The following is a 72089-nucleotide window of genomic DNA, read 5'->3' on the forward strand; positions in this document are numbered from 1 at the left end:
TCTTCATCAAAACAATGAAGATCCATCTTAAAAGATACAATGACGGAGGCTTAGCTCGGTCATGAGAATGTAGAACAAAACATAATACAAAGCCTAATACAAAAAGAACCAACCATGTCTAGTTGCAAAGTAAAAAGGGATTAAACTCTCAAACATAAGATTGAAACCCATGGCAAAGATTGAGATTTGTTGCCCAAAGAAAAACTTTAAACTTGATGTTTCGAACGACCACCGATCTACAAGTAAACTTTCCATTGAATACGAGGTCGTTACGAGCAAGCCAAATGGCCCAAAGGGTAGCGGGTCCAATTAACTTCCAAAACTTAGAAGCATTTATACCCATTTCAAAATACCAATCGAAAGAAAATTCCTCGATCGTCCTCGGAATAATCCATCTAATATTCCACCATCGAAAAAGCTCAGCCCAAACTTTAAAAGACCAATTGCAATGTAGTAACAAGTGTTCGATTGTTTCTTCCTCACACATACACCAAATGCAAAGCTTCGATTGATTGGAAGGAATGATATGTCGTTGAGCAAGAACAACTCGAACAGGGATACTCTTTTTAATTGCCAACCAATGAAAAAGCATAACTTTAGACGGGACTTTATTACTCCACACGACTTTGGGCCAAATCGGGTAAGCAATATTACCCGTATGCAAAATAATACGCACAGTATCCGAAACAGTAAACAAATGGCCTGACCCAGGATGCCATACAACATGATCAGAGGCAGTTTCATCGAGCTTGAAGGAGGCCAAAAAAGCATTTAATTGAACCAATTTAATATGCTCATAATGAGAAAGAGGGGATGCAAGGTGGCAATACCACCCCTCCTGCACTTGAGCAACATCAGTAGGCCATCGACACTCATTTAGGGAGACGGATTGGTTGAGACAAATAAGAAATAAAGACGGAAAATCATCTTTTAAAATGTGTCCATCGGGCCACGGGTCATGCCAAAATAAAATGCTCGCTCCATTACCAACTTTCCATCTCCACGCATCCGGCCCAACAATACCTTGTAAAGGCTAGTCTTTTTGTAAGTTAATTAAATCACGCCAAATTGAAGAGAGTTGAGACGAATTTAACGAGGAAACATCATTCATTAACTTACCCCGAAACGAATCAAGCCATTCGACCTCTTTACTTGGTACCGAGGCCCCGGGTGTTCCATGAGCTAACCTCAAACTTGTGATGGCAAAACGATATCATTCGCCATGTTTTGCATCATGTGAGAAAAATTTTGCAACTCCTCCTTATAAGGAAGTTTTTTTGCACCAAATTGCTTGCCGTCTATTTTACTCTTCTTGTAGGTGCTTTCTTGGCCGATAACATGGTTGATTTCACTCTCGGTGTCAAAAATATCCGGATGAATTTGTACTTGATCGACCCAATTAGCTTTATCAATGACCGAGGTACTACAAGTGCCAACGGGTTTGGGCACAACAGTGTTGTTGGTTTCGGTAAGATTAATGCCACAACACGCCTTAATCTTTTCACAAGAGGCCTTGCAATCGAGGCCTAAGCATTGCCCAAAATCATTATCATTACCCTTGTCGCTGAGCACAGAAGCAAAAGTGTCTGACTTTTTGTTCAAAACAGGAAGATTAGCAGTAGGTGTTTTATTTATGAAACAATTAGAATGTGAAAGATTTTTTGGAGGTAAATGGTTGAGGGTAGGATACAGTGGCGGATCTAGGAATCTTTGTTACCAGTAGCATTAAAGTCGGTCCTACTTTTTCTACATATTTTTTTTGTTGACAGGGTGAAAAATTAGTCAATAAAAAAAATCTCCATCGTGATTTAAGATATTTTAATACATTATTAAAATATTATTAAATTTGTCGATCTACGTTAACAAATATCATACTTCATCCATTCCATTTTAAATTGTCTCTAGAAATTTTTGAAAACTTAGGATAGGTTGAGCGAAGTTTTGCCCTTATTTTCATGGTAAAAATGACTTAGTTTATATGATAAACATATAATTAAGAGAATAATTAAGGATAAATTGAAATTTTAATGATATTTGATACTGTACTAATTATTTTTTAGTTGGATAATTACTTTTGAAAGAGGCAAACAACCGGAGTATTTATTTCGGAACCTAAACAAGTAATAACAATTAAAAATGGTAATAACTAATGAGGATCAAGAATGATAAACAAAACACTAACGTGAATTGCTTGGATAAAACTACTCGCACACGAGATATACAAGATTGCAACAGCAATTTCAATTAAAAGGAATAATATTATTCAAAAGAAAGATAGATGGCTTCCTCCCGTACATATATAGACTATATATACTAAACAAATAGAACTAGCCTAAGATAAAGAAACTAAATAACAGACTAGGATGCCTATCTACGTATTTAACTTATCTCAATATTTAAATTTAAATAACTAATAATAATAATAACTATAACTATAGATAACTATCCAGACTCCTAGCTCTCGTAGAATAATAATCTTCTAACTTCAAATACGACTTCTTTCTAATCAAGTTCCAAAGCATATTTTCGTCCCATGTCAGTCTCCTCCACCTGAAAAGAACTCGCCCTCGAGTTCCAATTCAAAAAAGACAATACACCCGGGTCAAAAACAAACCAATCAACTACAAATTCATTGTTGTCATTCCAAGTTAGTTTGCAAAGGCCTCTTGTAAAGTCCAAAGGGTAATTGATTACATGAATATAGTTTCAAAATTTTTGAGACTCAACATTACGGACTTTGCTTATCGTGTCGAAAACATTAAATCATTTAAAGATAAAGTTTAAATTTGGTCGGAAATTTCCGGGTCGTCACACCAAGTATCAAATCCCTCAAATCCAGCTCACAATTATATCCAGAAATACGTCCAGCCTTAATTTGCGCCCAACGGCCGCAAATTACGGCCAGCCGCAAAAAGTGGGCGCCTCCTTATGCCCGTTCTCCATCTGATGATGTTTTCTGACTGATAGCAGGCGCAATTTGCGCCCCCAGCCGCAATTTGTGGCTGGGCCCCTGTTTCTTCACTTTTTCGCGTTTTAAACCCCGTTTTCGCGTTTTCGTCTCGAATCGTTACCCGTTATAAAAACCTCATAGATAGATTTTTAAACCTCGAATATACACATAAAATTCATCTATTATAATCGAACATGATCGGCATTTATGAACCGATCAATCATTATGATTGTGATTTTGTTAATACTCCCTTAGAATTTATTTTCTATAATTTCTTTTATAGATGTTTTAATTTAATTAACAGTTTCCAAAACTAGATAAGAACTACTCCGTAGCTGATAAGGATGGTCTAAACTAGGGGTGTAAATGAGCTGATCTGTTCGCGAACTACTCGAGCTCGACTTGTTAAAATCTCGATTCGAACCGAGCCGAGCCTAAACGAGCTCGAGCCCGAGCTTGAACATATTAATAGCTCGTTAAGTAAACCCGCCCGAGCTCGAGCTTCATATCTCGAGCTCGAACAAGCTCGCGAGACTTAACGAGCTTTTCATTTATATACACTAAATATATTTTTAAAAAATATACAACACATATTAGATAATAATTATCAATATATTAATAATATTTAAAAAAATAATAGTAAATCTTATTCTATGTGGATAAAAATTACAAAAAGGTTTATATGAAATATAATAAAAATAAATAACATAAAAAAACAAAATTATTTGATTAACGAGTCGAGCTCGAGCCGAGCCCGAGCTTTTAAAATATCAAACGAGCCGAGCTCGAGCTTAAAATATTAGGCTCGAACTCGAGCTTTATGAAATCTAAATGAGCCAAGCTCGAGCCTAGCCGAGCTCGGGCTCGACTTAGGTCGTTTACATTCCTAGTTTAAACCTTATTATTATGTTTGTGATTTTGTTAATACTCCTTTAGAATCTATTGTCTATAATTTCTTTTATAAATGTGTCAATTTTATTATCAATTTCCAAAACTAAATAAGAACTAGTTGACAGATTCGCGAGTTGTGACGGAATCATTTATTGTTTTTGATTGTATGGTATAAAAGTGTTGTTGCATGCTGATGTTTGTGGATCCATTTCTTGTACCTGCATTGTTCATGAACAAAAGTTAGCATCTTTTCTAACCTGGTTCAACTAATGTTCTTCTCCTTTTTTAGATCACTGGTGAACGTATCTAGGTGGACATTTAGTTAATTAGTGTTACGATTTGTAAGACCAAATAAGACATGTGATTTACCTCAATCACAAAACCCACGAATAACAAAGCGATAAACTAAAGAATAAACGATAAATAAAGTGATAAATGATACAAAGATTTAATGTGGTTATATCCCAACTCCAAACATGAAGAAGGGTTTAATCAGCGGGTTCAACCAAAGATTTTTCACTATATTTTTCGTGCACACATATACAGGAGGTTAGAGTTACATTATATAGGGTGAAAAAGAAATCGTTTCCTAAACTGAACCGACTTTCTGGCCAAGGCAGGCTCGCGGTCTGCAAGAGCCTCGCGATCCGCGAGCCGGCCATGTAACTAAAGCTCTCGCGACTCACGATCCATGCCTCGCGACTTACAAGAGTGCTTGACCAAAAACCATCCAAACCTTGCGCCCCATGAGCTTATTGTGGCGATCCGAGAGCCTTCTAGGCTTCTAACGACTTTCTCCCTTCTTTTCTTTTTCAAAAAACTTCACAAGACTTAAAAATCTCCTGCTAGAAGATTTAGAACAAACCCTACACCAATCTCCATTTCAACTTCGTCAAGGAACCCCATGTCCAACATTACTTGGGACATGCACACACCATCCTACGTGGGAATGGTGGACGTTCCATAAATAGTTCTTTAACCTCACCTTGTCGAAATCAAAAATCAACAACTGCCTCAATTGTCAACTATGCGCAAACACCCACATCAACTCCCGGTTAGCTGACTATGACTCCTTTTAATACCGTCACATAGACTATCCGGGTCACGTTACACTTCTCATGGTTTCCCGTGGGGAATGAAGTCTTTCGACACCAAAAACACCCATGAGTGATAATCCAATCTCTTAGTTAATGAACAAGCGCGTAAGATTGTTAATGAACATATCAGTATGCAGTGGCGGAAGCAGGATTTTTCTTCATCGGGGGCGAAAAAAAATTAAAACCGTAGAAACTTTTTTGGGCAAAATACAGAGCTTGGGTGCAAAAATTGAAAGTTTTAGAAAAAATATTTAGGTTTTTGGACAAAATTTGAAGGTTTGTGGGCAAAATTTGAAGGTTCTGGAGCAAGATTTGGAAAATATTGGGCAAAATTTGAAGGTTTTGGAGCAAAATATGTAAGTTTTAGGGGCAAAAAAAAAATCCACCGAGGGCAAAGTCAAAAAATCCAAAATTTTAACACTGAAAATTGCAAATCCACTAAGGGCGCCCCCCTCCCCCCCGGTCCCCACATAGCACCGCCCCTGTCAGTATGTTTGGCGAAAATAAATTTGATATTAATTGTAATTATACTCAATGCATGTCAACGCGTAACCTCCATGTATACGGTTGAGCATTTTGAGAAAACTTTTGAGCCACCTCCCCAAACACAAGGTTATCATATTGATCACATAGATAGAATGAACTATCTTTACCTGCATCACACTTCTTACCCTTCTTCTCGGGCTTACCCGAGCTCATCCATGAAACCAGAGTCGCCTCCAAGGTTATCATATTGATCACATTGATAGAATGAACTATCTTTACCTCCAAGATTTTGTTTGTATCACTAAATTCACCACTTGAACTGTATCAAACGTACAATGTAATTGAAATTAGATGTCTGTTTATTTATTTTATTCACCTGATCGAATTTTCCTGTCTAGCTTTCGTTACCAGTCCAAATCATATGTCATTGCAGACAAATTGATCAACTTATCATTATTAAGCTTCAATTATATGATATCTATCATTGTATAAATATATACTCTGCTGCAAATCGAAATTTAAAACCAAAAACCCATAAAATAAAAAAATTATTCTCTGTTCTTGGCAATTTTTTCCAAAACTCTGATTTAGTATCAAATTAAAAAATCTATTATTGCAGTATTGTTAGAAATCTTTCATTCAAAGTATCTGGAAAGTTTCAATCGTTAATTTTTCATATTGATCAAGAATTTAAGAGTCAAAGTTGTTTATCAAAAAGTCAAACATATTGTTCATGGAAAAATTCGAATTCGTTTTTTGGTTTTATGTTAAATTGAAAGTACAGAAAGTTTCTAAATAAGATTTCCAATCTATTTCGTGTAGAAGGTTTCCTCTAAAAACGTCTTGATTTCAAAATCAAAGTTTGAGTTTGTATTTATTTAATTTTTTTTCTCGATACACAGCTACTGCTGTGGTATATTTTTTCCCTGATCATGCCTATTAATTAAAAGCAAATACAGTTGTTTCAGTTTCAGTTCCTCAAATCAATTCAAATACGTAATTCATTGATATGGTGATAACCTCTGGTCGATTAAAGTTTTTTTTAAAGAAGAAGAGGAAAGAACAGATAATATATACGGTTTATATATTTAAAGTATGGGGTTTAATCAGATAAACGAGTTAGCTCAGCTGGTCTGGAGTGTTAACGGTGAACGAGAGGTCGCGGGTTCGATCCCGGTCCATGACGTTTTTTTAGAAGGTTTTTAAGGTAGTATTCATTTATATTAATTATTATTATTATTATTATTATTATTATTATTATTATTATTATTATTATTATTATTATTATTATTATTATTATTATTATTACCAATTATAGTTATTATTATTATGGTAATATAAATACTATGATTTATCTTATTACCACTTCTGTTAATTAACATTAGTATGTATTGTTAATATTATTATTAGTATTGATCTAAGTATTATTATGAATAGGATTATTATTAGTTATCATTATTATTATTATGATAATTGTTATTACCCATATTATATTAGAAGTATCATTATCATTGATCACCTTAAGAGTATTATCATTATCATAAATATTAGTATACGTAATATAACTATTAATATTATTATTAGTACTAATAAAAGTATTAACTATCAAATGTTATTAGTATCATAACTCTAGTTACAATTATAATTATAATTGTTATTATGGTTAAGTTAATTATTAGCATTACTATATTAACGTAATTACATATTATTATCATTAAAATGAATATTATTATTACCATAACTATAACTATTATCATTATTAGTATTCATATTAAGATTATTATTATTTTTACTACTAACATTATTATATTAAGTATTATTATTAGAATTATCGTTTAGGTTAGTATTAGTATCACTATCAAAATTATTATTATTACAATATTAATAATGTATAGCATCACTATTATAAGTATTATCATTATTATTAAATTTTTCATTTGAAACTACTATCAGTATTATAAGACTTAATAATAAAACTATCATTAGTATTACCATTAATAGAATTATTAAATATTATTTTCCTTAGTATTAATATGAGTATTATCATTATCATTATTTTTATCATTACAAATATTATCTTAGTATAATTATAATTACTAATTTCAACAAACAAATGATAATCATATAAAAGTATATTTAACTTAACTATATTAATATTTTCATTTAAAATGAATACATTTAATTAAATAATAAAATATATATAAGTTATTAATACAAAGATTTTATCACTAATAATATATATATATATATATATATATATATATATATATATATATATATATATATATATATATATATATAAATGTTCGATTACGATTATGTGTATTAATAAATATACAAATGATATAGGTTCGTGAATCTGAGGCCAACCCTGCATTGTTCAATATAGTCATATGTATTTTTACTACAAAATACATTCGGTGAGCTTCATTTGCCTTTTTACCCATTATATTTTTGGGCTGAGAATACATGCGCAATTTTTATAAATGTTTTACGAAATAGACACAAGTAATCGAAACTACATTATATGGTTGAATAATCGAAGCCGGATATGCCCCTTTTAGTTTGGTAGCCTAAGAAATAGGGAACATCACTAATTTTGAGAATTAGTGCACACCTAATTGACGCGAATCCTAAAGATAGATCTATTGGGCCTAACGAACCTCATCCAAAGTACCGGATGCTTTAGTACTTCGATGTTGTTTTTATCATGTCCGAAGGATTTCCCGGAATGATAGGGGATATTCTTATATGCATCTTGTTAATGTCGGTTACCAGGTGTTCAATCCATATGAATGGTTATTTTTTTCTCTATGCATGGGACGTATTTTTATGAGAAATGGAAATGAAAATCTTATGGTCTATTAAAATGATAGAAATGATTATTTATGTTAAACTAATGAACTCACCAACCTTTTGGTTGACACTTGAAAGTATGTTTATTCTCAGGTATGAAAGAAATCTTTCGCTGTGCATTTGCTCATATTAGAGATATTACTTGAAGTCATTCATGACATATTTCAAAAGATGTTGCATTCGAGTCATCGAGTTCATCAAGATTATTATTAAGTCAATTATAGTTGGATATATTAGGAAAGAGTATGCATGCCATCAACATTCGATGTAAATGAAAGTTTGTCTTTTAAAAACGAATGCAATGTTTGTAAAATGTATCATATAGAGGTCAAGTATCTCGCGCTGTAACCAACTATTGTGAATAATTTGTAATCGATATGGACTTCGTCCGGATGGATTAGGACGGGTCTCTACGTTGTGTCCATGGTGTAAAATATAAAATGAGTGTATTCTCATCCCAAAATATTTTTAGAGTTTAAAAATGGGACTATATACTCACGGTAGTAAAAGTATATTAATAATAAGTTTTCAACTTATTAAAAATATGGCTGTCGTCCTTGGATTCACGAACCTGTAACAAATATATATGTATATCAAAATGTAATACAACTATTATTCATATCATATCTTCAATCACATGTGATTGTTTAAGTTCATATTTTCAATCACGTGTGATTGTTTCAGTTGTCAAGTTAGCAGTCCAACGTTAGTAGTCCACAATTAGTAGCCCATAGTTAGTACTCCACAGTTAGTAGTCCACAATTAGTAGTACATAGCATACACGTGTTGTATAAGACTCAATCATGACCCACAATACCGCTGTTGTAGTTACACATATTGTGTAGGTGGTGTCTTTTGATTTATGTAAAGACCCGTTCTAATTCATCCGGACGAAGTCCACATCGATTATAAACGATTCATAACAGTTGATTACATCGCGAGGTACTTGACCTCTATATGATACATTTTACAAACATTGCATTCATTTTTGAAAGACAAACATCGAAAGTTGACAAGCATGCATCACATTTCATAATATATCAGACAATCAACGACTTAACAATAATCTTGATGAATTCAACGACTAGAATGCAACGTCTTTTGAAATATGCTATGGATGACTCCAATTAATATCTTTAAAATGAGCAAATGCACAGCGGAAGATCTCTTTCATACCTGAGAATAAACATGCTTTAAAGTGTCAACCAAAAGGCTGGTGAGTTCATTAGTTTATCATAAATAATTATTTCATCATTTTAATAGACCACAAGATTTCATATTTCCCTTTCTCATAAAACATACGTCCCATGCATAGAGACAAAAATATCATTCATATGGATTGAACACCTGGTAATCGACATTCACAAGATGCATATAAGAATATCCCCATCATTCCGGGATCCTCCATCGGACATGATATAAATTTCGAAGTACTAAAGTATCCGGTACTTTGGATGGGGCTTGTTGGGCCCGATAGATCTATCTTTAGAGTCCGCGTCAATTAGGGTTTCTGTTCCCTAATTCTTAGATTACCAGACTATATAGGGGTATATTCGATTTGATAATTCCAACCATAGAATGTAGTTTCGATTACTTGTGTCTATTTCGTAAAACATTTATAAAAGCAGCGCCTGTATTCTCAGTCCCAAAAATATATATTGCAAAAGCATTTAAAAAGGGAGCAAATGAAACTCACTATATTGTATTTTGTAGTAAAAATACATATGACGACTTTGAACAATGCAAGGTTGGCCTCGGATTCACGAACCTATATCATTTGTATATATATTAAAACATATAACGGAAATCACATAATTTTTATTTATTAATATGTATTACTTATATATATTTTTGTATTTATATAGGTTTTATATTAACTTCCATTTAAAACATATACTTATATTATATCTTAAGTTATATGTGATATATATTTATTTTGTGTATATAACTATATCTTAAAGTAATTGATATCTATTCATTTAGTTACATTAATATATGTATGTCCATATATTTATATATATGATTAGTATTATTTAAAATTAGTAATTTGTTATACGAAGGTATTTATAGGAAAAATATATATATATATATTAATTTGAAATGCAATGATATGAAATGTTAATATAATTATGGTATATGTAATATGTATACCTTTAAGTACATACTTTTTATAAACAAAAATATAGTTTTGATGTTAATGGTTTACTAATAATAAGGAAATTGTTAATAATAATAATACTAATAATAATAACTATAATTTTACTACTAAAGATAATAGTTTTAATAATAATGATACTACTATTAATGTTAAAATGTTAATTTGCATTTTTGATAGTGATAATAATAAATAAACTTATCAGTAATAAAAATAATCACAATCTTAACTAACATCATAATACTAATGATAATAAATGATAAATACTACATTAGTAGTTATAATAACATTAATAATCAATAAACCTAATAATAATAATAACAATAATAATCATAATATAATAATAATAATGATAAGGAAATAAATCAAAAAGTATACCCTTAAAAGCTTTGAGTAAAAAGAAATGCTCTAAATGGGACTCGAACCCAAGACCTCTCGCTCACCGGATAACACCACAAACCATCTAACCATCGTTGTTTCCTGATTATAACCCCCACGAAATTTTATTTATCCAATCATTCTGTTTTCACCATTTTCTTCTCCTTCTTCCATATATAAATCGACCAGGGAAGTCCCAAAATGAAAGTGACAAATTCTTGACTTTAATTAAGACTTGTCAACAATAATAAAACCATAAGTGTGATCAATTAAGAAAGAAAAAAAAAACAAAAAAAAAAAGAAGAAGCAGCAGCAAGAGCTGCTGTCGCAGCATCTTAAAAAAAAAATTATGTTTTCAACTTTCAATGCGATTTAGATGATTGTTATAACACGTTTTGTGTTTCAAATCACATCTAGAATCTGTTAGAAACATCAATTGAACTCAACTCATCAAAACAAGTGTGAATTTCACCAAGAACACTCGGTTTGACTTTTTTTTCAATAAAACTTTGACTCAACGATTCATCTTCATTTCTAAGAATTGAAAGATGAGATTTTAAAGGAAGATTGAATATTAAATTCTTAATCTAACTGCATTTATACATTTTTAAATTTATTTAGAAATCGTGATCTTGAAGTCTTGGGTTTCAAAACACCCGTAAGAAAAAAAAAATACATAACTGATATAATTTGCATTTCAGTAAGAGTAGTGATTGATGGTAAATACACGACAAGCTGGCTAATATTAATCAAAAAAAAAATTCGATCGATGTAGTAGGGTCAGGCTAGTCACGGGTTAGAGGAGATAAAGGGTAGCAGACAAAAAAAAATATCTGATATATATGATACACCATATGTTTAATTCTGTAGCTGCATCTTTAAAATATTAATTTTTAATATTTAATAAATATATATTAATAATATTAATACTTCTAATATTATAACTTCTGATAATAATATTAATAACATAAAAAATAACTACAGTACAATATTAAAAATAATAATAGAAATAATAATAATAATAACACTAACACTAATAGTAGTAATAATATAAATGATTGAAATATATTGGTATTAATAACATTAAAATTTATATCCTTTAATTTGTTATTAATAATAATAGTGCTAATTTTATTAATACTAATTATAATATTACGAGTTACAACTAATAATAATAATATAGTAATTTATATATATATCAAATATCATATCTATTATATTAGTAATAATACTGATTCTAGTATTAATATACTATTGATTGATAATGGTACTGAAAGTAATAATATATTCTCAATATACAACTATACTTTTAATCTGTAATTACCTTGTACATGTTGATATCACACCTTATTAAATTTAGTAACTTATATATAGCATAATTTAAATATTGAATATTTATATATCTTATGTAATATGTGTTTGCATTTTATTTATCATACAATATATAAATATAATGTTTTATCTATATAAGTACTATATATTTAGTTATCATATTGCTTCATCATAGATATTATAAACTTACAACATGTAATAATTATATTTTACATTATATCTAAAGTATAGTTATAATTCGTATATATTTATATAAATTTATCTTAATAGCAACCTTCTTTGCTTGTATATTAGTTAATATATTTATTTCAAATGATTATAATGTATTTTATTAATCCAATTTATTATCTACACTTATTTATATATACATATATATATATATATATATATATATATATATATATATATATATATATATATATATATATATATATATATATATATATATATATATATATATATATATATATATATATATATTAACAACAATTGTTCGTGAATCGTCGGGAATAGTTAAAGGTCAAATGCATACATGAACACAGTTCAAAGTTTTCAAGACTAAATATTACAGACTTTGCTTATCGTGTCGAGATCATATAAGATTCAAGTTTAAATTTGGTCGGAAATTCCCGGGTCATCACAGTACCTACCCGTTAAGGAAATTTCGTCCCGAAATTTGAGTGAGGTCGTTATGGCTAACAATAAATATGTTTTCCTGACTAATATGCGCTGAATAATTTAGATTTATCATCATTGAGTAATATGGATAAAAATAATTCGATTATTCGAAGAGTACGAATGAAGCTATCATCAAAGAGTGAAATAGAAAAGTAAATATTCATCTTAACTTTTGACAGAGTCAGGGTTGAATTTAGAAAATAAGGTTCGTCTTAACTTCTGACGTTATCTCGATTGAATTCCGGAATTCAAGGGATTTAAAGAAAATCTTTGATATCTATAAAATCTGATTCTTCGGGATTTAAGGAAATTAAGATCTCTATAATTAAATGCGATCATTTGTCTCGATTGTTCTGTCGGATGTTTCCATTATAAATTAAGCTCTTCCGTTCCATTATTCTCACCATTCCTATACTTTCTTTCTTAGTTCATACCTCCAAAAGATTTGTGAAAATGCTTAATCCAGTTCTACTCCTTGTCCTCACCCTTACTATCGTAACAATCATTCTCCTTTTCCAACTTCCACCAGGAGAATCCGCTTACTTCTACTTCGCCCTTGGAATTATAATGTTTTTAATTCTTCCGTGTCTTTATGTTGCGATAAACATTGATATACATAGTTTGTAATTTATGTGTTGTTATCGGGCTTTATATTTTCCTTTATATTTCAAAGTCCCTGCTTCTGTCTCCTATAATCATTGTCATCTACAGTTAATGCCCTCTCTTATTTGCTGCTATTTATACCCCTTTTCTATTTCGGAGCTTCATGCTTTTGTTTACTTTTCGCAAGTAGCGGTCCAGAATTTATAGGTATGGAGTTTCGAATTATCATAATATACAAGGTAGAAAGAAAAGGTAGTAGCACGATTTGTTTTGTCAAATTACCTGAATCACTGAGAATAGAACTATCAAGAACATATTTTCTTGATATGTTCAGAAGTTAAGCACAATGAAAGAGTTATGTAACATGGCACTTGATGACGTTATAATCTGTGAATCATTGCATCCCATTAGAAACTCAGCATGACTTACTGTAATATAATCACGTTGATCAAGTGTCATTATATTATACTAACTCATGCATCAGTTCCCAACATTACTTCAATAACATTCATATTTTAAGCTCGAAAATTTACAGAATATAGAAACTAACAGTTTCTATATGATGTAACACTTATAGCATGAAGAGATTTATGATTTCAGATAAGAATAGTTATGAAAATATCTTCAGAAATATGGAGGATATTTATAATGACAGATACGATGATATCTTGGAATATCTAAGATCAGAGATTGATGGAGACTATTGTCTGCAAGGGTTTAGAGTAACGAGCAAGATATTTGCGAAAGACTTCAGTAGACATTGAATCATTTAGATTCTTTGAAGTCAAACTTATTCTTTGTGATTTGTCCACGGCTTTCTTCATAGTTTCGCATAACCTGCTTTTTGGTACTAAATTCTCTCTTGAATGTTTTCAATATAATGATACACAGGAAGCACGAGGAGGTATATAATTTCGGACGAGAATATTTATGAAAATATCCTCAGAAATATTGAAGATATTGATGATGATATTTTTGGAATTTCTAAGTTCGATGGTTGGTGGAGAAAGATTTTCCGCAAGATTTTAACATGACTTCTGAGCAAGATATTCTCTAAAGGTTTCAACGGATTCAGAATTACCTGGATTCTTTGAATATAGGGTTTGGTCCTTGTATTTATCCTTGGTCTCCTTCGTGGTTAGCTCAATCCGTTTTCCAGTTCCAACTTTTTTGAGCTTTTCCAACATACTATTCTTTATCATCAACCTTCCGATGATTAAGATCATTTACGGTTGCCTACGATTTCTGCTGCTTCATTCAGCTTTTTCATCATTCAAAGTATTGATTTGTAGACTGAGTGCTTTTCAGAATTTCAGAATGAATGATCATAACTCTAAGGGATAAATGTTATATATTTACATATAACTGTTGATGTAGACATGCTGTGAGGTTTCAAAATACTGATTGCTGATTCTCGGTATTTGGTATGGCAATTCTCGTTATCAGATACAGATGAGTAGATGATAGTATTTCAATGAATAAATATAGTGATTTATCGGAGAGATTTAAACCAAGGAACGACGAGATTGCTGGTACATCTGCTGGTAATATGGTGGAATATAAAAGGTTCCCTGGTAACAATAAAAGAGCACGCGTATATATCAACGTTATAATAGGGTTGTTTTCGAACGAAAAGTCGAAGTTATCTTGCTGGAGCTGTGACAAAATTCTCTACTTTGAGAAGAGATTATCAAGTTATTTTGGGTAATAATAACACTAAGAAATTAGCACAACTACGTGTTAAACGTTTATTCAGTTTCCGAGAGTTTTTCAGATACATAACTATGTGCATCAATCTTTTCTTCCGTAGATGAAGTGCGGTTGGTTCATCCTTTAATTTGAGGTGTTTTCAAGAATCATGAAAGATTTGAACACAGATTAGAATTGTCAAGATACAAATGAAGTTTAAGATGAAATCAAGTGGCAAACTTGAAGAATTGTTTAGTTTCATATGTTATAATCAATATTTTAATTCATCTTAATTGTCCAATAATGGTAGTCCACAGTTTATAGTCCACAGTTGGCAGTTCAATAATTATATAATATTCGAATTTATTAATACGTGTCGTGACCCGTATACATCTCAGACTCAATCACAACTCAAAGTATATATATTATTATAGAATCAACCTCAACCCTGTATAGAGAACTCGATCATTACTACATATAGAGTGTCTATGGTTATTCCAAATAATATATATAGATGCGTCGATATGATATGTCAAAACCTTGTATACGTGTCCCGATATTTAAAGTGCGTAAAATAAATAACAGAAATTAAATGACGATAAATAAAGTGCGTAAAGTAAATAACAGAAATTAAATGACAATAATAAAATTGCGAGAATTAAATTGCTATAAAATAAATTGCGATAATTAAATTGCGATAAATAAAATATAATACGGAATTAGCAGTTAGCTAGGATTTTGTTAGCGTGGATTCTTAACAAAATTCCTCGTAGTTAATTTGTTTGTTTCTAACAAATTTTATTTTGTCCAATGTTTTCTTCATTATGCCACTTGTTGGATTCTGATATGTCAAAATCCTAATAGGAAATTGAATTTGAATGAAAATAGTTATTCTTTGGTGAACGGATACGTATATTGGTGGATGTAAGTTAGGATAGTATATGACTGTTGAAACAGATTCGAATAACGTACAATGTAACTTATTAATGTGAAATTTAAATATTCCTCGGGTATTACCTACCCGTTAAAATATTTTCACCATTAACAGTTTGTACAAGAGAATTTTTAATTACAATCTTTATGAAAACATATATACATATATATTTTCTTCAGATGTATACATGGATTTAATGAGTTAATATGATATTAAACTCATTTGCTTTTCGATTGGAACTATAATAAATAATCTCTAAAACTTTAGAGATTACATATTCGTCATGTCGAAAGAAGATAAATAAGGTAGAATGATACATAAAACGAAGATCATACTCAATGTACAGATGATGATATTGAAGCATGGATTGTTGATGGTACCGGTGCTGTTATTGATGGTACTGTTGGTGCCGGTGATGTTGCTGAAGCTGGTACATTTTGCACCATATTCTCCGAATTGATTATTCGAGCGTGAAGTTCGTTGACTTATTACTCCAGGATGATTGTCGATCGGAACGAGCGGATGAATAAGGTTCAGAATTGTGGATAGAATATAATCTTGTCGAGTTACCCTGGAAATGAGACTGAAAATGGTGTCTCGAACAGGTTCGCCGGTAAACGCTTCAGGTTCATTGTGAGGTGAATTCGGTTGGTGGAAGGGATTGCCTTATGCGTGTTTCCATTAATTAAGTCGACTACGAACCCATCAAATGAATTGATAATGGCTGATTGGTTGATTCATGACGATGACGCTGTTTTCGAAGTTTAGGTGGACATCTATGTCGGAATAGCTGTCGAAATAACTATCGGAATAGCTATCGGAATCTGAGGGACTCGAACTGGTTACCGGATTCATCTCGTACGATCAGATGAAGGATTTTTGATAAGAAATAGATTATAGGATGTAGATTAGTATCCTGCAATACATAATTTACATATACATATATAATACTAAAATCTCATAAGTTACGGAGGAATCTACGGAAGCTGTCAGGCAAAGATAATAATAACAGATACGCTAAGATATGAATTATCAAATACGCTAAGATATGAATTAGCAGATACGCTAAGATATGAATTTTTTGTCTATACACTTTTCATGTAGTCAATACAATAAGATGTGTCAAGACTAAGAATAGTGAGCAGCTAATTTACTAAGGATGATAAGCAAATGATTTCCGACTAGAAATGATAAGCAAAACTTATGACATGCAGACACGGTCGAAGTCCAGACTCACTAATGCATCCTAACAACTTATCAGTTAGACACACTAATGCAGACATGGTTCGCTAAGACCACCGCTCTGATACCAACTGTAGAGACCCGTCCTAATCCATCCGGACGAAGTCCATATCGATTATAAACGATTCATAACAGTTGATTACATCGTGAGGTACTTGACCTCTATATGATACATTTTACAAACATTGCATTCGTTTTTGAAAGACAAACATCGAAAGTTGACAAGCATGCATCACATTTCATAATATATCAGACTATCAACGACTTAACAATAATCTTGATGAATTCAACGACTCGAATGCAACGTCTTTTGAAATATGCTATGGATGACTCCAAGTAATATCTTTAAAATGAGCAAATGCACAGCAGAAGATCTCTTTCATACCTGAGAATAAACATGCTTTAAAGTGTCAACCAAAAGGCTGGTGAGTTCATTAGTTTATCATAAATAATCATTTCATCATTTTAATAGACCACAAGATTTCATATTTCCCTTTCTCATAAAACATACGTCCCATGCATAGAGACAAAAATATCATTCATATGGATTGAACACCTGGTAATCGACATTCACAAGATGCATATAAGAATATCCCCATCATTCCGGGATCCTCCATCGGACATGATATAAATTTCGAAGTACTAAAGCATCCGGTACTTTAGATGGGGCTTGTTGGGCCCGATAGATCTATCTTTAGAGTTCGCGTCAATTAGGGTTTCTGTTCCCTAATTCTTAGATTACCAGACTATATAGGGGCATATTCGATTTGATAATTCCAACCATAGAATGTAGTTTCGATTACTTGTGTCTATTTCGTAAAACATTTATAAAAGCAGCGCCTGTATTCTCAGTCCCAAAAATATATATTGCAAAAGAATTTAAAAAGGGAGCAAATGAAACTCACTATATTCTATTTTGTAGTAAAAATACATATGACGACTTTGAACAATGCAAGGTTGGCCTCGGATTCACGAACCTATATCATTTGTATATATATTAAAACATATAATGGAAATCACATAATTTTTATTTATTAATATGTATTACTTATATATATTTTTGTATTTATATAGGATTTATATTAACTTCCATTTAAAACATATACTTATATTATATCTTAAGTTATATGTGATATATATTTATTTTGTGTATATAACTATGTCTTAAAGTAATTGATATCTATTCATTTAGTTACATTAATATATGTATGTCCATATATTTATATATATGATTAGTATTATTTAAAATTAGTAATTTGTTATACGAAGGTATTTATAGGAAAAATATATATATATATTAATTTGAAATGCAATGATATGAAATGTTAATATAATTATGGTATATGTAATATGTATACCTTTAAGTACATAATTTTTATAAACAAAAATATAGTTTTGATGTTAATGGTTTACTAATAATAAGGAAATTGTTAATAATAATAATACTAATAATAATAACTATAATTTTACTACTAAAGATAATAGTTTTAATAATAATGATACTACTATTAATGTTAAAATGTTAATTTGCATTTTTGATAGTGATAATAATAAATAAACTTATCAGTAATAAAAATAATCACAATCTTAACTAACATCATAATACTAATGATAATAAATGATAAATACTACATTAGTAGTTATAATAACATTAATAATCAATAAACCTAATAATAATAATAATAATAATAATGATAAGGAAATAAATCAAAAAGTATACCCTTAAAAGCTTTGAGTAAAAAGAAATGCTCTAAACGGGACTCGAACCCAAGACCTCTCGCTCACCGGATAACACCACAAACCATCTAACCATCGTTGTTTCCTGATTATAACCCCACGAAATTTTATTTATTCAATCATTCTGTTTTCACCATTTTCTTCTCCTTCTTCCATATATAAATCGACCAGGGAAGTCCCAAAATCAAAGTGACAAATTCTTGACTTTAATTAAGACTTGTCAACAATAATAAAACCATAAGTGTGATCAATTAAGAAAGAAAAAAAAAAGAAGAAGCAGCAGCAAGAGCTGCTGTTGCAGCTTCTTAAATTTTTTTTTTTATGTTTTCAACTTTCAATGCGATTTAGATGATTGTTATAACACGTTTTGTGTTTCAAATCACATCTAGAATCTGTTAGAAACATCAATTGAACTCAACTCATCAAAACAAGTGTGAATTTCACCAAGAACACTCGGTTTGACTTTTTTTTCAATAAAACTTTGACTCAACGATTCATCTTCGTTTCTAAGAATTGAAAGATGAGATTTTAAAGGAAGATTGAATATTAAATTCTTAATCTAACTGCATTTATACATTTTTAAATTTATTTAGAAATCGTGATCTTGAAGTTTTGGGTTTCAAAAAACCCGTAAGAAAAAAAAAATACATAACTGATATAATTTGCATTTCAGTAAGAGTAGTGATTGATGGTAAATACACGACAAGCTGGCTAATATTAATCAAAAAAAAAAAATCGATCGCTGTAGTAGGGTCAGGCTAGTCACGGGTTAGAGGAGATAAAGGGTAGCAGACAAAAAAAAAAATATCTGATATATATGATACACCATATGTTTAATTCTGTAGCTGCATCTTTAAAAGATTCATTTTTAATATTTAATAAATATATATTAATAATATTAATACTTCTAATATTATAACTTCTGATAATAATATTAATAACATAAAAAATAACTACAGTACAATATTAATAATAATAATAGAAATAATAATAATAATAACACTAACACTAATAGTAGTAATAATATAAATGATTGAAATATATTGGTATTAATAACATTAAAATTTATATCCTTTAATTTGTTACTAATAATAATAGTGCTAATTTTATTAATACTAATTATAATATTACGAGTTACAACTAATAATAATAATATAGCAATTTATATATATATCAAATATCATATCTATTATATTAGTAATAATACTGATTCTAGTATTAATATACTATTGATTGATAATGGTACTGAAAGTAATAATATATTCTCAATATACAACTATACTTTTAATCTGTAATTACCTTGTACATGTTGATATCACACCTTATTAAATTTAGTAACTTATATATAGCATAATTTGAATATTGAATATTTATATATCTTATGTAATATGTGTTTGCATTTTATTTATCATACAATATATAAATATAATGTTTTATCTATATAAGTACTATATATTTAGTTAGCATATTGCTTCATCATAGATATTATAAACTTACAACATGTAATAATTATATTTTACAATATATCTAGAGTATAGTTATAATTCGTATATATTTATATAAATTTATCTTAATAGCAACCTTCTTTGCTTGTATATTATTTTATATATTTATTTCAAATGATTATAATGTATTTTATTAATCCAATTCATTATCTACACTTATTTATATATATATATATATATATATATATATATATATATATATATATATATATATATATATATATATATATATATATATATATATATATTTATTAACAACAATTGTTCGTGAATCGTCGGGAATAGTTAACGGTCAAATGCATACATGAACACGGTTCAAAGTTTTCAAGACTAAACATTACAGACTTTGCTTATCGTGTCGAGATCATATAAGATTCAAGTTTAAATTTGGTCAGAAATTCCCGGGTCATCACAATTTATCCGATGTATTATGTAACCATGACATGTTAGAATACATGTATAATACAAGAAAAGTTAGCTAGGATATAGTTAGTATAGATTTTAATGAATTAATCCCGTAATCAAATTATCCATTTCTAACCAATATTGTTTTGCCCATAATTTCTTCGTTATAAATCCGTTTTGAGTGAATCAAATTGCTATGATTTCATCACGAACTATAATTTGTGAAACTAAATTGAAAAAGTTGTGGTTTATAGTCAAAGTTACAAGTTATAATCCATATTTGAAAGAGGTAGTCATTTCCGTCGAAAGAACGACATCTTGATGACCATTTTGAAAAACATACTTCAATTTTGAGTTTAACCATGATTTTTGGATATAGTATCATGTTCATATGAAATATCATTTTCCCAGAAGAACAACTTTTAAATCAAAGATTATGATAGTTTTTAATTATTCAACCCAAAACAGCCCCCGGTTTTACTACGACGGCGTATGTCCGGTTTTACGGTGTTCTTCGTGTTTTCAAGTTTTAACTCATTAAGTTAGTATATCATATAGATATAAAACATGTGTTAAGTTGTTTTTAAAAGTCAAGTTAGAAGAATTAACTTTGTTTGCGAACAAGTTTAGAATTAACTAAACTATGTTCTAGTTTATAAACTCTTATATAGATAGTTATAAACATATGAATTGAACAAGAGTTGAAGTAGAGTTTTTACCTCAAGTTTAGAATGTAAAGTTGCTGGAAAGAAGTAGTAGAACAAAACTTGAGAGAGTTCTTGCAAGTGTGTGTGAAAATTGGAAGTAAAATTTGGAAAATGAATGTGTAAAAATGAGTTAGAAATGGTGCTTATTTATAGGCTTGAAAATTTGGTTTTTAGTGAAAATATCTAAGATAAGTTAAAATGTATTAAGTCATGGATGACATATTAAATTGATTAGGTCATGGATGACATATTACACAAATAATTGCAGATTTCTATTGGTATATACCAATAGTAAATACTTCTAGAAGCTGTGTATAATATGGGTAAAAATACCGTATGAATGCGAGTAGAATTCTTGAGGAAATTGAACGAAAATATGAGTATAGCTATCCTTTATATGTATTGGTATATTATAAAGTGTATTCAATACTTGTAATGATGTATTTACACTCGTAATACATTATATATAAATACATTTTAACATAAGTTAATTACGTCGTTTAAATAGTAACATATATATTGTTCAAAAACTCTTTAAATTAGTAGTATGAATATATATATATAATACTTTATTAATATACTTAATGAGATATTTAATTATCATATTTTCAAGTTAAATCTATATATATATATATATATATATACACACACACATATATATATGTATATAATTAATACAAGTTATGACGTTCGTAAATCGTAAGAATAAAAGTGTGGTCAACTGCTTATGTAAAATTCTTTTCGGAGGTTCAAGACTTATTAAAATTCATTGCTTATCAAGTCAAAATTATTAAATCATGTAAATAGTATAATCAAGTAGTCGGAAAAATCCGGGTCATCACAGTACCTACCCGTTAAAGAAATTTCGTCTCGAAATTTGAAGTAGTACCTATTCAATGGGCGGTGTTTGTAAACAGATGTGGATACTTCTGTTTCATCTGGTCCTCTCTTTCCCAAGTGAACTCGGGACCTCTTCGAGCATTCTAACGAACCCTAACTTTAGGTATGTTGCTTTGCTTGAGTTGTTTGACTTCACGGTCTATGATTTCGACAGGTTCTTATATAAAATGCAGTTTCTCGTCGATTTGGATTTCTTTAATAGGAATAGTGAGGTCTTCTTTTGCAAGACATTTCCTTAGGTTCGAGACGTGAAAAGTATTGTGTACTCCAGTAAGTTGTTGTGGTAGCTTAAGTCGACAAGCCACCGGTCCAATACGTTAGATGATCTTGAATGGTCTTACGTATCTTGGGTTCAATTTACCCCTCTTACCAAAGCGTATCACACCTTTCCAAGGTGACACCTTTAACATAACCATGTCATCAACCTGAAATTCTAACGGCTTCCTTCGAACATCAGCATAACTCTTTTGACGACTTTGGGCAGTCTTCAATCTCTCCTTGATTTGCACAATCTTTTCCGTAGTCTCCTGCATGATCTCGGGACTAGTCAGTTGTCTGTCACCTACTTCGTTCCAACAGATAGGGGATCTACACTTTCTTCCATAAAGTGCTTCAAATGGTGCAACATTAATACTCGTATGATAACTGTTGTTATACGAGAATTCTGCCAATGGTAAATATTTATCCCATCCGTTTCCGAAATCGATCACACATGCTCTACGCATGTCTTCAAGAGTCTGAATGGTCATTTCGCTTTGCCCATCGGTCTGAGGATGATATGCAGTGCTCATATCCAGACGAGCCCCCAGAGCTTCATGTAGTGATTGCCAAAACCTTGACGTAAACCTAATGTCACGATCGGATATAATGGAGATAGGTACTCCATGTCTTGAAACAACTTCCTTCATGTATAATCGTACCAATTTCTCCATCTTATCCATTTTCTTCATAGGTAGGAAATGTGCAGATTTGGTGAGACGATCGACAATTACCCAAATGGTGTCATAACCCCATGCAGTCTTTGGTAGCTTCGTGATGAAATCCATGGTAATACATTCCCATTTCCATTCCGGGATTTCTGGTTGTTGAAGCAGACCTGACAGTTTCTGATGTTCCGCCTTGACTTTGGAGCAAGTCAAACATTCTCCGATGTACGTTACAATATCAGCTTTCAAATTTAGCCACCAAATGTGTGCCTTAAGATCTTGATACATCTTTCCAGCTCCAGGATGTATCGAGTATCTCGTCTTATGTGCCTCATCCAAAACCAATTTTCTTAACCCTTTAAACTTCTGTACCCAAATGCGTGCATTAAAATACCGGGTTCCGTATTCTCGTATCTCAAGTTGCTTGTCTAAACCCTTAAGCATCTCATTTCTAAAGTTTTCTTCAGTGAGAGCTCTTCGTTGAGCCTCCTTTATTTGTGTAGTGAGGTTTGTACGAATCTTCATATTCATTGTTCGTACTCGAATCGGCTCTCTTTCCTTCCTGCTTAAAGCATCTGCTACTACATTTGCTTTCCCGAGATGATAGCGAATTTCACAATCATAGTCGTTTATCAGCTCGACCCACCTACGTTGCCTCATGTTCAGTTATTTTTGGTTGAAGATATGATGAAGGCTTTTATGGTCGGTATACACAGTACATTTAACCCCGTACAAGTAGTGTCTCCAAATCTTTAATGCAAACACCACTGCTCCCAATTCTAGATCATGAGTTGTATAATTTTATTCATGAACCTTCAGTTGTCGGGATGCATATGCAATAACCTTCTTTCGTTGCATGAGGACACAACCAAAACCTTGTTCCGAAGTGTCACAATAAATTACAAAATCATCGTTTCCTTCAGGTAACCAAAGAATAGGCGATGTAGTCAACTTCTTCTTCAATAACTGAACTGCGGCTTCTTGCTCAGAAGTCCATTCGTACTTCTTCCCTTTGTGTGTTAATGCTGTCAATGGTTTGGCTATCCGAGAAAAATCTTGAATAAACCTTCTGTAATAGCCAGTAAGACTCAAAAATTGGCGTATTTCCTTTGGAGTCTTTGGGGTCTCCCACTTTTCAATGGCTTCAATCTTGTCTGAATTAACCTGAATTCCTTCACTGCTGACAATGTGACCAAGGAACTGTATTTCCTTCAGCCAAAAGGCACACTTAGAAAACTTTGCGTATAACTGTTCTTTCTTTCACAGTTCCAGCACCAACCTTAAATGTTGTTCATGTTCTTGTTCATTTTTGGAATAAATAAGAATATCATTAATAAATACGATAACAAACTTATCCAAATACGGACTGCATACCCGATTCATGAGGTCCATGAATACAGCTGGTGCGTTTGTCAGCCCGAACCGCATGACTAAAAATTCATAATGACCGTAGCGTATCCGAAATGCGGTTTTCGAAATATCTTCTTCTTTGACATGCAACTGATGATAACCCAATCTTAGATCGATTTTGGAGTAAACACGTGATCCTTGCAGCTGATCAAACAAGTCATCAATTCTCGGTAATGGGTACTGATTCTTGATAGTTAACTTATTTAATTCGCAGTAATCTATACACATTCGAAAGGATCCATCTTTCTTCTTGATGAATAAAATTGGAGCTCCCCACGGTGAGGTACTCGGTCGAATAAATCCACAATCTAGCATTTCTTGCAACTGGCTTTGTAGTTCTTTCATTTTCGACGGTGCGAGTCTATACAGAGCACGAGCCATCAGTGCAGCTCCCAGTACTAGATCTATTTGAAATTCTACAGATCTATGCGGAGGTAATCCCGGTAATTCTTCTGGAAACACTTCGGGGAATTCTCTTACCACAGGAACATCGTTGATGCTTTTCTCTTTCTCCTTCGTTTCGACTTTACTAACATGTGCTAAGATAGCATAGCATCCTTTCTTCAAGCACTTTTGGGTTTTCAAGCAGCTAATGAGTTTTTGCTTTGAGTTACCCTTCTCTCCGTAAATCATTACTGACGTTTTATCCTTACGAGGAATGCAAATTGCCTTTTTGGCACACACAACTTCAGCTCCTATTTTGGACATCCAGTCTATGCCGACTATTACATCAAAACTTCCTAATTCTATGGGTATCAAATCAATTTTAAACATTTCTCTGGCTAAATTTATTTTACAATCACGGCAAATTTTATCGGGTTTCATTAGTTTACCATTAGCTAACTCAATCATGTACTTAGCATCTAGAGGTAATGATGAACAATTCAATTTAGCATAAAAGTCTCTACACATGTAACTTCTATCGGCACCAGTATCAAATATAATAGATGCTGATAAGTTTTTTAATGGTAAACGTACCCGTAACAAGCTCCGGGTCTTCACACGCCTCTCTAGTATTAATATTAAACGCTCTTCCATGTGCAGGTCCGTTATTCTTCTCTGGATTCAGGCACTGGCTCTCAATGTGACCCTGTTTCCCACACCCGTAACAAGTAACAGTAGCCAAGGCAGTTCTATTTGCATTGGTGACAGGAGTCTTGGTGCCATTTGTATTTGTAACGGGAACCCAACAATCTTCAGCAAGATGACCCCTTCAATTACATTTGCTGTACACCACATTGCAAAAACCAGTGTGATGTTTGTGGCATCTGTTACATAAGGGATTTCGTCCTTTGTAACCTGAACTTGAACCACTACCCGCACCTTGTGTGGTTTCCTGTTTCTTGAGAGATTGTTGTTGGTGACCTCGATCACGATTTCCATCCCACTTTCTTTTGTTATCCGATACCTTGGCATCAGTATTTGATGCGTTCTTATCCAGGATGATCTGATCCATTAGCTCGTTTGCCATGGTGATAGCTTCATGAATTTTCTTGGGTTTGGATGCTGTAACATTGGCCTTGATGTTTTTTGGCAGACCATCTTTGTACAATTCAATCTTTCGTTCTTCAGTTGGTACCAATTCAGGACATAACAAGGCTAATTCCATGAATCGCCTATTGTAGTTAGTAAGTTCGGTGCCAACAACTTTCAGATTTCGTAGCTCGGTTTCCATCTTCCTGACCTCATTTCTTGGGCAGTATTTAGTGATTAGCATATGTTTCAACTCCTCCCAAGGAGTATCATATGCTTCATCACCCCTACAGCTTTTACACAGTTTTTTCACCATGTAAGTGCACCATCCTGTAATGTGCATGAAGCATGCTTCGTCCTATCCCCTTCCGCACAACCACTAATTTTAAATACGGACTCCAGCTTTTCGAACCATCGGGTTAAACCGGCTGGTCCTTCTGTTCCGCTAAATGATGAAGGTTTGCAACCTTGAAAAGCTTTATATGAGCATCCAACACAAGGGTTTGTGTTGTTTGCTTCTGCCCTTGCTGCTTCGACCCAAAGCATTCGGTCGTTTATGCGTTGGTTGATAAGCTCCTCAATATCTTGTTCCGTCATTCGATTTAATCGAGCCATGTTTCTTCAATAAAACATATAAGATAATTAATCACATAGAATATTATAGATGTAGTGAGTAATTAATGGTACATCGTGGCATATTAATAATATGAACCAATTATTATAAAAGCCTTTTCTTCTTATTAGCGTTTTATAATTGTAGCTCGGGTAGTACATACCCGTTAAAGTTCATACTTAATAGCTAGTACACAAATTAACTATTACAATCATGATAATATTCTATCATGAAAAACTTAATGCGTTAATACTTCACGCTTATTCTTTTGGTACAATATTTTACAATAATTCAATACCACTATTTTACATAAAACATATGTAAGATGAAATATAGCACACGATATATTATTATATAAGGCGTGAATCGAATAGCTGCAAAAACAGATTAGAAACGATGAGGCTTTCTTGGGAATTTAAAGAAATCTGGGAAACCATAGAATTTTCGCTTCCCTACTGTCAGAGTGCGTATTTCAGCGGTAAGTCTAGGTTTTGTTTGGGGTTCAGTAGATGACATTTCTGTAGTATTGGTAAGACATGGTTGACTAGGTGTGGTAGTATCGGGAGCACTTGGTACAATAATTGTTTTATTAATTTCTGCTTTTGGAACTTCTGGGTTGACGATTATAGGTTTCTTTCCCTTATTAAATTCTACCTCGGTAATTTCTTTTACTTCGTTCTCCTCAGGTTCCTCTTCTGGTTCCTCTGGGAATTGCGAGTCTTCCAAAAATGCATCCGACTCCAGGTCATCATGGTCATCAGTTATATAGATGATTGATACACCTTCCTTCGGGTCATCGCCGTTATCAGATAAGTCGATGATTGGTACTTTCGCTGGAGATTCAACTTCGGAGCCGCTGAATGTGATAATGAGATTGGTGCTAGAAGTAGACATCTATCACACATTAACTACCACATTAGTAATATACCACATAATATTTACATGTTATAATATTTAATTTCTGACCAAAAATGATAAGTAATGGTTTTCAAAAACAAGTTCGGTCAAAGTCTAGACTCACTAATGCATTCTAACAAATACCGGTCAGACACACTAATGCAATTTCTGGTTCATTAAGACCTCTGCTCTGATACCAACTGAAATGACCCGTCCATATTACTATAAACGCAGTACGTTATTCATTGGTCCCATAGTGAGGTATTTGACCTCTATATGATACGTTTTAGAAAATATTGCATTCGTTTCATGAAAAGCACACCATTATTATAAATAATGCATATTTTAAACAAGTGAGCGATTATTTAAAAAATAATCCCCATGATACATCGGTTTCCAAATACTACACACGTGACATAACAGTCGAATATAATACATGACAAAGGTTTTATTGAATGCAACACTTCATTTAAACAAAAGCATGAGACTACATGCACAGCTTGCTCAGATAATGCAACAGTGGAAGACTGATAATGCTAAAAACGAACATATATTTCATAGCATTATTCCTCAAGAAAGACAAGCTTTTAGTTGCAATTGTTTTATTTACAAGTGATATTCGTTTAAATAATAAAAGGTGAAGACAAAAGATAGATTCGACGAATTGAAGACGCAAACGACCAAAAAGCTCAAAAGTACAAAATACAATCAAAGAGGTTCCAATTATTGATAAGAAACGTCTCGAAATTACAAGAGTACAAGATTCAAAACGCAAAGTACAAGATATTAAATTGTACGCAAGGACGTTCGAAAATCCGGAACTGGGACCAGAGTCAACTCTCAACGCTCGACGCAACGGACTAAAAATTACAAGTCAACTATGCACATAAATATAATATAATATTTAAATAATTCTTATAATTATTTATATATTATAATAAATAATAAAAACCGTCGGCAAGAAAGACTCCAAACTGGTCTGAGCTGTAATTTCAATCTCCGCGACTCGCGGAGTTTGAAGGCCAAAAAATGCCGCGAGTCGCGGAGCCCCAAGTTTTGAAACTCCCTATAAAGCCAACCGAATTCTGAGCATTTCTTTCATAATCTTTTTCTTCTTCTCTCATAATACTACGTAAATATTTATATTTATATTTTAATTTTAATTTTAATTTTAATTATAATTCTAATAATAAGGGTATGTTAGCGAATATTGTAAGGGTGTAAGTCGAAATTCTGTCCGTGTAACGCTGCGCTATTTTTAATCATTGTAAGTTATGTTCAACCTTTTTACATTAATGTCTCGTAGCTAAGTTATTATTATGCTTATTTAAAACGAAGTAATCATGATGTTGGGCTAATTACTAAAATTGGGTAATTGGGCTTTGTACCATAATTGGGGTTTGGACAAAAGAACGACACTTGTGGAAATTAGACTATGAGCTATTAATGAGCTTTATATTTGTTTAACTAAATGATAGTTTGTTAATATTAATATAAAGATTTACAATTGGGCGTCCCTATAAATTACCATATACACTCAATCGGACACGATGGGCGGGGTATTTATATGTACGAATAATCGTTCATTTAACCGGACACGGGAATGGATTAATAGTCACTAGAATAATTAAAACAGGGGTGAAATTATGTACAAGGACACTTGGTATAATTGATAACAAAATATTAAAACCTTGGGTTACACTCAGTCGACATCCTTGTGTAATTATTAAACAAAGTATTAAAATATTGTTACAGTTTAAGTCCCCAATTAGTTGGAATATTTAACTTCGGGTATAAGAATAATTTGACGAGGACACTCGCACTTTATATTTATGACTGATGGACTGTTATGGACAAAAACCAGATGGACATATTAAATAATCCAGGACAAAGGACAATTAACCCATGGGCATAAAACTAAAATCAACACGTCAAACATCATGATTACGGAAGTTTAAATAAGCATAATTCTTTTATTTCATATTTAATTTCCTTTATTTTATATTTAATTTCACTTCTAATTATCGCATTTTTATTGTTATTGTATTTAATTGCACTTTTAATTATCGTACTTTTTAATTATCGCAAGTTTATTTTATCGCACTTTTATTATTCGCAATTTCATTATCGTTATTTACTTTATGCTTTAATTTAAGTCTTGTATTTATTTTTAATATTTTACATTTGGTTTTAACTGCGACTAAAGTTTTAAAATCGACAAACCGGTCATTAAACGGTAAAAACCCCCCTTTATAATAATAATATTACTTATATATATATATATATATATATTTGTATTTTTATAAAAGTAAACTAATATAGCGTTAAGATTTGTTTAAAAAGATTCCCTGTGGAACGAACCGGACTTACTATAAACTACACTACTGTACGATTAGGTACACTGCCTATAAGTGTTGTAGCAAGGTTTAAGTATATCCATTCTATAAATAAATAAATATCTTGTGTAAAATTGTATCGTATTTAATAGTATTTTCTGCAAAAATATAAGCTATTTTATATACTACTCTGCTAAAACATCAAGTATTTTTGGCGCCGCTGCCGGGGACTCTTAAACACCGGAAGCGCAACGCTAATATAAAAAAAAATTACTTTTTTTTTTTAATTATTCGAAAATATAAAAAGAAAAACAAAAATATAAGTATTTTTAAGATTTTATTAAATATTTAAGTTTTATAAAGTTTCTTTATTTTTATATAAGTTTTATTTAAGTATTTTGTTTTTATTTAAAAACATATAAACAAAAAAAATATATATATAAATCTAGTTTTAAGATTTTTATTTATAAAATTATAAAGTAATTCTATTTATTTAAGTTTTAAATATAAGTTTTTATTATACACATATTTTTTTTTTAAACAGAAAAATTAAAAACAGAAAATAAAAAAATAAAAAAAATAAATAAAGAAAAACGCGTCGAATTTAAATAACCTGTCAGTTGAAAACTGGAACCCCGCGACTCGCGGGGTTTGATGCCTTGAATATCGCAACTCGCGGAGGGTACCTGACACGCGACAGAACCCTAATTCTGCATTAAATACGGGTAATTAATTATTATTATTATTATTTAACCCTAATTATTATTATTATTATAATTAGTTTTATTTTAAGTTTTACTTTTTATTTAATTTGTTTTATTTAGTAAATTAGTTTAATTAAATTATAAAATTAATAGTTTTATAAAATAAATAATATAAAAATAATATTTTTATAAAAATTGTAATTTTTACAACTTTTTGTATATTTTTATATTTTGTCCCTTTTTAATTGTTTTAGCATAATATTTGTATTTTTAGCTCATATTTAGTTTTAAACTTAGTTTTTGCCATAGTTATTTTTGCTTCTAGATTTTTAGGCTTTGCCGTAGAATTCCTTAAGTGCTTTTTTCTTTAGACTAAGATTTAGGTACTTTAGAATTTTGCGACGCCTTTTTAAGTTTTAGTTTCTTTTTAAGTTATTTCTATTTGGGATATAGTTTTACTTGTAAGCTTTAATATTTTTAGACGACTTTTACCTATGTATCAATTATCATTCCAATTAGTAATTTCAATTTGCGATTATAATTTTAAGTTAGTTATAGTAATAAGGTTAGGTTAGTCAAGTATTTTTAAGTTTTTATAAGTTTCTTTTATTTTTCCGTCACTTTTTATTTTTCAACCATTTTTCTTTTTCGACCTTTTTCGACGAACTCTTTTTCTTTCTTATTTCTCGCTATTCTAGTTTTTAGGACATAGATTTTTATTCCACTTCTTATCTAATTTTCTTAAAATTACGAAAATTTATTTTAAGTGGTTAAATTAATAGACATAAAAATTTTCTGGTTCGTAGTAATAGTTGGATTTGTACGTGGACCGGGTTATTGGAGCCAAACAGTCCTCAATTATATTGAGACCAAACGAATCCTGCCCCTCTGCTGCATCTTTTGGCTATTCGAAACGTGGGCAAAATCAGAAAAGTCTATTGATTGGATAACTTATTATAATTTTTCTTTCCTTTTAAAAACTAATAGGATATTCAGTGAATGCACCGAGCAAGACGTTCACCACCTTTTGTACGTTCACCACCTGTAACTAGATCAAGACATTTAGCAAATATTACTGCCGTTGATTTTTCTTTAGAATCGTCATCCAGTCGACCAAGTACTTCAGTTCAAATTTCCGATAATCCATTTTTTGAACCCGACCTCACAATTGAGAATCCGGAGAATATTCAGGAACTGTTCGTAGATCCTGAACCACTAAACTTTCCTCCGGAACCACCAATCATTCAAACAGAGATTGTTGAGGAACGAACCATTAAATCAGAATCCTCTAGTGATTCCGATTCAACAAATTCAATTATGGAGAATCTGGAACCTTTAAGTATGGAAGACCGAATGAGAGCTAAACGCACTGGCCAAGGTCACGCAATTAATCATCCAGACATTAATGCGCCAGATTATGAAATCAAAGGACAAATTCTACACATGGTGACTAATCAATGCCAATTTAGTGGTGCGCCGAAGGAAGATCCAAATGAACATTTACGTACCTTTAATAGGATCTGCACACTATTTAAAATCCGAGAAGTGGAGGATGAACAGATATATCTCATGTTATTTCCCTGGACTTTAAAGGAAGAAGCCAAAGATTGGTTGGAATCGTTACCTGAAGGGGCGATTGATACATGGGATGTTTTAGTTGAAAAATTTCTTAAACAATTCTTTCCTGCATCTAAAGCCGTAAGACTTCAAGCAGAAATTGTTACGTTCACACAGAAGCCAAATGAAACTCTATATGAGGCGTGGACAAGATATGGAAAGTTATTAAGAGGATGTCCGCAACATGGTTTAGACACCTGTCAAATAGTACAAATATTCTACCAAGGATGCGACATCACTACAAGGAAAGACATAGATATAGCAGCTGGTGGTTCTATTATGAAGAAAACCGAAACTGATGCTTACAAAATTATTGATAACACTGCTTCCCACTCACATGAGTGGCACCAAGAAAAAGATATCGTTAGATCATCTAAAGCAGCTAGAGCCGATTCTAGCCATGACTTAGATTCTATTTCCGCAAAGACAGATGCTGTGGAGAGACGAATGGAAAAGATGACTAAAGATATTCACTCAATACGAATTAGTTGTGAGCAGTGTGGAGGACCACATTTGACAAAAGATTGTCTCAGTATTGAATTAACAATGGAACAAAGAGAGAATATTTCATACATAAACCAAAGGCCTGGAAATAATTATCAGAATAATTATCAACCACCAAGACCAATTTACAATCAAAACCAGAATTATAATAGAAATATTCCATACAACAACCAACAAGGTCCTAGAAATCAAAAAGTATCCAATAATACTTACAATCAGCAAAGACCTAATTTTCAAAACAAACCACCACAACAAACCGATGATAAAAAGCCGAATTTAGAAGATATGATGACGAAGCTAGTTGAAACTCAAACGCAGTTTTTCACATCTCAGAAACAAACCAATGAACAAAATGCTCAAGCATTTAGAAATCAACAAGCTTCTATTCAAAATCTAGAACAAGAAGTGAGTAACCTAGCAAGGTTAATAGGTGAAAGAAAACCGGGAAGTCTACCTAGTGATACAAATGCTAACCCCCGGAATGAAACAGCTAAAGCCATTACCACAAGAAGTGGTACAACACTTAAACCACCTGAAATACCTGTAACTTCTGATGAAGCTATTCCTACTCCACAAGAACCACAACCTGATCAAGATAAGGAAAAAGAACCGGTAGTTGAAAAGGTTAATGAAGATAACACAGTTAAGGCTAAACCTTATGTTAAACCATACCAACCACCACTTCCTTACCCGAGTAAAATGAAGAAAGAGAAACTTGAAGCCGAGCAATCCAAATTCTTGGATATGTTTAAACAGATAAATGTAAATCTTCCTTTCATTGATGTGATTTCAGGAATGCCTAGATATGCTAAATTCTTGAAAGATCTAATTTCAAATAGAAAGAAAATGGAAGAACTCTCGGCTGTTACTATGAATGCTAATTGTTCAGCAGTGCTGTTGAATAAGATACCAGAAAAACTATCTGATCCAGGAAGTTTCACAATTCCATGTTTTCTGGGTAGTCTTAGTTCAATAGAAGCATTGGCAGACTTAGGTTCTAGTATAAATCTAATGCCGTATTCACTATACGCTAAACTAGACCTTGGAGAATTGAAACCAACCAGAATAAGCATACAACTAGCCGATAGATCAATAAAATATCCTAGAGGGATAATGGAGACAATGCTAGTTAAAGTTGGTACTTTAGTATTTCCAGTAGATTTTGTTGTTCTGGACATGGAAAAAGATTCTCAAGTTCCTCTCATATTAGGAAGACCATTCTTAAACACAGCTAAAGCAATGATAGACGTGTTCGGTAAGAAATTGACCCTAAGTATAGAGGATGAGAGTGTTACCTTTTCAGTTGATAGAGCAATGCAACAACCACAATCTGCAGATGATACATGTTATTATATTCAAACTATAGATGCACATGCAGAATTATTAGAAGAATTTTCAGAATTACAAGAAACAGGAGAATGTTCTTTAGGAGAAGGTAATGAACCAATTGATGAAGCTGAAATATTAGCTACACTAATAGCTAATGGATATGAACCAACAACAGAAGAAATTCAAATGCTAAAAGAAGAAGACAGATATCGATATAAATCATCGATAGAAGAACCTCCGAAATTAGAATTAAAGCCACTTCCAAACCATTTGGAATACACTTATTTACATGGTGAATCTGAATTACCTGTAATAATATCGTCTTCTCTTACTGAAAATGAGAAATCACAACTCATTTCTGTGTTGAAAGCTCATAAACCAGCCATTGCATGGAAGATTCATGATATTAAAGGAATAAGTCCTTCGTATTGCACACATAAAATCCTTATGGAAGAAGGTCATAAAACGTATGTGCAACGCCAACGAAGACTAAATCCTAATATGCAAGATGTAGTTAAGAAAGAGATTATTAAACTGCTAGATGCAGGTTTAATTTATCCAATTTCTGATAGTCCATGGGTAAGCCCAGTTCAATGCGTGCCTAAGAAGGGTGGCATGACTGTCATTACAAATGAGAAAAATGAGCTTATTCCTACTAGGACTGTAACAGGATGGCGTGTATGTATTGATTATAGAAAATTAAATGACGCCACCAGAAAAGATCACTTTCCCTTACCTTTCATAGATCAAATGTTGGAAAGATTAGCCGGAAATAGTTACTATTGTTTTCTAGATGGATTTTCCGGATATTTTCAAATTCCAATAGCACCCGAAGATCAAGAGAAAACCACATTCACGTGCCCTTATGGTACTTTTGCTTACAAACGCATGCCATTTAGACTTTGCAACGCCCCAGCAACCTTTCAAAGGTGTATGATGGCGATTTTTCACGACATGATAGAAGAATGCATGGAAGTATTCATGGATGACTTTTCAGTCTTCGGTGATACATTTGAATCATGTCTAGTTAATCTGGAACGAATGCTTCTTAGATGCGAACAATCAAATCTAGTTCTTAATTGGGAGAAATGTCATTTCATGGTTAAAGAAGGCATCGTTCTTGGTCATAAAATTTCAAAAGAAGGAATTGAAGTGGATAGAGCTAAAGTAGATGTAATTGCTAAACTTCCACATCCCACCAATGTTAGAGGAGTTAGGAGTTTTCTAGGGCATGCCGGTTTTTACCGACATTTCATAAAAGATTTTTCTAAAATTGCCACTCCTATGAATAAACTCCTAGAAAAGGATGCTCCATTCATCTTTTCAGATGAGTGTATCAAATCTTTTAATATTCTTAAAGAAAAACTCACTAATGCGCCGATCATGATCACACCAAATTGGAATCTACCATTTGAACTAATGTGCGATGCAAGTGATTTTGCAATGGGAGCCGTTTTAGGACAAAGGATTGAAAAACGATTTCAACCTATATATTATGCTAGTAAGACGTTACAAGGAGCACAAACGAACTATACAACTACTGAAAAAGAACTCCTTGCTATTGTCTTTGCTTTTGACAAATTTCGATCATATCTCGTTCTAGCAAAAACGGTGGTCTATACCGACCATTCTGCTCTTAGATACCTATTTTCAAAACAAGATGCTAAACCAAGATTAATCCGTTGGATCTTACTCTTACAAGAATTTGATATTGAAATCCGAGATAAAAGAGGAGCAGAAAATCTCGCCGCTGATCATCTTTCTCGTCTTGAAAATCCCGAATTAGAAGTTCTAAATGAATCGGTCATACAAGACAACTTTCCTGATGAATATCTATTGAAGATAGATTATAAAGAAATACCATGGTTTGCAGACTATGCAAACTATTTAGTATGTGGATTCCTTGAAAAAGGATTATCGTACCAAAGACGAAAGAAATTCTTCAGTGATATAAAACACTATTTTTGGGAAGATCCACATCTGTTTAAAAGTTGTCCAGATGGAATAATACGCCGATGTGTATTTGGAGATGAAGCTAGTAACATTTTAAACCATTGTCACACAGGACCAACAGGAGGGCATTATGGGCCTCAACTAACAGCAAGAAAAGTTTATGATGTTGGATTCTATTGGCCTACAATTTACAAAGACGCACACCTTCTTTGCAAATCCTGTGATGCTTGTCAAAGGGCCGGAAAAATAAGTCAACGTGATGAAATGCCACAAAATGTCATCCAAGTATGTGAAGTATTTGACATTTGGGGTATTGACTTTATGGGTCCATTTCCAAAATCTCATAATAATCTATATATACTCGTAGCCATTAATTATGTATCTAAATGGGCGGAAGCACATGCTCTCCCAACTAATGATGCACGAGTTGTAGTCAACTTTTTAAAACGTCTTTTTGCAAGGTTTGGAACACCGAAAGCTTTGATAAGTGATCGGGGTACTCATTTCTGTAATAATCAACTTGAGAAAGTTCTTAAAAGATATGGAGTAACTCATAAAATCTCCACCGCATATCATCCACAAACAAGTGGACAAGTTGAAAATACCAACCGAGCTTTAAAACGTATTCTAGAGAAAATCGTAGGATCAAATCCGAAGGAATGGTCCATTAAATTGGAGGATGCACTCTGGGCTTTTAGAACAGCCTACAAAACTCCAATTGGAACCACACCTTTTAGACTTGTTTATGGAAAAGCATGTCATCTTCCAGTAGAAATTGAACACAAAGCATTTTGGGCTTTGAAAACATGTAATCTTGATTTACATGAAGCTGGACGTCTACGATTAAGTCAACTAAACGAATTAGAAGAATTAAGACATGAAGCATACGAAAATTCATTAATCTATAAAGAAAGAACGAAGAAATGGCATGATAAAAGAATCAGAAGTTCAAAAGAATTTAAAGAAGGAGACAGAGTTCTTCTTTTCAATTCACGATTCAAGCTATTTCCTGAAAAATTGAAATCAAGATGGTCTGGACCATTCATAGTCAAAAGAGTTTTCCCATACGGAATGATAGAATTAATAAATTCAAATGGGATTGAATTTAAAGTTAATGGTCACAGAGTTAAACATTACATACATGGTCCGATGGAAGTCGACAACGAAGTTAATCACAATTTCGACACCACAGCTAAATAAGTGTGGGGAGAATCAAGTCTTTAAAGGATAATATGTATTTCTGTTAGAGTTAGATTGTCTGTTTTCGTGTAGTTCTCGAAAATGGAACCCGAATGGTCTTTCCCTCGCAGACCCTAAAGAACTAGTCTTCTCCCCCATTCTGAATTTTTATTTTTTTTAGGTTTTTACAAAATGAAGACTGCCTGTGAACTAAACCATGGTCTAATGCTACACGCTTTGATCACTAAACGTAATAATGACATACTACCGAGTGAATTAGTATCAGTAATCAGAGAAAGAATGGACGGAGTTAGAAAAGAATCCAGATGCGAAGATAATAAGTTACAATTTGGTAAAGGAAAATCAAAATCCGCAGCAAAAAGAAGAGCACGACACCTAGAACGATGTCACAAATGCGGAAAATGGTCACATGGAGGTAAATGTTCAAATAATCAAACCTATTCAAATACCGAATTTGTTACTTTATGCAGAGACGGACCGTTCATATGTTTAGAAGAAAAGACACTGAATGCTCGAGGTTACGCCTATGTAGCCATGGAAAACCAATTAAACCGACTATCTTATGAATGGGATAGATCATATAACTAAGAAGTCTATTTCACAGGTAAGTCTGTATAGTTTTTATTTTTAAACCTTTTGATAATAAACGCTAATTTGTTCGCTATAAAGTATTAAATTGGTATTAAATAAAATTAGGTTTGGCGACTGAAATTATTGATATCATTCAAAAATTTATTACATCACTGCGAAATTTAACGTTTATTCTTAAGGTATAAATATCTTTAATCAATCAACCCAAAATATTTTAAAAATTCGTCATGAGTTAAATTAGGTCTTGGAACCGAAATTACTTTACCGAAAAGAGGGGCGCATATTTTTGATAATATTTGATTGATTAAAGTGGGATAAAAAGCCAAAAAGATTTTTAATTTTATTTTTACCATATTTTTAAAATTAACATATAAATCTTAAATTAATATTGTAAACTTTGTAAAAACAATATATTTAAAATTGTAAATATTTGAAAAATTAATATAAGTTTGGTGTGAATTTATAATATGAATTTTTAAATTAAGTTTGGTGTGAATTTTTAATTTTTAAAATATGAATTTTTAATTTTATGCATTTTAAGTTTTAAGTTTGGTGTGAATTTTTAATATTAATTTTTAATTTTATATTTAAGTTGTGTGAATTTAAAAACAAAAATTTACTTTATCTCATTAAGTTAAAAATATGATTTTTAAAATTCGTGGTAAGTTGAAGACTAGGTCGTTGAACCGAAATTGCTTTACCCGAGGGAGGGACGAGAACTTTTATTATCATTATTTTTAATCTTATTGAATTAAAGTATGCCAAAAACATTAAAAAACCAAAAATCTTAGCTTTTAAAACAATCGCTACAAAAAGAAAAATTTTAAAATTTTGTCGAGGGACGGACTAGGACATCGATCCGAAACGACCTCGTCCTAAATAACAAGGGAAACAAAATTTTAAAATTAATTACTTAATTGTTTTATAAGTTAAAGATTATAAAAAAAAAAAAAAAAAAAAAAAAAAAGCAAACTCCGCGACTCGCGGAGTTTGAAGGCTTAAATGCCGCGAGTCGCGGGAGGACCGAAAATCAGAAAAAAAAATAAAGAGCTGAAACTGATCAGTTCACTCCCCACAACAGAAAACACAGCGAAAAACCTGCGAAATACTCCGAAAAAACACCCAAAAACACCCCCAAAATCACAATTTTTAACCTTTAATCACCAAATCTTTTACTAAAATCATGTTGAGAAGGATGCTATCTAGGAATTACTCAAGAAAAACGGTAAATTTCTACACCTAAACACCATTTAATCTGAAATTTGGTGTTCTTGAGCCATTTTTTCCCCAATTTGATTTTGATGCTTTTTAGTGTAATTAGGCTTAAATTGTTTATGTATTATGCTTGTATAACCTAGATTGATGCTATTTAACATGATTAGAAGCCTTAAACTTCAAATTTTGAGTAATCTAGGGTTTGTGTTCTTGAGCAAATTTGGGGCTTTTTGATATAAACAGGTTATGGCCGATTTTTGTCATGAATTGTTGCTAAATTAAGTAGTGTAACATGTTTAGGTAGTTAAATGATCCAAACTTTGAGCCTAAACATGATTTTGAGAATTAAAGTGGACTTTTTCAAAGTCTAAAATTCATGAACTTGATTTTTGAGAAATAATGCCATTTGAGACTTGTTTAATTGCTAGTAATGATTATTTTGACATGTTATTTGAGTTAAATGATTGTGAACTTGGCGAACATTTTCATATATGCTTATTTGAAAAAGTGTAGATTTGATGAAAATATGAAAATGAGCTTAATTTTGATATAAATTGATCATGTCATTGTAATTATTTTGATTGATGATTTTGCTGACACTAATGCATATTTGGATGCACAAAAATTGTGTTTGATGTGTTTTGCAGACTGAAAGGGGTGAATCTTCATCCCAAGCCCGCAATGCTCCTGCTGAGAATGCGGAACAATAGGAGGTGGATAACTACTACAAGCAGGATATACCTCATCCAGTCATGACATTTTCTGATATGCACTTGGAAGAGTTGCACCCGAACCTGAGATTTGACAGACTTTGGATAGATTATCCAAAATATCAAAGGGGTTTGCATACTCTTCATTCTAAGGTTGTTGAGGTACCGAGGGTCATAGAATGGGGACCCTTAGAAGCTGTAGAATTGGCCGGGCCAATTAGGGAATTACTTGTACAGAGGTATGGTAATTCTACTTTTAATGACTGGGTACGTTTATTCACCATACGTAGACCTGTATATAAAGTATGGTGTGAAGAATTGTTGTGTAGTATAGAGTTGAATGATCGGGTAGCTAGTTTAACCGATCGTTCTTTTATTAGATTTTTGTTAGGCGGTTCGATGCGCCACATGTCTTTACTGGACATGGCTCAGGCTTTACGTATATATACGCCTGAGGAGTTAGCATCTGCCGATTGTAGAGGGTTGATACTAAACGGTAGAAAGATAGATGAAAATTTTGATACACACGGTGTGTGGAGTCAAATGACAAGCCATCACCGTTTCAAAGGGGGAAATTACTCTTATTTGGATATAGATAGAGCTGAATTAAGAGTAATTCATAGGTTTTTAGCTAATTCGATTACACAAAGAGGTAAGTACAAGGAAAAGGTAAATGAACAGGATTTGTTTTACCATATGTGTATTCGAGACCCACAAAGCGCTGTAAGTATACCATATTGTGTGGGTTATTATTTATCAGCTATGGTTAGGGGGATGAGACCGCATAGCATAATAGGAGGTGGTATTTTTATTACTTTGATTGGTGAATATCTCGGTGTGGATATAAGTCGGGGGGGATTATTAGTAGAAGAACCAGAACCCCGCGATACTATAGGTTTAAATGTATACCATGGTGCGAAAGTTTTGAAGAGGCGAAATAACGCTGCAGTACCATACCATGGTAGACATCCACAGGTTGAGAGAAACCAACAGCAAGGTAATGTAGGAGGGGGAAATGAGATGCAAGAAATACAAAGGTTTATAGCTTCACATGAGTACGAAAATGCTAGACAGAGAGCATTTGAAGATTGGCAAGTTCATCAGAACCAAATCATAGCTCATTGCCAACATATAGGTAGAAACTATATTCCTACACCGAAACCCATCTTCCCTCCCTGGTCTATAGAGATGCAACCACCGTATCCTACGTATAACCCTGCCGAAGCATTCTATAGCACCTATGGTTATGCCTGGAACCCCTATTGGTACCAGTATCATCCCTAGTATACTTAGTTTTATTTATTTTGTAATTTGTAATGATTGATACGTTTAATACTTTTGTTAATATTGTAATAGTTTTTATAATTGTCTAACTTTTATTCTTAGATTTTAATAATTTTTGAATGTGGGGTAATATACCAAACTTCAAAAATATGTATATATGTTTGCAGTTTATCTTATGTACACAACAGGGTAAAACAACGCATTTTCAAAGACTGGCATTAAGTTCAGCAAAAGCAACTAATTTTGACGACAAGATGCAAAATATATGTGAAATAACAACAAGACGGAATGAACAAATGATGTGCACCATTTATCATTCAGCAAACAAACGCCAAAATGTTTGGAAACTTTGGTAAAATTTAATCAATTTCACACAAATCACCCTCAATAATTTAAATTGTTACTGATTTCTTGCAAATGAGGGCATTGCAAGATCTTAAGTGTGGGAAGGGGTTAAATTCTTTCGGATTTTAAAATTTTTATCTTAAACACTTGGTTACCATTAAAAATACTAGTAAAGCAGTAGTTGTATTAGAATCTAGTGCTCTCTGATAATAAAGAACAGCCCTAGTCTTATATACTGACTACCCAATTCTAGTAAAATTTTTCAAAATTTTCAATTAAATGAACTCAAAATCATGTTTATACATATTTATGAACGATAAAACTAGGTTTTAACACCGAAATTATTGTTACCTCGGAAAGGACATAAATTGAGAAACAAACTAAAATGTTAAAATTCATTTAAAATGGAATAGAGGACGATAAAAAGGAAAATAAAAGCCAAGTGTGGGAAAATTTACCAAGTTATCTTAAACATATGTCACATATATCTGTAACAAATAACTGAAAATACTTTTGCTTTGGACTAAACTAAACTGTTTTACCCGATGAAAGAAAAGAAGAGATGGATCTACACGATGAATCAATTCCATCATTAAAAGGAAGTAAAGTCTTCCGAAAAAGACACGTGCTTCTTGATTTAGGTCATGAAGTTGTCATCCAGACCAGCTGTAGGTTGACGAAAAATCTAGAAAAGTCATCACTAAAATCAGCAGGAAATCCACGGACCTCAGCATTAAACAGGGTCGCCAAGTGGTCAGATTTATCCTAACCATGAGAAGGATTTATCTCGTAAAATGGGGGGGCACCATGCAAATTAGCTGGATAAGACTAATGAATCAGATCCCCAGAAAGGATAATCTCCTTAAAGATTAAAAAAATCAGCTTTTAAGCCTGATATTACTCAATCCTAGAGATTGACCTTAAAGATTGAGAATTCAAACTCATGGAATTCAATGATATCTAAACTCGAGCTTGAACGAGAAAATATTTTGATCAAAATTACAAACCGATTTGTTTTCTGAAAACCCTATTTTCAATGCGTTTATTACCATTGAACGTGAAATCCTATGAATTCACCTGGAATTCATTAGGTCACCTGAACCAAATCGGGTGTCAACCGTAAGAACGGTGGTTGCATAGCATGGTCAAAGACAAGACCTTGTGCCAGACCGAAAAATTATAAGGGTGAGCTTTACTATTGCTCCTACCAAGGATAGTAATTGCGTCCGACACGTTATAGACCATAATCAAATACATGTCATTAGACATTGCCTTAACAGTTGCTTGTTCAACGCTTTCCTTTACAACCGGACGGTAGTTTACCAAAAGGTAATATACGGGACAAGTAAACTGGACGTGTTGCTTTCCAAATACAAGGTTAGCAAGTGGGTGACACAAAACCATAAGTTTTGAGCTAAAATTTTCAAATCTGAAACCCACCAAACCTACAAAAATATTTTGCAAACACCGGTAAAGGGTTATTCCGGAAAACTTATCTAGGGTAAAAACTAGATTTAATTTTGATCAAATGTTTTCATAAAGATCCAATTTCCTTAATGGATCTAAATTTTTATAGTCATGTGGGACTGTAAACCATATCGTTACTACCATTGTTTATACCACCGTATAGAAATCACTGATGTACAAAGTGTGAAGAATAAAGAAGTGATTCTAGTATTTCAAGACGATATTGCTTGAGGACAAGCAACGCTTAAGTGTGAGAATATTTGATAATGCTAAAAACGAACATATATTTCATAGCATTATTCCTCAAGAAAGACAAGCTTTTAGTTGCAATTGTTCTATTTACAAGTGATATTCGTTTAAATAATAAAAGGTGAAGACAAAAGACAGATTCGACGAATTGAAGACGCAAACGACCAAAAAGCTCAAAAGTACAAAATACAATCAAAGAGGTTCCAATTATTGATAAGAAACATCTCGAAATTACAAGAGTACAAGATTCAAAACGCAAAGTACAAGATATTAAATTGTACGCAAGGACGTTCGAAAATCTGGAACCGGGACCAGAGTCAACTCTCAACGCTCGACGCAACGGACTAAAAATTACAAGTCAACTATGCACATAAATATAATATAATATTTAAATAATTCTTATAATTATTTATATATTATAATAAATAATAAAAACCGTCGGCAAGAAAGACTCCAAACTGGTCTGAGCTGTAATTTAAATCTCCGCGACCCGCGGAGTTTTAAGGCCAAAAAATGCCGCGAGTCGCGGAGCCCCAAGTTTTGAAACTCCCTATAAAGCCAACCGAATTCTGAGCATTTTTTTCATAATCTTTTTCTTCTTCTCTCATAATACTACGTAAATATTTATATTTTAATTTTAATTTTAATTTTAATTTTAATTATAATTCTAATAATAAGGGTATGTTAGCGAATATTGTAAGGGTGTAAGTCAAAATTCTGTCCGTGTAACGCTACGCTATTTTTAATCATTGTAAGTTATGTTCAACCTTTTTACATTAATGTCTCGTAGCTAAGTTATTATTATGCTTATTTAGAACGAAGTAATCATGATGTTGGGCTAATTACTAAAATTGGGTAATTGGGCTTTGTACCATAATTGGGGTTTGGACAAAAGAACGACACTTGTGGAAATTAGACTATGAGCTATTAATGGGCTTTATATTTGTTTAACTAAATGGTAGTTTGTTAATGTTAATATAAAGATTTACAATTGGGCGTCCCTATAAATTACCATATACACTCAATCGGACACGATGGGCGGGGTATTTATATGTACGAATAATCGTTCATTTAACCGGACACGGGAATGGATTAATAGTCACTAGAATAATTAAAACAGGGGTGAAATTATGTACAAGGACACTTGGTATAATTGATAACAAAATATTAAAACCTTGGGTTACACACAGTCGACATCCTGGTGTAATTATTAAACAAAGTATTAAAATATTGTTACAGTTTAAGTCCCCAATTAGTTGGAATATTTAACTTCGGGTATAAGAATAATTTGACGAGGACACTCGCACTTTATATTTATGACTGATGGACTGTTATGGACAAAAACCAGACGGACATATTAAATAATCCAGGACAAATGACAATTAACCCATGTGCATAAAACTAAAATCAACACGTCAAACATCATGATTACGGAAGTTTAAATAAGCATAATTCTTTTATTTCATATTTAATTTCCTTTATTTTATATTTAATTGCACTTCTAATTATCGCATTTTTATTGTTATTATATTTAATTGCACTTTTAATTATCGTACTTTTTAATTATCGCAAGTTTATTTTATCGCACTTTTATTATTCGCAATTTCATTATCGTTATTTACTTTATGCTTTAATTTAAGTCTTGTATTTATTTTTAATATTTTACATTTGGTTTTAACTGCGACTAAAGTTTTAAAATCGACAAACCGGTCATTAAACGGTAAAAACCCCCCTTTATAATAATAATATTACTTATATATATATATATATTTGTATTTTTATAAAAGTAAACTAATATAGCGTTAAGCTTTGTTTAAAAAGATTCCCTGTGGAACGAACCGGACTTACTAAAAACTACACTACTGTACGATTAGGTACACTGCCTATAAGTGTTGTAGCAAGGTTTAAGTATATCCATTCTATAAATAAATAAATATCTTGTGTAAAATTGTATCGTATTTAATAGTATTTTCTGCAAAAATATAAGCTATTTTATATACTACTCTGCTAAAACATCAAAGACTTTCTTAAGGACCTGAGAATAAACATGCTTAAACAGTCAACACAAAGGTTGGTGAGATATATAGGTTTAAAGCTAGCATCGATATAAATATAGACCACAAGATTTCATAGTTATAAATATTTCAATAAAGATATTCTATAAGTTGTTGAGCGCTTCGGTAACCATACTTAACCATTAATGTGGCATATTCCCTTTATTATGAAATCTCCCTACACTGTACCAAGTGTAGTAAAAACGAAGTACTATGCAACCGTTTACGATACTAGAGCGACTAGCCCGGTTGGGGTTGTCAAACCCGATAGATCTATCAATAGGATTCGCGCTTACATGTTCTTACAACATGTAAATATTAGTTACCAAGCTATTAGGGAAGATATGCAAGGTGGTACAACTCAACGTAGAATATATTTTAAGTACTTGTGCCCATGGCGTAAAACATAAAATTCATGTATTCTCATCTCAAAATATTTTTAGAGTTTAAAATTGGAACTATATACTCACGGTAGTAAAAGTATATTAATAATAAGTTTTCAACTTATTAAAAATATGGCCGTCGTCCTTGGATTCACGAACCTGTAACAAATATATATGTATATCAAAATGTAATACAACTATTATTCATATCATATCTTCAATCACATGTGATTGTTTAAGTTCATATTTTCAATCACGTGTGATTCTTTCAGTTGTCAAGTTAGCAGTCCAACGTTAGTAGTCCACAATTAGTAGCCCATAGTTAGTACTCCATAGTTAGTAGTCCACAATTAGTAGTACATAGTATACACGTGTTGTATAAGACTCAATCATGACCCACAATACCGCTATTGTAGTTACACGTATTGTGTAGGTGGTGTCATTTGATTTATCTGATGTACTGTGTAACCATGACATGTTAGAATACATGTATAATACAAGAAAAGTTAGCTAGGATATGGTTAGTATAGATTTTAATGAATTAATCCCGTAATCAAATTATCCATTTCTAACCAATATTGTTTTGCCCATAATTTCTTCGTTATAAATCCGTTTTGAGTGAATCAAATTGCTATGGTTTCATAACGAACTGTAATTTGTGAAACTAAAATGAAAAAGTGGTGGTTTATAGTCGGAGTTACAAGTTATAATCCATATTTGAAAGAGGTAGTCATTTCCGTCGAAAGAACGACATCTTGATGACCATTTTGAAAAACATACTTCAATTTTGAGTTTAACCATGATTTCTGTATATAGTATCATGTTCATATGAAATATCATTTTCCCAGAAGAACAACTTTTAAATCAAAAATTATGAAAGTTTTTAATTATCCAACCCAAAACAGCCCCCGGGTTTACTACGACGGCGTATGTCCGGTTTTACGGTGTTCTTCGTGTTTCCAAGTTTTAACTCATTAAGTTAGTATATCATATAGATATAAAACATGTGTTAAGTTGTTTTTAAAAGTCAAGTTAGAAGGATTAACTTTATTTGCGAACAAGTTTAGAATTAACTAAACTATGTTCTAGTTTATAAACTCTTATATAGATAGTTATAAATATATGAATTGAACAAGAGTTGAAGTAGAGTTTTTACCTCAAGTTTAAAATGTAAAATTGCTGGAAAGAAGTAGTAGAACAAAACTTAAGAGAGTTCTTGCAAGTGTGTGTGAAAATTGGAAGTAAAATTTGGAAAATGAATGTGTAAAAATGAGTTAGAAATTGTGCTTATTTATAGGCTTGAAAATTTGGTTTTTAGTGAAAATATCTAAGATAAGTTAAAATGTATTAAGTCATGGATGACATATTAAATTGATTAGGTCATGGATGACATATTACACAAATAATTGTAGATTTCTATTGGTATATACCAATAGTAAATACTTCTAGAAGCTATGTATAATACGGGTAAAAATGTCGTATGAATGCGAGTAGAATTCTTGAGGAAATTGAACGGAAATATGAGTATAGCTATCTTTTATATGTATTGGTATATTATAAAGTGTATTCAATATTTGTAAGGATGTATTTACACTCGTAATACATTATATGTAAATACATTTTAACATAAGTTAATTACGTCGTTTAAATAGTAACATATATATTGTTCAAAAACTCTTTAAATTAGTAGTATGAAAATATATATATACATATATATATATATATATATATATATATATATATATATATATATATATATGTATATATATATATGTATATATATATATGTATATATATATATATATATATATATATATATATATATATATATATATATATATATAATACTTTGTTAATATACTTAATGAGATTTTTAATTATCATATTTTCAAGTTATATATATATATATATATATATATATATATATATATATATATATATAATTAATACAAGTTATGACGTTCGTAAATCGTAAGAATAAAAGGGTGGTCAACTGCTTATGTAAAATTCTTTCTGGAGGTTCAAGACTTATTAAAATTCATTGCTTATCAAGTTGAAATTATTAAATCATGTAAATAGTATAATCAAGTAGTCGGAAAAATCCTGGTCATCACATTATTAAACTGTTTAACGTAGAATGTTAAGTCGTTGAACATTTAGTATGTTTGTTTGTGACATTTGAATCACAAATGATAATCATTTATTTTACATTTTTAATAAAGTTAATCCAAAATGATTATTAAACAGCTTTTTGTCATCATATTCAAGTTTTGTTAAAACCTTTAAATCTTTTAAATTTTATATCATTATGTACTTAATCATTAATCATTATGTGTTATTAAACATACCATTAGTTAATATATATATATATATATATATATATATATATATATATATATATATATATATATATATATATAGGCAGGATCAATGGGAAAGTAACCATTCGGGGGGAAGCAAAAATTTTTTTTCAGGCATCAAGATCACACGAAAATATGAACATTTAGAAAAGACACTTCGTGATGAATGTTATTATTTAGGCAGGAAAACGATCGACAAAAATAACATTCAAGATAATATTGATCGTGAAGAATGTTAACGTTTTTTTCATGTTTTGTGAAGTAAAATTTAGTCCGATTTAGAGTTTAGGGTTTAGGGTTTAGTCCCTAAACCCAAAACCCCAAACCCTAAACCCTAAGCCCTAAACTCTAAACCGTTCGTGTTAAAAACTCAATGAAAATCCTAAATCTAAACCCTAAACCCTAAATTTCTAAACCCTAATATCTAAACCCTATAAACCCTAATATCTAAATCCTAATATCTAAAACCTCAACATACACTCGAAAAACACGATATTTGTTATATATTACTTCTTCGAGCATTTTCCCGCCAAACTAAAAACATTTATCACAAAGTGTCTTTATTAAGTGTTCATATTTTCATCAAATCTATAATGTTCGTGAACAAAGTTTTTTCAAAAAATGAAGAAAAAAAAAAGTTTTGCTTCCCCCCGCTTCCCCCCGATTGGTTACTTCCCCCTTGATCCTACCACTATATATATATATAGTCATCGTCAAGATGGAAACATTTTTTGAGGGAAAGTGGGGGGAAAGTAATTTTTTTCGTTTTTTTTTTAATAATTTGTTTTTTCAAACATTAAGATCACATGAAAATATGAACTTTTAAAAAAGACACTTTGTGATGAATGTTATTATTTTGGCTGGAAAACGCTCGAAGAAATAAATGATAACTAGTATGTGACGATCGCTCCGAATCCATATGGACGAACACGTCATTCATCGATTTCATTGCGAGGTATTTGACCTCTATATGATACGTTTTGTAAATATTGCATTCTTTTGAAAAGGCACAACATAAATGAATATTTAAATCAAAGGTTTTCGATATCTGATGATTTCTACATATAGATGATGTGCGTAGAGGTGTATATGAAATAGCTTATATTTTACAACGAAATACTATTAAATACGATACAATTTACACAAGATATTTATTTATTTATAGAATGGATATACTTAAACCTTGCTACAAAACTTATAGGCAGTGTACCTAATCGTACAGTAGTGTAGTTTTTAGTAAGTCCGGTTCGTTCGACAGGGAAATCTTTTAAACAAAGCTTAACGCTATATTAGTTATATTTTATAAAAATACAAATATATATAAGTAATATTATTATTATAAAAAGGGGGTTTTTACCATTTAATGACTGGTTTGTCGATTTTTAAAACTTTAGTCGCAGTTAAAACCTAAAGTAAAATATTAAATAAATAAAAGACTTAATTTAAAGCGTAAAGTAAATAACGATAATAAAATTACGATAAATAAAAGTGCGATAAAATAAAAATGCGATAATTAAAAAGTACGATAATTAAAAGTGCAATTAAATATAATGACAATAAATAAAAGTGCGATAATTAGAAGTGCAATTAAATATGAAAATAAAGGAATTATGCTTATTTAAACTTCCGTAATCATGATGTTTGACGTGTTGATTTTAGTTTTATGCCCATGGGTTAATTGTCCTTTGTCCTAGATTATTTAATATGTCCGTCTGGTTTTTGTCCATAACAGTCCATCAGTCATAAATATAAAGTGCGAGTGTCCTCGTCAAATTATCCTTATACCCGAAGTTAAATATTCCAACTAATTGGGGACTTAAACTGTAATGAGGTTTTAATACTTTGTTTAATAATTACACCAGGTTATCGACTGCGTGTAACCCAAGGTTTTAATACTTTGTTATCAATTATGCCAAGTGTCCTTGTACATAATTTCACCCCTGATTTAATAATTCCATAGACTATTAATCCATTCCCGTGTCCGGTTAAATGAACGATTATTCGTACATATAAATATCCTGCCCATCGTGTCCGATCGAGTGTATATGGTTATTTATAGGTATGTCCAATTGTAAATCTTTATATTAAAATTAACAAACTATCATTTAGTTAAACAAATATAAAGCCCACTAATAGCCCATAGTCTAATTTCCACAAGTGTCGTTCTTTTGTCCAAACCCCAATTATGGTACAAAGCTCAATTACCCAATTTTAGTATTTTTAGTCCAACATCATGATTACTTCAGCTTAAATAAGCATAATAATAATTTAGCTACGAGAAATTAAATTAAAAGGGTTGAACATAACTTACAATGATTAAAAATAGCGTAGCGTTACACGGACAGAATTTTGACTTACACCCTTACAATATGCGCTAACATACCCTTATTATTAGAATTAAAATTAAAATTATAATATATATATATATATATATATATATATATATATATATATATATATATATATATATATATATATATATATATATATATATATACGTTGAGAGTTGGATGGATGGATATATATTTTTGATGCACCAAACTGCGACTTTTATAGGCATGTGGGCTGGAAAAGGGCCTCATGCGATCGCATGGCCTTGTAAGGCCATGCGATCGCATGGCCAGCTGGGGAGGCTCAAAAGCCTTTCAAAACATGGGCTGCTTATTTATTTATTATATAATATAATATATATATAATTAAATTTAATTATATATATTATATTATATTCTTGTACTCCGTTGACTTGTAATTTTTAATCCGTTGCGTCGAGCGTTGAGAGTTGACTCTGGTCCCGGTTCCGGATTTTCGAACGTCCTTGCGTACAATTTAATATCTTGTACTTTGCGTTTTGAATCTTGTACTCTTGTAATTCTGAGGCGTTTCTTATCAATAATTGGAACCTCTTTGATTGTACTTTGTACTTTTTAGCTTTTTAGTCGTTTGTTTTCTTCAATTCGCCGAATCTATCTTTTGTCTTTACCTTTTATTATTTAAATGAATATCACTTGTAAATAGAACAATTGCAACTAAAAGCTTGTCTTTTTTGAGGGATAATGCTATGAAATATATGTTCGTTTTTAGCATTATCAAATATTCCCACACTTGAGCGTTGCTTGTCCTCAAGCAATATAGTCTTGAAATATACTAGAATCACTTCTTTATTCTTCACACTTTGTACATCAGTGATTTCATTACGGCGGTATGAACAATGGTAGTAACGTTATGGTTTACAGTCCCACATGACTATAAAATTTAGATCCTTTAAGGAAATTGGATCTTTATGAAAACATTTGATCTTTTTGAAAATTCAATCTAGTTTTTACCCTAGATAAGTTTTCCGGAATAACCCTTCACCGGTGTTTGTAAATTGTTTTTGTGGGTTTCTTGGATTTCAGATTTGAAAATTTTAGCTCAAAACTTGTGGTTTTGTGTCACCCACTTGCTAACCTTGTATTGGGAAAGCAACACGTCCAGTTTACTTACTCCGTATATTACCTTTCGGTAAACTACCGTCCGGTTGTAAAGGAAAGTGTTGAACAAGCAACTGTTAAGGTAATGTCCCCTGACATGCTTTTAATTATGGTCTTATAACGTGTCGGATGCAATTACTATCCTTTGTAGGAGCAATAGTAAAGCTCACCCTTATAATTTTTCGGTCTGGCACAAGGTCCTATCTTTGACCATGCTATGCAACCATCGTTCTTATGGTTGACACCCGATTTGGTTCAGGTGACCTAATGAATTCCAGGTGAATTCCTAGGATTTTACGTTCAATGGTAATGAACGCATTGAAAATGAGTTTTCAGAAAACAAATCGCTTTGTAATTTTGATCAAAATATTTTCTCGTTCAAGCTCGAGTTTAGATATCATTGAATTCCATGAGTTTGTAATTCTCAATCTTTAAGGTCAATCTCAAGGATTGAGTAATATCAGTCTTAAAAGCTGATTTTTGATCTTTAAGGAGATTATCCTTTCTGGGGATCTGATTCATTAGTCTTATCAAGCTAATTTGCACGGCGCCCTCCCTATTTTACAAGACAGATCCTCTCATGGTTAGGATAAGTCTGACCACATGGCGACCCTGTTTGATGCTGAGGTCCGTGGATTTCCTGCTGATTTTAGAGATGACTTTTCTAGATTTTTCGTCAACCTACAGCTGGTCTGGACGACAACTTCTTGACCTAAATCAAGAAGCGAGTGTCTTTTTCGAAAGACTTTACTTCCTTGTAATGATGGAATTGATTCATCGTGTAGATCCATCTATTCTTTCAAAAGTATTACAATAAATCGGGTAAAACAGTTAATTTAGTCCAAGGCAAAAGTATCTTCAGTTATTTGTTACAGAAATATGTGACATATGTTTTAAAATAACTTGGTAAATTTTCCCACACTTGGCTTTTATTTTCTTTTATTTGCCTTTTTATTGTCCTCTATTCCATTTTAAATGAATTCTAACATTTTGGTTTGTTTTTCAATTTATGTTCTTTCCGAGGTAACAATAATTTCGGTGTTAACACCTAGTTTTATCGTTCATAAATATGTATAAACATGATTTTGAATTCATTTAATTGAAAATTTTGAAAAATTTTACTAGAATTGGGTAGTCAGTATATAAGACTAGGGTTGTTCTTTATTATCAGAGAGGACTAGATTCTAATACAACTACTGCTTTACTAGTATTTTTAATGGTAACCAAGTGTTTAAGTTAAAATTTTTTTAAAATTCCGAAAGAATTTAACCCCTTCCCACACTTAAGATCTTGCAATGCCCTCGTTGGCAAGAAATCAGTAACAATTTAAATTATTGAGGGTGATTAGCGTAGAAAAATGATTAAATTTTACCAAAGTTTCCAAACATATTGGCGTTTGTTTGCTGAATGATAAATGGTGCACATCATTTATTCATTCCGTCTGTTGGTACATCACATTCGTTTTTCGTTTTGTCGTCAAAACTAGCTTTTGCTGAACTTAATGCCAGTCTTTGAAAATGCGCTGTTTTACCCTGTTTTGTACAATCAACAATATACATACAATATAAACATGCATGATAATTTGAAATGGGACATAATATCCCACTTTCAAATCCTAAATGTGAAATATTAGTACACAATAATAATAAAAATGATAAAAATTACATAAATATATCCAATAACATAAGTTTAAACATGAAAAAGTAAAAACAAAAAAACATCAAAATCATAAAAATAACCAATGGAACTAAATCAGTCTGGATAGGGGTTCCAGTTCATCTCGTCAGGTGGGTTCCATTGTTGGTTATAGGTGTCCTGATAGGCTTGGTTATAGTCATACCGGTTAAAGGGTGGTCGGATCTCGGGGTTGTGTGGCGGAAAATGAGCAGGTCGAGTAGGTACGTAGTTATTTGGTACCTGATATGATAGCTGGCTCATGATTTGGTGCTGATGAACTAACCAGCTATCGTGTTGGCGTCGCCTATAATCCTCGTATACTCGCTCGTAGTTCCACTACTCGTACATACTATGTCTTGCCACGTTCGTCATTGATTCCTCATCTATACGAACGTGGACGTCAAGAATAACATCTCGAAAGACATCCCTAATGTCTTCCGCTTCCTCCATTTCCTCGTCTGAGCTCCTTTCTACCTGTGGATGAGGGCCCTCATAGGGTACTGCCTGGTTGCGTCTACTTTTCAATACCTTAGCACCCACATAAACTTTCAATCCTAAAGGCTCAACCTGTTCTCTACAAAGCTATAATGGACCCCCTTGGTTCCTATCAACACCTAAATACTCTCCAATGAGAGTAACAAAAATACCTCCTCCTGTTATACTCCCGTCCTTCATTCCTTCTATCATTTTAGATAAATAAAAACCAACACAGTAAGGAATATTGACAAAGCTTCTAGGATCCCGAATACACTTTAGGTAGAATAAATCATGTAAGATTATTTTTTCTTATTGTTACCTCTTTGTGTAATCGAGTTAGCCAAAAATCTATGAATGATACGAAGCTCAGCTCTGTCAATATGTGTATAGGAGTGTCCTCCCGCTCGTGTAAAAACATCAAAATGTGACATACGCCTCCAAATGGCGTCAGCGTCAAAGTTGCTATCTACCCTTTCACCATAATGAATCAAATTTGTACAATCAGGTAGTAGCAACTCACCAGGAGTATATATCTGTAAAGCCCTGGCCATGTCCAGCATGGACATTCTGTACATCCTACCGCCAAGGATAAACCTAAGAATTCTTCTATCATCTATTCTAAATATATTTGTATCAAGTGATACAGTACTCATGAGCTCAACACACCATTCCTTATATACAGATCTACGAATGGTGAAAAGACGTTCCCAATCTGTAAAAGAAGAGTTCCCGTACCTCTGAATCAGTAGCAGTCTGACTCTATTAGCTAGCTGAACTCTTTCCAAAGGATCCCAATCGATTACCCTTGGCACATCTACATTTTTAGTTACCAATCTGAATTTGTTCCTTTGATATGTCTCGTAATCCCTCCATCTTCTATCAAATCTCAGATTAGGATGCAAAGTGTGCTCAGGAATCGTTGGGTATTCTACTGGTGGCCTCATCGGGAACACTATGAATTCATTAACAAACTATACCGGATCATAATAAGGTACGTGTTGATCAGGCTGTTGTTGTGGTTCCTGTTGTGGTTCTTGTTCGGGTTCTGGCTCGTGTTGCATTTCTGGTTCTGGTGCTGGAGCAGGTCGTCTAGATGATGATGATCCTGAACCTCCAGTATCGGCTTTCTGCAAAACACATTAAACACAAAATTTGTGCATCCAAATATGCATTAGTGTTAGCAAAATAACAACTTAAAACAATCACAATAATATGTTAAATCAAAATTAAACTTATACATATTTTCACAATTTTTTTTCACAATTCTACACTTTTTTAAATAAGCACATATGGAAATGTAGACAAAGTTCATAAGTATTTAACTCAAATAACATGTCAAAAATAGTCATTACTAACAATTAAACAAGTCTCAAATGGTAAATATATCAAATTAATCAAGTTCATGAATTTTGGACTTAAAAAGTCCACTTTAATATTCAAAAATCATGTTTACGATCAATGTTTGGATCATTTAACTACCTAAACATGTTACACTACTTAATTTATCAATAATTCATGACAAAAATCGGCCATAACCTGTTTATTTCAAAAAGCCCCAAATTGCTCAAGAACACAAACCCTAGATTTCTAAAATTTTTGAAGTTTTTAGCTTCAAATCATGTTAAATAGCATCAATCTAGGTTATACATGCATAAAATACTAACAATTTAACACTAATTACACTAGAATTTAACAAAATTGCATTAGGTAAAATATTAGTAATTATCACAAAAAACTAGGAATTTATAGAGTTTAGGGGTGTAATTTTTACCTTTTTGCTGAAGAATGAGAATCTAGACATGATTAGAGCAAAAAATTTGACGAATTACGGTGAAAAATTGCGAATTTTAGAGGTGATTTTGAGGTTGGTTCGAATATGTGTGTGTGTTTTGTGTTGAGACAGAACAGGCGACTGCCTTATGTTGCTGAGCTGATTTTACTCCCCATGCGATTGCATGGCACCAAAGGCCAAACTCCATGCGATCGCATGGAGTCCCGGGTACAGTGATTTGGTTTTTTTTTATTTTTTTATTTTTTTTATTTTTTTTGAACATTATTCTTTATAGAACATAAAATTAATTAAAATTTTAAAAATTTGTTTTCCTTTAAGAGTGAGGGTGTTTCGGATCGTTGTCCTAATCCGTCCCTCGACAAAATTTTAAAATTCGTCAATTCAAAGCGCGGTTTTAAAAGCAAAGATTTTTGGGTTTTTTAAATGTTTTTGGCATACTTTAATTCAATAAGATTAAAAATTATGATAATAAAAGTTCTCGTCCCTCCCTCGGGTAAAGCAATTTCGGTTCAACGACCTAGTCTTCAACTCACGATGAATTTTAAAAATCATATTTTTAACTTAGCGAAACAAAGTAAATTTTTATTTTTAAATTCACACCAAACTTAAATTTAAAATGCATAAAATTAAAAATTCATATTAAAAATTCACACCAAACTTAAATTTAATTTTTGTTTTTATACATACAAACTTATATTAAAAATATTAATTTTTCAAATATTTACAATTTTAAATATATATTAATTTTAACAAGTTTACAATATTATTTTAATATTAATTATAAAAATAAAGTAAAAATAAAATTAAAAATATTTTTGGCTTTTATCCCACTTTAATCAACCAAATATTATCAAAAATATACGCCCCTCTTTTCGGTAAAGTAATTTCGGTTCAGTGACCTAATTTAACTCATGACGAATTTTTGAAATATTTTGGTTTGATTGATTAAAGATATTTATACCTTAAGAATAAACGTTAAATTTCACAGTGATGTAATAAATTTTTGTATGATATCAATAATTTCGGTCGCAAGACCTAATTTTATCGAATACCAATTTAATACTTTATAGCGAACAAATCAGCGTTTATTATCAAAAGGTTAAAAATAAAAATAAAAATAAAAACTGTACAGACTTACCTGTGAGATAGTATTCTTAGTGATATGCTCTAGCCCACTCATAAGATAGTCGGACTAATTGATTTTCCATGGCTACATAGGCGTAACCTCGAGCATTTAACGTTTTTTCTTCTAAACATATGAACGGTCCATCTCTGCATAAAGTAACAAATTCGGTGTTTGAATAGGTTTGATTATTTGAACATTTACCTTCGTGTGACCATTTTCCGCATTTGTGACATCTTTCAAGGTGTCGAGCTCTTCTTTTCGCTGCGGATTTTGATTTTCCTTTACCAAACTGTAACTTATTATTTTCGCATCTGAATTTTTTTCTTACTCCGTCCAATTTTTATCTGATTACTGATACCAGTTCACTCGGAAGTGTGTCATTATTACGTTTAGTGATCAAAGCGTGTAGCATTAGACCATGGTTTAATTCACAGGAAGTCTTCATTTTGAAAAACCTAAAAAAAAATAAAAATTCAGAATGAGGGGAGAAGACTAGTTCTTTAGGGTCTGCTAGGGAAAGACCATTCGGGTTCTATTTTCGAGAACTACACGAAAACAGAAAATCTAACTCTAACAGAAATACATATTATCCTTTAAAGACTTGATTCTCCTCACACTTAGTTAGCTGTGGTGTCGAAATTGTGATTAACTTCATTGTCAACTTCCATCGGACTATCTATGTAGTGTTTAATTCTGTGACCATTAACCTTAAATTCAATTCCATTTGAATTTATTAATTCTACTTTGCCGTATGGGAAAACTCTTTTGACTATGAATGGTCCAGACCATCTTGATTTCAATTTTCCAGGAAATAGCTTGAATCGTGAATTGAAAAGAAGAACTTTGTCTCCTTCTTTAAATTCTTTTGAACTTCTGATTCTTTTATCATGCCATTTCTTCGTTCTTTCCTTATAGATCAATGAATTTTCGTATGCTTCATGTCTTAATTCTTCTAATTCATTTAGTTGACTTAACCGTAGACGTCCAGCTTCATGTAAATCAAGATTACATGTCTTCAAAGCCCAAAATGCTTTGTGTTCAATTTCTACTGGAAGATGACATGCTTTTCCGTAAACGAGTCTAAAAGGTGTGGTTCCAATTGGAGTTTTGTAGGCTGTTCTAAAAGCCCAGAGTGCATCCTCCAATTTCATGGACCATTCCTTCGGATTTGATCCTACGGTTTTCTCTAAAATACGTTTTAAAGCTCGGTTGGTATTTTTAACTTGTCCACTTGTTTGTGGATGATAAGCGGTGGAGATTTTATGAGTTACTCCATATCTTTTGAGAACTTTCTCAAGTTGATTGTTACAAAAATGAGTACCCCGATCACTTATTAAAGCTTTCGGTGTTCCAAACCTTGCAAAAAGACGTTTTAAAAAGTTGACTACAACTCGTGCATCGTTAGTTGGGAGAGCTTGCTGTTAGTTGAGGCCCATAATGCCCTCCTGTTGGTCCTGTGTGACAATGGTTTATGATTTTACTAGCTTCATCTCCGAATACACATCGGCGTATTATTCCATCTGGACAACTTTTAAACAGATGTGGATCTTCCCAGAAATAGTGTTTTATATCACTAAAGAATTTCTTTCGTTTTTGGTACAACAATCCTTTTTCAAGGAATCTACATACTAAATAGTTTGCATAGTCTGCAAACCATGGAATTTCATTATAATCTATCTTCAATAGATATTCATCAGGAAAGTTGTCTTGTATGGCCGATTCATTTAGAACTTCTAATTCAGGATTTTCAAGAAGAGAAAGATGATCAGCGGCGAGATTTTCTGCTCCCTTTTTGTCTCAGATTTCAATATCGAACTCTTGTAAGAGTAAGATCCAACGGATTAATCATGGTTTGGCATCTTGTTTCGAAAATAGGTATCTAAGAGCAGAATGGTCGGTATAGACCACTGTTTTAGCTAGAACGAGATATGAACGAAATTTGTCAAAAGCAAAGACAATAGCAAGGAGTTCTTTTTCAGTAGTTGTGTAATTTGTTTGTGCTCCTTGTAATATCTTACTAGCATAATATATAGGTTGAAATCGTTTTTCAATCCTTTGTCCTAAAACGGCTCCCATTGCAAAATCACTTGAATCGCACATAAGTTCAAACGGTAGATTCCAATTTGGTGTTATCATAATCGGCGCATTAGTAAGTTTTTCTTTAAGTATATTAAAAAATTTGATACAGTCATCTGAAAAGATGAATGGAGCATCCTTTTCTAGGAGTTTATTCATAGGAGTGGCAATTTTAGAGAAATCTTTTATGAAACGTCGGTAAAAACCGGCATGCCCTAGAAAACTCCTAACTCCTCTAACATTGGTGGGATGTGGAAGTTTAGCAATTACATCCACTTTAGCTCTATCCACTTCAATTCCTTCCTTTGAAATTTTATGTCCAAGAACGATGCCTTCTTTAACCATGAAATGGCATTTCTCCCAATTAAGTACTAGATTTTATTGTTCGCATCTAATAAGCATTCGTTCAAGATTAACTATACATGATTCAAATGTATCACCGAAGACTGAAAAGTCATCCATGAAAACTTCCATGCATTCTTCTATCATGTCGTGAAAAATCGCCATCATGCACCTTTGAAAGGTTGCAGGGGCGTTGCAAAGTCCAAATGGCATGCATTTGTAAGTAAAAGTACCATAAGGGCACGTGAATGTGGTTTTCTCTTGGTCCTCGGGTGCTATTGGAATTTGAAAATATCCGAAAAAACCATCAAGGAAACAATAGTAACTATTTCCGGCTAATCTTTGAAACATTTGATCAATGAAAGGTAAGGGAAAGTGATCTTTTCTGGTGGCGTCATTTAATTTTCTATAATCAATACAAACACGCCATCCTGTTACAGTCCTAGTAGGAATAAGCTCATTTTTCTCATTTGTAATGACAGTCATGCCACCCTTCTTAGGCACGCATTGAACTGGGCTTACCCATGGACTATCAGAAATTGGATAAATTAAACCTGCATCTAGCAGTTTAATAATTTCTTTCTTAACAACATCTTGCATATTAGGATTTAGTCTTCGTTGGCGTTGCACATACGTTTTATGACCTTCTTCCATAAGGATTTTATGTGTGCAATACGAAGGACTTATTCCTTTTATATCATGAATCTTCCATGCAATTGCTGTTTATGAGCTTTTAGCACAGAAATGAGTTGAGATTTCTCATTTTTAGTAAGAGAAGACGATATTATTACAGGTAATTCAGATTCACCATGTAAATAAGCATATTCCAAATGGTTTGGAAGTGGCTTTAACTCTAATGTCGGTGGTTCTTCTATCGATGATTTATATCGATATCTGTCTTCTTCTTTTAGCATTTGAATTTCTTCTGTTGTTGGTTCATATCCATTAGTCATAAGTGTAGCTAACATTTCAGTTTCATCAATTGGTTCAGTTCCTTCTCCTAAAGAACATTCTCCTGTTCCTTGTAATTCTGGAAATTCTTCTAACAAATCTGCATGTGATTCTATAGTTTGAATATAATAGCATGTATCATCTGCAGATTGCGGTTGTTGCATTGCTCTATCAACAGAAAAGGTAACACTCTCGTCATCTATACTTAGGGTTAGTTTCTTACCAAACACGTCTATCATTGCTTTAGCCGTGTTTAAAAATGGTCTTCCTAATATGAGAGGAACTTGAGAATCTTCTTCCATGTCCAGAACAACAAAATCTAGTGGAAATACTAAAATACCAACTTTAACTAGCATGTTCTCCATTATCCCTCTAGGATATTTTACTGATCTATCGGCTAGTTGTATGCTTATTCGTGTTGGTTTCAATTCTCCAAGGCCTAGTTTAGCGTATAGTGAATACGACATTAAATTTATACTAGCACCAAAGTCTGCCAATGCTTCTATTGAACTAAGACTACCCAGAAAACATGGAATTGTGAAACTTCCTGGATCTGATAATTTTTCTGGTATCTTATTCAACAGCACTGCAGAACAATTAGCATTCATAGTAACAGCCGAGAGTTCTTCCATTTTCTTTCTATTCGTGATCAGATCTTTCAGAAATTTAGCATATCTAGGCATTCCTGAAATCACATCAATGAAAGGAAGATTTACATTTATCTGTTTAAACATATCCAAGAATTTGGATTGCTCGGCTTCAAGTCTCTCTTTTTTCATTTTACTCGGGTAAGGAAGTGGTGGTTGGTATGGTTTAACATAAGGTTTAGCCTTAACTGTGTTATCTTGATTAAACTTTTCAACTACCGGTTCTTTTTCCTTATCTTGATCAGGTTGTGGTTCTTGTGGAGTAGGAATAGCTTCATCAGAAATTACAGGTATTTCAGGTGGTTTAAGTGTTGTACCACTTCTTGTGGCAATAGCTTTAGCTGTTTCATTCCGGGGGTTAGCATTTGTATCACTAGGTAGACTTCCCGGTTTTCTTTCACCTATTAACCTTGCTAGGTTACTCACTTCTTGTTTCAGATTTTGAATAGAAGCTTGTTGATTTCTAAAAGCTTGAGCATTTTTTTCATTCGTTTGTTTCTGAGATGTGAAAAACTGTGTTTGAGATTCAACTAGCTTCGTCATCATATCTTCTAAATTCGGCTTTTTATCATCGGTTTGTGGTGGTTTGTTTTGAAAATTAGGTCTTTGCTGATTGTAAGTATTGTTGGATACTTGTTGATTGTTAGGACCTTGTTGGTTGTTGTATGGAACATTGCGATTATAATTCTGGTTTTGATTGTAAATCGGTCTTGGCGATTGATAATTATTCTGATAATTATTTCCAGGCCTTTGGTTTAGATATGAAACATTCTCTCTTTGTTCCATTGTTAGTTCAATACTGAGACAATCTTTTGTTAAATGTGGTGATCCACACTGCTCACAACTAATTCGTATTGAGTGGATATCTTTAGTCATCTTTTCCATTCGTCTCTCGACAGCATCTATCTTTGCAGAAATGGAATCTAAGTCATGGCTAGAATCGGCTCTAGCTGCTTTAGATGATCTAACGATATCTTTTTCTTGGTGCCACTCATGTGAGTGGGAAGCAGTGTTATCAATAATTTTGTATGCATCAGTTTCGGTTTTCTTCATAATAGAACCACCAGCTGCTATGTCGATGTCTTTCCTTGTAGTGATGTCGTATCCTTGGTAGAATATTTGTACTATTTGATAGGTGTCTAAACCATGTTGCGGACATCCTCTCAATAACTTTCCAAATCTGGTCCATGCCTCATATAGAGTTTCATTTGGTTTCTGTGTGAATGTAACAATTTCTCCTTGAAGTCTCACGGCTTTAGATGCCGGAAAGAATTGTTTAAGAAATTTTTCAACTAAAACGTCCCATGTATCAATCGCCCCTTCAGGTAACGATTCCAACCAATCTTTGGCTTCTCCCTTTAAAGTCCAGGGAAATAACATGAGATATATCTGTTCATCCTCAACTTCTCTTATTTTAAATAGAGTGCAGATCCTATTAAAGGTACGAAGATGTTCATTTGGATCTTCCTTCGGCGCACCACTAAATTGGCATTGATTAGTCACCATGTGTAGGATTTGTCCTTTAATTTCATAATCTGGCGCATTAATGTCTGGTTGAGTAATTGCGTGACCTTGGCCAGTGCGTTTAGCTCGCATTCGGTCTTCCATACTATGATGACCCGGGAATTTCCGACCAAATTTAAACTTGAATCTTATTTGATTTCGATACGATAAGCAAAGTCTGTAATGCTGAAGTCTAAAAAACTTTGAACTGTGTTCATGTATACAGTTGACCTTGACTATTCCCGACGATTCACGAACCGTTGTGTAAATTTAAAATGAATCTATATATACATATATACGATTTCTATAAATAATTATTATTATATGTATATTATAATATATAGATAATTCATAAATAATAAATATTTAATAAAGGTTGTCATATTATATATAATATTATGTAATAGATAATATATAATACAAGTTAAAAATATAATTATTATAATTTTTTTTATCATTAAAATAGATATTAATAATAATAATAATAATAATAATAATAATAATAATAATAATAATAATAATAATAATAATATCATGATTATGAGTGTTATTATATTATATAGATATAAAAGTTGATACATGTGACTTGTTATATTTATTAATATTATTGTTATCACTGTTAATATCATTATTATTATAACTAGTAGTAAAGTTATAATTTTTGTTATTATGATTAATATTAGTATTATTTTGTTATTATTATTATTAATATTTTTATTATCATTAATTTTATTATTATTATTAGTAGTATTGTTATTAACATATTTATGTTTAATAATTATTATTAAAAGTATTATTATTATAATTATTTTTACTAACTATTAATATTAATTATATATATTATATTTATAAAATCCAAGGAAGTGATCAATTCAGTTCACGTTCTTGTAGTACTGTGTTATCTTTTTGTTTTTGTCTCTAAAAGTGTTATCAATACAGATTCAATCAGCATAAGAAACCAAAATCAGTTACAAATCCTTTTCTTCTTGTATTTTTATTTTATTTGTTTTCTGTCCTTTTTTTTTTTTTACTCTGGTCGAATAATTATAATTACCTACAAGGTTTCCATATAAATCGATCCACTTTGGTGTTAAATGAATCATATAACTTCCCCATATCAATATCACTTTCATTTATGCAGTTGTTTATTTTAAAAAAAAATTAAAAATAAAGAGAAGAACCGATACCTGCTCTGCTCCTGTTTTATTTTTTAAAATGCTCGAATTTGAAATTAAATTCAAAAAGTATTAATGTGGTTTTGTTAAGAATATTTCAAATGATCTTTCTGCAAAATTTCATGTTCCAATTCTTTTTATCAACTACGAATTTTAAGGTAAAAGATTTTGAAATAAAAGTCAAACGTTTTGATCTTCACCAAATTCGAATTCATTTTTAAGTTTCAAGTTAAATTGATGACTGTGAAAGTTTATAGGAAGGATTTAAGACATAGTTCATTTTGAAATCGTGAGCTAAAACACCCAAAAGAGTCGATTTTGAGGTTGGAGTTCATGTCGTGTTCTTCATCATCTGATACAAATTTTTTTATTTTAATTTCCTTTTTTTTAATCAATTTAGTTAATCAATAATCGGTTCTATATCAATTTCAAATACTATAATTTATTAAGTAACTAGTTGTTGATTAATTTGGATCTCTGATCAATTTTTATCTTGGGGAGAAGAAGAGGATTGAGGGAAAACAAAAATAGGTTAAATAAACCTAAAAGGGTTATAAATCAGAAAATGCACTGCAGCGTAATGGTTGGGTGTTGGTGACGGGGTAGCAAGTGGTCTTGGGTTCGAGACCCGTCTTGGGCAATCTTTTTATAAAAGCTATTCAAAGAGTACAACTTCTTATATTTATTTCCATTATTATTATTATTATTATAATTATTATTATTATTATTATTATTATTATTATTATTATTATTATTATTATTATTATTATTATTGTTATGTTATTATTATCATTGTTATTATAGATTGTTATTGTTATTGTTATTATTATTATTATTATTATTGATTGAAATTATTATTATGTATTAGCATTATTATTAGTATTAATATCATTGTTATTATTATGATTATGAATATTATGAATATTATTATAATTTCTATAAAAATCATAAAATTTATTATTTGTTCATTAAAAACTAATACTTGTATCATTTTATAAGTTATAATATTAATATTAGTATCATTACTAGTATTATAAGTATTATAAGTATTATAATTATCATTAATATCATTAGTTATCATTATTATTATGATCATAGTTAAATTTAAGAGTATTGTTATTATAATTATTATTATGATATTATGGAAAACTAATATAAGTATTATCATTATTATTATGTAAACTTAGAAACGATGATTAGTATTAGTATTATTAAGAAAATGATGCAAATAGTTATTATTTTCACTAATATTGGTATTAGTATCATTTTTATAAATACTAGTATTATTATCATTAACATAAGTATCATTGTTAACAATATTCTTATTATGATTATTAGTATTATTAATATTAATAAAGTTGTATTATTATTATTAGTAAATCATTAATATCAAAACTATCATTTTTTTTAAACAAATAAATATTTTGTACATAAAGTATATTTGTTACATATACTATAATTATATTAAAATTTCATATAACTATATATATCAAACCTATTAATATTATTTATATAAATATATACAAATAACAAATTATCGATTTTTAAATATAACATTAAACAAGTATGTATATAAATATAGATATATTAATATAACTATATAAATATTAACTATTATGAATATATACACAAATTGAACATACATAATATATAAATTAAAGGTATAATAAGTAAATTTGTTCAGTTATGATTATATGTGTTAATATATATATAACTAAATGAATAAATAATAATTATTTTAAATATATACAAAGTAAATATATATGACATATAATCTAAGAAATAATATGTAAAAACAAAGTATATGTTTTAAAATGGAATTTAATAAATCCTATATAACTACAGATATATAAATAATATATAAATGAAATTATGTAATTTCTATTATATGTTTTAATAGATATACAAATTGATATAGGTTCGTGAATCCGAGGCCAACCCTGCATTGTTCAGTTGTTCAATATTGTCATATGTATTTTTACTACAAAATACATTAGGTGAGTTTTATTAATCCCTTTTTAAATGCTTTTGCAATATATATTTTTGGGACTGAGAATACATGCGTTACTTTTATAAATGCTTTATGAAATAGACACAAGTAATCGAAACTACATTCTATGGTTGGATTATCTAATCGAATATGCCCTTTTTATTAAGTCTGGTAATCTAAGAATTAGGGAACAAACACCCTAATTGACGCGAACTCTAAAGATAGATCTATCGGGCCCAACAAGCCCCATCCAAAGTACCGGATGCTTTAGTACTTCGAAATATATATCATGTCCGAAGGAGGATCCCGGAATGATGGGGATATTCTTATATGCATATTGTGAATGTCGGTTACCAGGTGTTCAATCCATATGAATGATATTTTTGTCTCTATGTATGGGACGTATGTTTATGAGAAATGGAAATATGAAATCTTGTGGTCTATTAAAATGATGGAAACGATTGTTTAAGTTAAACTAATTAACTCACCAACCTTTTGGCTGACACTTTAAAGCATGTTTATTCTCAGGTACGAAAGAAATATTCCGCTGTGCATTTGCTCATCTTAGAGATATTACTTGGAGTCATTCATGACATATTTCAAAAGACGTTGCATTCGAGTCGTTGAGTTCATTAAGATTATTATTAAGTCATTTATAGTAAGATATATTACGAAATGGTATGCATGTTGTCAACTTTCGATGTAATGAAAGATTGTCTTTTCAAAAACGAATGCAATGTTTGTAAAATGTATCATATAGAGGTCAAGTACCTCGCGATGTAATCAACTGTTGTGAATCATTTATAATCAATATGGACTTCATCCGGATGGATTAGGACGGGTCTCTACAGTTGGTATCAGAGCGGTGGTCTTAGTGAACCAGGTCTTGCCTTAGTGTGTCTAACTGATAGTTGTTTAGATGCTTTAGTGAGTCTGGACTTCGACCGTGTCTGCATGTCAAAAGTTTTGCTTATCATTTCGTGTCGGAAATCATCTGCTTATCATCCTTAGGAAATTATCTGCTTATTATTCTTAGTCTGGACATATCTTACTGCCTCTGTTGCATAGACAGTGTATAGATAAATTCATATCTTAGCTTATCTGTTAGTGTTACCTTTGCCTGACAGCTTTCGTAGATTCTTCCGTAACATATGGGATTTTAGTATTATATATGCATATGTAAATTATATATTGCAGAGTACTAATCTACATCATATAATCTATTTCTTATCGAAAATCCTTCATCTGATCGTACAAGATGAATCCCTCAACCAGTTCGAATTTCTCGGATTCCGACAGCTATTCCGATATGGAGTTTCACCTAAGCTCTGAAAGCAGTGTCATCAGAATGAATCAACCAATCATCCATCCCTAATTAATCTGGTGAGTTCGTAGTCGACTTAATCAATGGAGACGCGAAGAAGGTGATCCTTCTCACCAACCGAATTTACTTTTAACGATGAACCTGAAACACTTATCAGCGAACCAGTCCGAAACACCATATTTACCCTCATTTCCAGGATATCTCGCAATGATTATATGATATCCAAAGTCCCCAACCTTATTCATTCGCTCGTTCCTACCGACAATCATCCCGGAATAATATAATAAGTCAACGAGCTTCGCGCCCGAGTTGTAGTCTTAGAAAATATGGTGCAAAACGTACCAGCTTCAGCAACATCACCAACACCAACAGTACCACCAACACCAATACCAGTACCACCAACAACCTAAGTTTCAACATCACACACCTCAACATCTCATTCTGTACCACGAGTATAATTATCATTCTACGAATCATTCTACATCGTTTATCTTCGTTCGACATGGCGAATATGTAATCTCTAATGTTTTAGAGATTATATATTCTTGTTCTAACGTAAATCAAATGAGTTTAATATCATATTAACTCATTAAATCCATGATTGCATCTGAAGAAAATATATATACAAGTATATTTTCATAAAGATTGTAATTAAAAATTCTTTCGTACAAACTGTTAATGGTGAAAATATTTTAACGGGTAGGTAATACCCGAGGAATATTTAGATTTCACTTTAATAATTTACATTGTACATTCGACGAAGCTGATTCAACAGTCGTTTACTATCCTACTTACACCCACCGATATACGAATCCGTTCACTGCAGAATAACCATTTCCATTCAATTTCATATTTGGTTTTTGACCTATAAGAATCCAACAAGTGGCATAATGAAGAAATAATGGACACAATAAAAATTGATTAGAAACAGACTAATTAACAATATGAAATTTTGTTAAGAATCCACGCTAACTATTCCTAGTTAATTGTTCCTAGCTAACTGATTACATTTTATTTATCGCAATTTAATTATCGCAATTTAAATTCTCGCAATTTTATTTATCGTCATTTAATTTCTGTTATTTACTTTACGCACTTTATTTATCGTCATTTAATTTCTGTTATTTATTTTACGCACTTTATATATCGGGACATTTATACAAGGTTTTGACATATCATATCGACGCATTTATATATATTATTTGAAATAACCATAGACACTCTATATGCAGTAATGATCGAGTTCTCTATACAGGGTTGAGGTTGATTCTATAATAATATATATAATTTGAGTTGTGATCGAGTCTGAGACATGTACACGGGTCACGATACGTAATAATTAATTCGAGAATTACATATTAAATTATATATGAATTATTGGACTGTTAACTGTGGACTATCGACTGTGGACTAATGACATTGGACAATCAAAATGAATTAAAATATTAATTATAACATATGAAACTAAACATTTCTTCAAGTTTGCCACTTGATTTCACCCTAAACCTCATTTGTATCTTGACGATTACAATCTGCATTCAAACCTTTCATGATTCTTGAAAACACCTCAATCGATAGGATGAACCAACCGCACTTCATCCACGGAAGAAAAGATTGATGCATATAGTTATGCACTTGAAGAAAAAAAAAAACTCTTGGAAACTGAGTAAACGTTTAACACATAACTGTGCTAATTTCTTTAGTGTTATTATTACCCAAAATAACTTTGCAGTTCTTTTTCAAAATAGCCAATTTTGTCACAGCTCCAGCAAGACAACTTCGACTTTTCGTACGAAACAACCTTATTTTAACGTTGATATATACGCGTGCTCTTTCATTGTTACCAGGGAACCTTTCATATTCCACCATATTACCATCAGCGTTTAATCATCTAAAAACACAATTCTCCTGAAACCACCTCGAATTACTAACCGATGATTCAGATATCATAGCATTAAATGTAGAGGAAACAGAAAAATGGTAGATGGTCTAAACGGCCAAAGGTTTGATGATAAAGAAAGGAGTGTTAGGAACGCTCGATAGAAAATTGGGTATTGAAAAACAGATTGAGCTACCTATGAAGGAGACCAAGGACAAATACAAGAACCAAACCCTATATTCAAAGGATTCAGGTAATTATGGATCCGTTGAAATCTTTAGAGAATATCTTGCTCTGAAGTCATGTTAAAATCTTGCGGAAAAATCTTTCTCCATCAACCATCGAACTTAGAAATTCCAAAATATCATCATCAATATCTTCGATATTTCTGAGGATATTTTCATAAATATTCTCGTCCGAAATTATATACCTCTTCGTGCTTCCTGTGTATCATTATATTGGAAACATTCAATAGAAAATTTAGTACCGAAAAGCAGATTATGCGAAACTATGAAGAAAGCCGTGGACAAATCACAAAGAATAAGTTTGACTTCAAAGAATCCAAATGATTCAATGTCTGCTAAAGTCTTTAGTGAATATCTTGCTCCTTACTGTAAACCCTTGCAGACAATAGTTTCTATCATCCTCTGATCTTAGATATTCCGAGATATTATCGTATCTTTCATTATAAATATCCTCGATATTTCTGAATATATTTTCATGACTAATCTTATCTGAAATCATTAATCTCTTCGTGCTATCAGTATTACATTATATAGAAACTGTTAGTTTCTATATTCTGTAAACTTTCGAGCTTAAAATATGAATGTTATTGAAGTAATGTTGGGAACTGATGCATGAGTTAGTATAATATAATGACACTTGATCAACGTGATTATATTACAGTAAGTCATGCTGAGTTTCTAATGGGACGTGATGATTCACAGATCCTAACGTTATCACGTGCCATGTTACACAACTCTTTCATTATGCTTAACTTCTGAACATATCAAGAAAGTATTTTCTTGATAGTTCTATTCTCAGTGATTCTGGTAATTTGATAAATCAAATCGTGCTAATACATTAGTTCTTATTTAGAACACGATGTTTATTCGAAATTCCATACTTACGAATTCTGGATCGTTACTCGCTTTACTAGAGGACGGGAGGATAATAAAAAGGCAAAGAGATCCAAAATATAAGAGAAAATATAAAGCCCAATGACAGCACCGAAATTACAAACCGTGGATATCAGTACGTATTGCAATATAAAGACACGGGAGGATTATAAGTACAATAATCCCTAGAGCATAATAAAAATAAACAGATTCTTCAGGTGGTAGTTGGAAAAGAAGAACGATCATTGCGATAGTTAGAATAAGAACAAGGATCAGAACATGATTAAGCATTTTCATAAATCTTTTGAAATTGGAAATTGAGTATAGAAGTGGTGAAAACAAATGGAACGGAAAAGGTAAATTTATAAAGGAAATATCAGACGTAGTAATCGGGACAGATCACCGTATTTAATTAAAGAGATCTTAATTTCCATAAATCCCGAAGAATCAGATCTTATAGATCTTCAAGATTTTCTTTTAAATCCCTTGAATTCCGAAATTCAAACCTGACCAAATCAAAAGTTAAAAACAAATCTTCATTTCTCATTTTCATTCGTGCTCTTCGAATAATTGAATTATTTTATCTGTATTATTTAATAATGATAAAACTCTATTTTATCAGCTCATATTCGTCAGGAAAACATATTTATTGTTAGCCATGACGACCTCACTCAAATTTCAGCAAGTGGTCTTGGGTTCGAGACCCGTCTTGGGCAATCTTTTTATAAAAGCTATTCAAAGAGTATAACTTCTTATATTTATTTCCATTATTATTATTATTATTATTATTATTATTATTATTATTATTATTATTATTATTATTATTATTATTATTATTGTTATGTTATTATTATCATTGTTATTATAGATTGTTATTGTTATTGTTATTATTATTATTATGATTATTGATTGAAATTATTATTATGTATTAGCATTATTATTAGTATTAATATCATTGTTATTATTATGATTATGAATATTATGAATATTATTATAATTTCTATAAAAATCATAAAATTTATTATTTGTTCATTAAAAACTAATACTTGTATCATTTTATAAGTTATAATATTAATATTAGTATCATTACTAGTATTATAAGTATTATTAGTATTATAATTATCATTAATATCATTAGTTATCATTATTATTATGATCATAGTTAAAATTAAGAGTATTGTTATTATAATTATTATTATAATATTATGGACAACTAATATAAGTATTATCATTATTATTATGTAAACTTAGAAACGATGATTAGTATTAGTATTTTTAAAAAAATGATGCAAATAGTTATTATTTTCACTAATATTGGTATTAGTGTCATTTTTATAAATACTAGTATTATTATCATTAACATAAGTATCATTGTTAACAATATTCTTATTATGATTATTAGTATTATTAATATTAATAAAGTTGTATTATTATTATTAGTAAATCATTAATATCAAAACTATCGTTTTTTTTAAACAAATAAATATTTTGTACATAAAATATATTTGTTACATATACTATACTATAATTATATTAAAATTTCACATAACTATATATATCAAACCTATTAATATTATTTATATAAATATATACAAATAACAAATTATCGATTTTTAAATATAACATTAAACAAGTATGTATATAAATATAGATATATTAATATAACTATATAAATATTAACTATTATGAATATATACACAAATTGAACATACATAATATATAAATTAAAGGTATAATAAGTAAATTTGTTCAGTTATGATTATATGTGTTAATATATATATAACTAAATGAATAAATAATAATTATTTTAAATATATACAAAGTAAATATATATGACATATAATCTAAGAAATAATATGTAAAAACAAAGTATATGTTTTAAAATGGAATTTAATAAATCCTATATAACTACAGATATATAAATAATATATAAATGAAATTATGTAATTTCTATTATATGTTTTAATAGATATACAAATTGATATAGGTTCGTGAATCCGAGGCCAATCCTGCATTGTTCAGTTGTTCAATATAGTCATATGTATTTTTACTACAAAATACATTAGGTGAGTTTCATTAATCCCTTTTTAAATGCTTTTGCAATATATATTTTTGGGACTGAGAATACATGCACTACTTTTATAAATGCTTTACGAAATAGACACAAGTAATCGAAGCTACATTCTATGGTTGGATTATCTAATCGAATATGCCCTTTTTATTAAGTCTGGTAATCTAAGAATTAGGGAACAGACACCCTAATTGACGCGAACTCTAAAGATAGATCTATCGGGCCCAACAAGCCCCATCCAAAGTACCGGATGCTTTAGTACTTTGAAATATAGATCATGTCCGAAGGAGGATCCCGGAATGATGG

The sequence above is a fragment of the Rutidosis leptorrhynchoides genome, chromosome 5 (assembly GCF_046630445.1).
Source record: "Rutidosis leptorrhynchoides isolate AG116_Rl617_1_P2 chromosome 5, CSIRO_AGI_Rlap_v1, whole genome shotgun sequence".
Taxonomy (NCBI): Eukaryota; Viridiplantae; Streptophyta; class Magnoliopsida; order Asterales; family Asteraceae; genus Rutidosis; species Rutidosis leptorrhynchoides.